Genomic DNA, 72,089 nt, shown 5'->3' with positions numbered 1-72,089 from the left:
TGAGAGTAATTATCTTGTAATTCTTAAGTGGTTTCTAAAATTTCAAAGTGAAAAAATTCTCAGGTTGTATGACTGAGGGAGTAAAAGTAAAGTATACTCCCGAGGGAGCATAGTATGCGTGCTCCAATAAAAGAAGCATTTCGTTAAGAATATTTGCCACGCATAGACAACCCCACACGCATGCTGTTGTTAACAAAGAATATGTGGGCTAGATTGTGCCATAAATCCATGGGGAGTATATTTGTGTAACAATAAGTATTTCTTCACAAATAGTAATTGACAGCTAGCATCATTGCAACCAAGAAAGTAAAGGGAGAAAATGCAACAAGAAAAAAAATTTCTCAAAAATTAAAATGACAAAAACTACCTCTTAAATATTCTAATTTGGTCATTTTAACTATTTTGAATATTTTTTATATTTCATTTAAGTCAGTCTCATTAAGAAGTATACAAGCATAAGATCTCATATTAATTTAATTTGTATAAAAAATATTAAAATTCAAACACTATTAGACAATCATGACTGTAATAGATTATGGATAGTGATGAACCATAAATAAAATATTATAAAAATTCGTTCACTGAATATCTTTAAGTATATTTCTATAATAGTAAAATGGCTTGCAATTCTGACGTCTCCTATGAACATGGCATAAGCACAACCGATAAGGGCACAGGGGCTACGCCTAGGTCGGGCCTTGATATAGCTAGCTTGGATACTCCCAACCCTAATAGGGCCATGGCTAGGCTAGGGCTAGGGGCTCTTTGGCCCGATGCCAAGCTACAGCTAAGGTTTGCCTACCTCGGATTGTCGCTAGCCCTGAAAAAAACTAAGTCTTGGGTCACATAATGTAGGACGAGGCCTAAGCAGCCAAACTATGCACAATTGGCCGGACCCGCCCGGGCCCCTTTATTTTATTTTTTCTTTTAATCAGGACCAGCACAAAAGCCTGCCCGGCCTGTTATGAACATTAAAGGCGAGTCAACGGTCATAAGTGCTCGAGCCTCTCTCTCTACCCAAAGTGCTTTTTGGCTCGTTCTCTCCTCTCTCTCTACCCAAAGTGCTTTTTGGCTCGTTCTCTCCTCTCTCTGGCTCTTGGGGCGCTCTCTTGGTCCATGGCATTTATTAGGGATTATATCATCTGTCCTTTCTGCGGAAACAGTTACGGTGCCAGCACATTGTGCAGCCCATAAAAGGAACATTTTACATTTTGTTTATTTTGTGCCCATGGTACACCATTGTGTTTTCCTAGGTCGAAAAGAAGAAGGCCTAAAATTATTGTATAGTACACAATGTGTGCTCCATGGGGTCCTGAGCTTCGTAAGATACTACAAAAAACCGAAAGAGATAATGAAAGGATATACGTGGTGGAAAGTACGGACCAATAGTCCAAGGAAAATGGGCTTGAAAAACCCTAGAGAGTATGGACAATAATATGATGCAGACCACTTAGAATTTTTTATTTTTTTTGGAATATTTAGTTATCCATCCAGGAGAATAGAGAGATTATGAAAGATATCGTGTACATAATTAAAACTGGGTGGATGAAGTGTAAATGTGCGTATACAATTTTATGTGATCGTTCATTAAGACTAAAAGGGAAGTTCTATAGGATGGATATAAGATCAACCATGATTTTATAGGATCGAATATTGGGCGGTCAGAAAATTTCTCTAATATGCATGTATTTGAGTTGAAGACGTTGAGATGGATGAGTGACAATACTAGAAAGGATAGATTTTTTAACGAATAAATACAAATGAACTTAAGCGTAGCTTTAATAGTTGATAAGATGAGAGAAAATAGACTTAGGTGGGCCGGCCATGTGCAACATATATTTAATATAATATTGGTTAGAATGTGCGATTTAGTTAAAGTAAAAGGCTCTAAAGGCAAAGGGAAGCCCCTAAAAAAGGCATCAATAGAAGTAATAATAAAAGATATTGTGACTTTTAGTCTTAGTGAGGGTATGGATCTTGAAAAAGAAGAATAGAGAAGCAAGATTTATGTAGTCGAGCCTAATAATTGCGATAAGGTTTGAATGACGATGATAACTTAGTTATGATTGTTATTTTTGGAGTTTGCAAAATGGGAAAAAATATTAACTAGTAATAGCCATGGGGCACAATAGAATTTGCGTTTTTAAGTGAGGTATACCCTTTTTTAATGGGGGAATACCTGGGTTCAAGTGAGTTTTTTTTTTTTTTTTTTGACAAAGATCAAAAGCTATATTAGATCAAAAGGTAATTACAGAGTCAAAGACCCATCTCTGATTAAAAAGTGCCCCCTTTAGAAAGAGAATCTGCTAGCTCATTGGCATCCCTAAAGCCAGGCACAAATGAGACAACTAAAGATGAAGCAAAATCCCAAATCTCTAAAAGCAAAGACTGCATATCCCAAGGGGATTTGGTCTTTCTATTGACCTAATTGATGACATTAAGAGAGTCCCCTTCAATAATAAAATGATTACCAAGATTCCGAGCTACAAGAAACCGGATCTGATGAAGTAAAGCTTGCAATTCTACAAAATTAGCTGTGCTCACACCAAGTGGACCAGCGTAAGAGAAATAACCGAACCATTCCAATCATGAGCTACCCAACCGAAGCCTGCTAGCCTTGGATTTCCCCGTGAGCTCCCATCAAAGTTGAGCTTAAAGATCCCCAAAAGAGGAGCCATCCATCTACCATGTGGTTTACATTTAATGAATTCACGAAGAAAAGATTCGAAAGATTTCTTCTAACGTCAACTTCCAAAATATCACGACCAACCTTAGCGATAGAAAGATATAACCAAATTGAGTGCAAGATTTTATCCAAAAGAAATCCCCAAGCTAAAGAGCTCCCTTCAAAAGTTCTTCTATTCCTCTCTTTTCAAATTTCCCATAAAATCACCCCCCTAGAAATTTGCCAAATAATAACTCCAACCTTAGGAAGGAAAAGAAGTGACAAGTTGACCAGAGCTCCATCAATCTTATGTGGTAAATCCATAGCCACACCAAGCTGACCAAAGAACCAGTTCCAAACTCGAGAGACGAAGGGGTAATGGAGGAAATGATGATTGACAGTTTCATTATCTTCCTTACACATCAAGCAAATGTTAGGTAAAATATTGCCCCTTTTAATAAGATTATCTACCGTTAAAACTATGTTCTGAAACACTAACCAAATAAAAGCGTGGATTTTTCGAGGTAACGACCATTTCCAGATCACTGCAAGTTCAGGCATGGACCACCGCCAACGATCATGAAATAAAAGACAATACATAGGTTTTACTGAATATTCCCCATCCTTGTCAATCTCCCATATTACCTCATCAGAACCATTACTTTGGACGTAATAGAGATAACAGTGCAGAGAGCTCATCAAAAAGCACATCAAAAATTTTGTTATAGGGTAGCATTAAGTTCCAAGTAATACTACTATCCCTTCGTTCATAGTAATCTGAAATAGAAGCATTGGAGTTGCTTACTTTTTGGAAAACCAAAGGAAACAACAGATTTAAGGGAGAAGATCCTAGCGACAAGTACTTAAACTTCCAAAGGTCGAGCTTAACCTGAATTCTTTCAATGATTTTGTCCCAAACAGCCAAAGCGAGGTGACCATCCGAGATTTGCATTCCTAAATAAACAATAGAGAAGTTTTCCACCCTGCACCCCATTAAGTCAGCCAGCTCTTGAGTTAAAGAAGTCGAACAGTTAATCCCCACAATTGCAGATTTTGTGAAGTTGACCTTAAGACCCAGAGCTACCTCACAGCACTTCAAAAATGTCGCAATGTTACTAATATGGTTAGCCTTCGCCTCACAGAAGAGCAGTGCATCGTCTGCATATTGCAAATGAGAAATACGCGGACCCGCATTAAGCAACTGAAAACCATAGAAGTTCCCACTTCTCTCAACATTTTTGATAAGAAGGTTGAAGCATTCAGCATAAATGGCGAAGAAAAAGGGTCACAAATGGTCTCCCTACCTCAGCCACCTAGAAGCTTTGAAAAAACCAATTGGGCTCCCTATATATAAAATAGAAAAATGGGCCGAGGACAGGCACCCAAAAATCCACTTTCCTCCAAATCTCCCAAAACCCATATTTTTCAAAATTTCTAGCAAAATACCCCACTCCACCCGATCGTAAGCTTTCTCCATATCGGGCTTTATAATCACCCCAGCATGACCGAGCATAATCCATGAATGAATACACTCCTGGGCAACTAGTACACCATATGAAATTAACTAATTTTTGATAAAAGCGGTTTGAGGGCCAGAAATAAGAGCTGGTAAAACAATCTTTAACCGTTCTGCTAGCACCTTAGCCACTATTTTGTAAATGCTCGTCAGAAGACTAATAGGTCGAACATCACCAAGAGAGGTAACAACCGACTTTTTTGGGATCAGTGCAATAAAGTATGAGTTACCCCTTTGAATAACTCTCCTCTCCTGAGAAACCCTCTCACTATTTCCAAAAGCTCACCACAAATAAGATCCCAAAACCTATGGAAGAAAATTAAAGGAAAACCATCTGGCTTGGTGCCTGATCCCTTGGTAAAGCAAACACTGCCTTTTTGAGTTCCTCCATTGTTACCTCTTTTTCCAAAAAAAGTCTATCAGCAAAAGAAAGAACCTTAAACCCAACTCTAGAAAACCTCGGGAGGTTCTTCACCTCAGAAGAAAAGGCTTTGAGGAAATGACTAGCAACTGCACTTGACATTGCGCTACTGTCCTTTGCATTCACCCCTTGAATAACCATACCAGACACATCATTATGCCTCCTCCTAGCATTTGCAGTAGCATGAAAAAACTTCGTGTTAACATCCCTTTCCTTTAACCATCTTATCCTATAACTTTGTTTCCAATAAATCTCTTCAGATCTTCTAAGGTTCTTAAGGTCATTCAATTTATAACTTCTCTCCCTTGCCATATCCTCAGACCAAACTCCAAGAGTTTGCATGGCAGAATCAATCTCCTGGACATCCCAAAGAACATCCTAGATTTTCTTAGAAACAAAGAAACCGACAGATCTTTTCCAATTTATCAGCCTATGTTTAATATTGAGTAACTTTTCATGGAGTTGAAAATCTAATGTGCCAATAGAAATCATATTTTTCGAAGTACTCTTAATGAGATCACAAACCTCTTTTTCTTAAAGCCAACCAATTTCCAATCGAAAAAGGCCTAGGTCCTCCCATAGAAGCTTTGATACCCAGCAATAATGGAGTGTGATCCGAAGAAAATCTTGGTAGCGCTTTAACAGCAGCCAGGGGGAATGTCTCAGACCACTCACCCGATACCAAAAACCTATCTATTTTAGACATAGACAAGTTTGAAGTACTCCCATTTGACTAAGTAAAGGATGCACCAGCAATAGGCAAATCATGCAGAGCAAAGGACTCAATAAACCTATTAAAGAGTCGCATTGCTAAATTAATAGAGCTCCCAAAATTACTCTCATCCGGCCAGCCATCTACTCAAATTAAAGACACCCCCCCCCCCCCCCCCCCTCCCTCTCTAGTAAACAGGAAAAGCAAAACCATTAATAAAATCTGACAACTATGCAATAAAGGCTTCTTTCAAAGAAAAAGTTTGAGGACCATAAATATTCACTAATCCCCACTTAAAATCTACTAAAGGCCCACCAAACCCCACCATAACAAAATTATCCTTAAAAAGATGAAAAAATGACCTCAACATTGTTGGGTCCCACAAAACCCACAACCTCTCAGAAGCCCCAACAGAATCTAAACCAACAAAATCCACTGCACCATTCCCCCAAACCTCCCTGACCACCGATAAAGTGGGACCAGGGAGTTTGGTCTCTTGGAGAGTAACTATAGAAGGTTTGTACTTAGAAACTAAAAAAAGAACATCTTTCTTTCTTTTGAGGTCACCAAGACCTCTTACATTCTAAGTGAGAATAAACATAATAAAGGTTTAGAGGATGAAGAGTCATCCCAGCTCTCACCTAGATTGGAGTCATCCTAGAGCATATCCGCCTCCATAGCACCTCCTGAATCATCATCCACAGTTATTGGTGGAGAGAATTCCACTTCATCCACTTGCAAGTCTCGAATCACAGTTCCTCCACTTGCATGCTACAAACTCCTCGAGCCTCCAGCCTCTCCGAATGCCTCGTCCCTTTAGCAGGCCCCTTTTCTTTCTTTTTGCCATTCTTATCTTCATTCTGAATCGGGGACATGCTTCCGAGGTCTCCCTTGCCATCCTCTTTGCAGCCTTCCTCTCCTCAAAAATCTGCTTGAACACCACACCAATGGGGACCTTAAAGTCTATCCCACTATCAGCTACCATGGGCCCAACCATGTCCGAAATTTCACGATCCAAAGTTTCTTTAGTATCAGTAGGAATTACCACCGGGGGATTCACCCCCTTCGGTTGATCCATCTCCAAAAGTAATGGAGGGTCCTCGGCAGGAATAAAGTGATATGGCCAGGAGTCCTCCATCTCCACCACCTCAAAATTAGAACTTATAGAAGGGTCCTCATTCTCCCTCAGGGATCCGTCCACATGCAACCCATGTTCCAAGCCCTCATCTATAACAACTATCGCTAAAGGGTCGATTGCAGGTCAAGTGAGTTTTAGGCAACTAGTGTTTAACTACTTGGCCGTGTTATTTTAACTCAGCCTCTCACCAAACCAAGTTTTTCATGTCAATTTCCCTTTTTTGCATTTTTCCCTTTCTTCATTTAAGATTTTTCTGAATCTTCATGGAAATCTATTTTATCTATATCCAATTTTTTCTTATGTTTTTTATTGTTGTCTTGCTTTTACAATTGTATTTTAATTTTAACAAAAAGAAATGTTTTTTTATTGTTTATGCCCTTAGGATCCTTTACACTACTTTACTATGGGAATTGGGCATATAACTGAAGACTTTGGATCTTGCACCAGACTTTTAGGCAACCCTACTTCTTAGACACCACTGTGATATGTCCAAATACAGCGAAAACACGAAAAAGAACTTACAAAAATGGATCGATGTTACATAAACATGTTGTGAATCCGAGCATCCTTTCTGTTTGCTAGCCCAGATCTTCCCCTTTCGCGATTGAGAGTTCGATTCATAACTCAAAACATCCCTAAGAAGAGGCATCCCCACAATTTTTGTTAGTCAATAGATTTTGAGAATACAACTATGGACTATTGAAAATTTAGGTGTGGCATCAATAGGCGATAAGATGAGAGAGATGAGACTTAGGTGGGCTGGCTTTTTGTGGCGCAGACCCAATGCAACATCAGTTAGGAGGTATAAGTTAATTCAAGTGGAATGCTAAAAAAAGGTAGAGTACACCTAAAGGATATAATTGGAAGTAGTGAGAAAATATATGGGGATTTATGGCCTCACTGAGAGTATGACTCTTAATAGAGCCAAATGATAGACTAGGATTCATGTAGTCAACCCCAATTAATTAGAAAAAAATCTATGATGATGATGATACTTCAAACATCTACGAATTCCTATTTAAATAGTGAAATTTTTTGAAATTATAGAAACCTGTACTTATTTTTTGGTATAATATTTTTATTCCTTTTATGTCTACCCATAATAAGAAGGTGGTTAATTGTATATGTTGCTTTCTTTAGTAGTACATAGCTTTGTTTCAAGTTTCTTTAGTAGTACATAACTTTCTTTAGTAGTACATGCTTTCTTTAGTAGTACATAACTTTGTTTCAAGTTTCAAGTTTCTCTCTGATGCATTGATCCTCTGTTTCAAGTTTCTCTCTGATGCATGCGATTACCTTGAGGTTCTCGCTTAAGGCATAAGCAGATTTCTTCCTAATAAATTGGTCATCTTCACCAATAACATGTCTCCATTCATAATGGCTAAGAATAACCCCCTTACAATCAATATCTTTTAGTTGCTCCACATTAAGTTCCCCTGTGAAATTACCAACCCAAGAGTTTTGAGTAGATATCTCAGTACGATCAGTCAATGAGCTTTTTACCTGATCGATATATACATATGGAGGTGCAACAACAATGTCAACATCCTTCTCAAGTTCTGCTCAATTGGGTCATGTCGAACCACTACTGACCAAACTATCGCACCCAGTCTGGTGGGCACACAAGATCCTGACCGCGCAAGAGACCAACCTTCCCAAGCAGAGAGTCAGCATGATCATCGTCGGGCAATCTAACGACGAGCAAGAAGATCATCTGACTTGGCTTGAGAGTATGATAGCCCGAGCAATGGAGATGCTCGAATTGATGGAAAGTGCTCGGCCCCTTGAGAATTCATCTCACCATGGGGCCAATTCTCCACAGCTCTCCTATCCGACTGGGGAAGCACCAAGGCAGCCGCCTCCCCCAGCTCTCTTAGCCATTATTCCCCTCATCGAGTCTCACAAGCTGACATCGATGACATGGTCAGCCATAGCTTGCGGAGTAGACAGATCACAGACGTGCAAGATACAACCCTATATCGGAAGCCCTATCCCTCTTATGTCCAACTATGGTGACGACACCAAAAGCACCCCTCAATGGTCCAAGCAGGGTGAAGACCTAAAAGATTCCTTGCACACGTCCAATTCTGGTGATGATATTAAAAGCTACCCGGATCGGTCCAATATGAGTGATGACCTTAAAACCTCTCTCCCATCTTTTATCCCAGATTCTTATACTTCCTTTTTCTCTAGCACGTCTTTTACAGGTCCGGCTCTTGAATACTCCGATTTCGAGGTTCTTGACAAGGAGCTTAAAAGCTGCAACACTAGCAGGCGGCTGAAGAAGACGGTGGCTCAAGCAGCTGAAGAAGACGGTGGCTCAAGCAGCTGAAGACGGTGGCTAAAGTAGCTTTGCTGCTGCTAGTCACTGATGCATTGGCGTCTAGAGCCAACGTGAAGCCTCCTCCCACTACTGAGGAGCTCATTACGCAACAAAAGAACCCTAAGCCAGAGAAATCCCAGTGACCTCTTGAGCCCGATTTCCAGCAGGTACTAAGAGAGTCGAGCAGGCAGAGCTTCCACTCTCATGAAGCATGTCATATGGTGAAGATCTTTGAAGTAGTGACCAACACTGACCAAATCGGTTTAAGATCAGGGGGGAGGTTACAACCACCCATGCAGAAACCAAGACTCTTGAAGTATCATGGACTACCACTCATCCTATACCCAAATACCTCAACTAATCCACCACCACTCCTCAAATACCCGGGACCACCATTGGTTCCATATACCAAACCATCTTCAGATCCTCAATCTCCAACAACATTATTCTTACCTCCCAATATAACCAATCCAAACTGGACTCGGCCACACGACCTAGCCAATCAGTACCAAGTCCGGTTGCGCAACCTTTGCCTACCCAATCCGTACAACCACTCTAATCCATGCTGGCTGCATATCAAACTCAACCGGCACCCCAGAATAGCTTTCCACCACCTAAGCCTAACCTACAACCTACCATCCCACTAAAGCCCATGGCGGATCCAGGAGTATTTTGAAATCGTGATCCTAAAGGTAGGGATCATGTGGAGGTTGTCTCTATGATCAGCGAATCACAGAACTGTCTCGTTACACTCCTTGAACCTTGCTCTCCACAACTAACCCAGGGCCTTCAGAATCTGCTCTCTCAACCTTATGCATTCCCTCTCCTTGAAACTGACCCCTCTTCAAGCAGGCAAGTAGTTGAAGTAGCCACCATGATCCACACCATCAAAGACCAATTTGAGATGGAGATGTCAAAAGCATGGGTACCTACAAACTCGAAAGTTGGGGTATTCAAGGTCAATGAAGAACCATTGGGGTTGCCAATCGCCGATGAAGGAGAAGTTCAGGAAGCCCCTGAAGTGTGGGAAGAAGGCAGACAGGCAACGGCCGATGATTTGGAGGACTTAAACTTGCAAGATGAGACCAACATAAGGTCAACTTTTATTTCAGCAAACATGTCACCAAATGAAAAAGAAAACATCATCGCCTTCCTATAAGCAAACCGAGATGTCTTCACTTGTCACTATCATGAGATGCCCAGTCTTGATCCTCAAGTTGCGGTACATCGACTCGGTATTAACCCATCCTTCAAGCCTGTTCAACAAAAATCGAGGAGCTTTTGACCAGATCTTGAAATGTAGATCGATGTTGAAGTGAGTAGACTCAGGGAATCAGGTTTTATCCGAGAGGTTAAGTACCCGAAATGGCTCACCTATGTTGTACCGATTAAGAAGAAGAACGGGAAAATCAAAATCTGCATTGATTTCGGTGATCTAAATGATACCTGCCTAAAGGATGACTTCCCACTACTATTCACGAAAATGCTTATTGATTCCACAGCCCATTGTCAAATCTTTTCCTTCATGGATGGGTATTCAGGGTACAATCAGATAAGGATGGCACCAAAGGACGAAGAGGCCACAGCTTCCCTGACTCCAAAGGGGGTTTTCTACTGTACGATGATGACGTTTGAATTGAGCAATGCATGTGATACCTTTCTACAAGCCATGACTGCCATCTTTAAAGATATGCTGCATAAGAAGGTGGAATGTTATGTAGATGACTTGGTGGTGAAAGTAAAGGAAAAGGATGTCCATATGCATGACTAGGAATGAGTGTTTGAGCCACTCCGCTTGCATCAGCTCAAAATGAACCCCTAGAAATGTGCATTTGGCACGCATTCAGAAAAATTCTTAAGGTTCATTGTAAAATATCGAAGACTGGATATCGAGCCTGTCAAGATCAAGGTAATCCGAGAAATGCCTCCACCAACGACACTTTGAGAACTCCGGTCTCTACAGGGCCAGCTTGCTTATATTCGAAGATTCATCTCTAATCTCTAAGGTTGTTGTAAACCCTTTACACACCTGTTAAAGAAAGATTCACCTTTCATATGGGATGCGGCATGTCAGGCAGCCTTGGATGATATCAAAGAGTATCTATTAAGCCCACTCATACTCTTCACACCATTACTTGGGAAGCCCCTCATTTTGCACGTAACCGCCCTTTATAGTCACTTGGTGCGCTCCTAGCACAAAACAATGAAGAAGGAAAAGAAACTGCTTTATATTATCTCAGTCGTAGAATGCAGGGAGCTGAGAAGAACTACCCACCAATCAAGAAAATGTGCATGGGTTTGATCTTTGCAGTCCAGAAGCTATGTCATTACTTGCTCGGTCATGAAGTCCAGCTCATCTCAAAAGCTGATCCTATCAAGTTCCTCATGATGCATCCTTCTTTATCGGGGTGCCTGACAAAACAGTAACTATTACTGATGGAATTCAACATCATGTATGTACCGCATAAAGCCATCAAAGGCTAAACTTTGGCTAATTTCCTAGCAGCACATCCCCTACCAGTAGAATTTCCCCTATTGAGTGATCTCCCTGATGAGGAGGTGTTTTGCGTCGAGCCAGCTTATGATTGGAAGATGTATTTTGATGGGACCTTTCAATCTGAACGAGGTGGTGCCGGTGTGGTGACCCTCAAGATGGCGTCATCCCCTTGTCTTTCTCTCTCGCAAAGATTAGCTCATACAACGAGGCTGAATATTAGGAGCTCATAATAACACTCGAAATTGCCTTAGACCTGGACTTGGAACAACAAGCTGTTTTTGGATATTCTGAGTTAGTGATACGACAGCTCAAAGGGATATACGATGTGAGAAAAGATAGCCTCGAGCCCTATCATGACACTGCTAACACCTTGATGGCGAACCTCGATGACCTTTCCTTAAGGCACATCTCCAGAAGGCTGAATTCCCAGGTCGATGCCCTTGCCAAGCTCGGCGCCACTATTCAAGTCTCCTCAAAAGAACCCACACCTATATGGGTAGCAGAGCGAAGGCACATCGGGCTGGTTAAAGAGCTATATGGGGACTATGAGAGGATTCTTTTCTCAAAATGCCCTCCTTACCCACTCGGGGCACTCCTCACTATCAAGGATGCCCTCGAAGCCAAAAGAGGGGCAAAGTAGATCCAAGGCCATAAGTCTGAGAAACAAGAGGTAGAGATCTTTGATCTGATATGCACCGAGATTGAGCAAGTTGAAGATTGGAGAGAACCCATAATTAACTTTAATAAACACGCTCGGCTACTGGATGATCACATTGAGCGCAACAATATATGAAGAATGTCCACCAAGTATACTCTTCTCGAAGGTGATACTCCCTTCCGACGATCCTTCGACGGCATCCCCCTTAGATTCGTCGACACAAAGGGGGCGAGGCAAGTACTGAAAGAAGTGCATGCCGGGATATGTGGTCTTCATCAGTTCGAACCTAAGCTCTATGAACGGATATGCGGGTTGGGGTATTACTGGCCATCGATGGTCGCAGACTCGTTGACCTATGCCAAGAGGAGCCAAGTGTGTCAGATACACTCGAACCTCATTCACCAGCCACCAGAGCCTCTGCATCCTACAGTGATGTCATGGCCTTTCTCACAATGGGGCACGGACATTGTCAGACCCATCGACCCTCTCTTAGCATTGATCCATACCTTCATCTAAGTTGCTATGGATTATTTCTCCAAATGGGCCCCCCTCAGACATGTCCCCGGGGCATTGGTGGCCAACTTTGTGTGACCTCACATCATTTACATATTCAGTGTACCTGACCTAATCACATCAGATAATGGTCCTCAGTTCAGAAGCCAACACATCGACTGCTTGATTAACCAGTTTGGCTTCAAGTGGAAGAACTCTACTATGTACCACCCCGGGCAAATGGTTTGGCGGAAGCTTTCAATAAGACCATTTGCAGTGTTCTGAGGAAATCGGTGTCGAAGACAAGGAAAAATTGGCATGTGAAGCTTCCCGAAGACTTATGGGCTTATCGCACCACCACCCATAGTGCCACTAACTCTACTCCCTATTCATTAGTTTATGGGAGTGAAGCGGTACTACCCCTCGAGATCCAACTTCCTTCGCTTCGTGTCGCCGTACATCATGATATGATCAAAGATGAACAGGTTAACCTTCGCTAGCAAGAATTAGATGCACTCGATGAGAAGAGATTTGTAGCCCAACTGAACCTTGAACTCCATCGGGGAAGAATGAAAAGGGCCTTTGACAAGTCAGTCAAAGTCCGCTCATTCACTCATGGTGACTTGGTCCTAGTAGTAAAATGGCCGATCGTTATGCATGGGCGACGCAAGGGGAAGTTTGACCCAAAGTGGGAAGGCCCTTTCGCAATCAAGAAGGTTTCTCCAAATGAAGGTTATATATTGGCCCATCCTGATTGGGAGGAGGCAATGCCTCCTATCAATGGGTGCTTCTTGAAAAGGTACTACCCATGACTTACATTCTCGAAGGCACGACCTTAAAGTCGCTCTTAGGTCTTGATGTACGACCTTAAAACACACTATCACTACGGTCTCGGAGACAAAACAGTAATGGGTCAGGCCGAATTGCATTTCGGCTCGATCTCAAACCCGAATGACTCCTTTCAACCCAGCCCGTCTTGTGCATGCTATCGTGCATGTCTCTCTGTGCAGGCTATCGTGCATGACTCTTTGCTCCTACTTCCGTGCGCATTTCGACGTCTGGGCTGCCATGCACGACCCTCGCTTTGACTGCCATGCGTGTCTGTCTTCCACAGACTGTCACCAAGCAGAACGCCTTTACCATCGAGCAAAACCCTTCTGACACTGCGCACATGCTTGTTGCATGCGCTCTCATGCATGCCTCTCCTAGTCAGCCCGTACGTTTGTGCGTTGGAATGCCTTCTTTGCCCCCAGTGCACTCGAGCCCCTCACAGCACTTTAGCCTCAATAAAGCCCTGAGTGAACCCACCGTCTTCCCCGATGAAACCTCACTCATGCCTCTGAGTTTGCCATCCCACTGTTTCACCCCCATGGAGTCGCTCTCATGCCTCCTATCACATGTTTGGACCCATTTTAATTACCAAGGAATCACACTTGTTCCCTAACCCCAGTGAGTTCGCTTGCACCTACCATCCCTCTTTGGGTCACCTTCATCATCTGAACCCACTACCTATAAATGGTCTCGGCCATTTCATCCCCAGTGCATCAGACCATCATCCGTAGACTCATTCCTCATAGAGTCTTGTTCACCTCACATTCCCCAGTGAGTCCACCTACACTCACCACCTCTCATTGGGTCACCTTCATCCTCTGAACCAACGGTCTAGTTATAAGACCTTAAACTGTAGAACGCATCCTGGTTGTGTGACATTAAACTGCTTTGCACAAAAGTTCAGTTATATGACCATAAACTATATCACACGTCCTAGTCGCATGACGTTAACCTGCTTCGCACAATGATCTAGTTATACAACCGTAAACTATAGCACATGTCCTGGCCGCATGACGTTAAATTGCTTTGCACAACAATCCATATTGTAAGACCCTAAAATGCATACCCACAGTCCAAGTTATATGACCTTAAACTATAGCACACGTCCTGGCCACATGACGTTAAATCGCTTTGCACATAGGTCCAGTTACTTGACCTTAAACTATAGCACATGTCTTCATGACGTTAAACTGCTTCGCGTAATGGTCCAAGCTATACAACATCAAACCGTAGCCCAGGTCCTGATGGAATGACCTTAAACACGTCTCCACACACATGTGCACCCTCCATTGCCTGCACACCTTTTGCATGCCCTTCCACGCATGCCTCCCCTAGCTGGCTCCTCCGTGCATGCATTTACATACCACCTTCACTTTCTCCAGAGTAAGTCCATCCCCATTGCCTTTATAAACTCACAACATTCCCCAGTAAGTCATGCCCACACTCACAAAACCATGGTGAGCCATTCCATCATCCATACTCATTGTCAGCTAGTGGGTCAGCCATTATCCATCTTCCATACAAATACCACCCATCATGCATAAATGATCTCGTGTTATCTCCCCCAAGTGAGTCAACCCACCACCATACTCACTCTATAGCCTTCGCAGACCATCATCCATTGTCATTACGATCCGTACTGTAATACCCTAAACTGCATAGCCATGGTCCAAGTTATATGACCCTAAACTATAACACACGTCTTGGCCACATGACGTTAAACTACTCTCCGTTTCCCAGGGACATATGAGATCAACTGTAACTTGACAGAGGCTACCTTCCCTCACATGTTAAAGATTGTCGGGATGAAGGCTGTGCTTAGGGAGCTGGAGAGAGTCCACGAGCTCTTGACTAAGGCTTCTTTCTTCGCCAACAGGAGCCCTTTTCTAGTAGGTGGCCCCTCTGATAGCACCTTCATTGACGCTTTCGGTAGGGCGCTCGATGGGGCAATCACAGATACGAAGGAAGCCATGTACCTTGTGAGTGTACAGGGTTGCATTCTTCCGTACAAGGGTGTAGGAGATAAAAAGCTAAAGGGCTATTTCCCTCACCATTTCACGCGTCAGCACGGTCTAGACCGGGATGCTACGCTCCCATATTCTTCAAGAAGAAGTATGGAAAAAAGGGGGGTTGCATGACCCCGAGGCCCGAGGGACGAGTCGTGAGGCCTGGACCAACCTTGACATGAGGATGGCATGGGAGACTTGTCTCGACCTCTTGGGGCTAAGCAAGTTCGTGGTCCCTCACTATGGTTATGTGGTTCGTGCGATCGGTGAATACTGACAATGGTGGGATGCTGCCAGCTAAACGTATTGGCGTTTGGATCACCCATGGCAGGAGATCAACAACTCTAAACGGGATGGTAGGGCTGGGAAGCAGTTTACTACTCCTCCTTTCTCCCAGGTTTTCGGATTAGACTATTATTCTGGCATCCCACTGACTGGAAAGAGCTTGCTAAACCTCGCTCCTTGGACAAGGATGAGACCGGCATGAAAAATTTGTCTCTACGGGGCGAGGGACGGTGCGGTCTCAGGCAGTGCAAAAGGTCTGCCCAGGTTTCGACTGCTTAGGAGGGAAGTGGGTCGCGCTCTTGTCGAATTGATAGGCCCAAGCGCGGCCCAACGGTTCCTGCTGCTATAAGGCCAATGAGTGTACCTCTGAGAGAGAGGGAAGGTAGGAAAGGGGGAAAGAAGAGGTAAGGTGTGAAGAAGTCAAAGTCCGCCTCCCCAGCCTTGGCAAGAGGGGCTCACGTGTGCAAGAAGGGTTCGTCTACTTCGGACACATCTGCGATGTCTCCCCTCATGAAACGCGTGTGCGTGGGGGTTCATATAGCATCAACCCCACCTCCCGTAATGCTTGTCTTTGTCTCAGTAGTAGGGCCAGGAATGACTGTGGCTCGACCCGGAGGACCAAGTCCGTCTTTGTATAGTTTGGGGCGGGCATCAAAAGACCTTCCCTCGAGAGTCGAGGTGAAATCAATGCCTCCCGTCAGCAACCACGTTGCGTCCTCCACACGTTCTGCGGTGCCTACTCTGATAGTGTCGAGAGTGCTACGGGAAGAGACGCCCTCTTATGGGGTCCCTCCTTCGAGGTTGGTGGCTGCACCAGCTCCAGAGTCATCAGTCCTAGCGGCGTATGTGGGAGACCCTTCGTCCGAGCCTTTTGTTGTCACAAGCAAGTCCTTAGCTATCATCGGCGAGGACCCTGTTCTCAAAATCCCTCCTCTTAATGTAGTCGACTCTCCGCTTTCTCCTCCATCTCCTCTGGATAATAAGGCACTCATGGTGAGGTTGATGCTACGCTCTGGCCTTCTGGGAATAAAGGGGGGCCCTCTTTTAAAATTTAAGGAAAGGGTGGAGGCGTTTAGGGCTTGTGTAGCCTGTCTGAGGGCTATGTACCCCGATAAGGAAACCTTCGACTAGCTTGAAATGCTGCTGCGGGATCTTACGAATTGGGGAGTTGAAGCCCTTTTTTGCGAAACTGGAGTGCGAGCGTCTTATGAAGAACGCTTGGCTGTTTTGGAGAAGAGTTTGGCCGGCCAGTGAGTCGTTATGCAGAAGCATGAACTGTCGAGAGCTCGGCTCGTTTCTCGTCAAGAGCGCCTTACTGAAGAAATCGCAGGTATGTCTAGTGAGATCCGTGATGTGGAGGGCAAGATAGGGGCGTTGTAGGCTCGCGAGGCTACCCAGAAATCTCAACGTAGCTTATGGCAGGAGGCGGTGCACCGACAGTCTTGGGAGTTGGAGCGACTGGGCTCTGAGATGGCAGCAGTCAGCAGCTTGGCAGATGCAATTGCCCTAGACATTTCTCGACTTAAAAGAGCGCAGGCCACGACATGACGAGCGGAAGAGTTAAGAGTGAAGATCCAAGAAGCTCTCAATCGTTTTTAAGGGCTTCCGCCTGAATTTTTGTATCTCTTTTGACGCATGAATAAGACGTTTCCCTTTCTCTTTTCTGGCTCTTATGCTTGGTCCACTGATGTTTTGCTTTCCGCGGTCCTGCCTCAAACATTGTCTCTTGCCTTCTTTGAGAAGGGAAATGAGGGAATGAACTCAAGGGCCTAGTGGGAAAGAATTTGAATTCATTTACTATTGTTTCCTTGAACGTCCCTCGGGGTTTTTGCTCAAGGCCTCCGCATATATATACATATATATATATATATATATATATATGGAAAACACTACGCAATGCTTATAGGGGAAAATGAACAATGATTTCCTCTACTCCCATCACCGTCCAAAGTTCATCGTACGATCACAATTATCCGGTAGTGTTTCATTTTTCATTTTTTTTTTCTACAAATCGGAATGGCCTAAAATTTGGAAATATATATATATATATATATATATATATATATATATATATTCTTTTTTTGTGTTTTTGATAGCTCCATGGGGAAAGGATCCCCTTACCCTAGTGTTAGTAGGACTTGAGTCTGACACCACGAATATTATTTCCCGACAAGCCGGCCAGTTTATACCCAAGCTTTTTGCCTTGGATGGTCCTTGCAGTGACGTATCGACCTTCCTCAGCAAAGAGAATTTGTCTTGCGACGAAGTCAAGCAGGGTAGGAAGAGGGGGCTAGGATCCCACTTCGATGAGGTGTTGACTGGTCACGATCGAAGGTGTCCTCTTGTCTCGAGCCCTACCCCAAGGGATGGCTTGCACGTGTAAGGAAGGATGAGTGGAGAGGATGGTGCTTGAGGGGAACTTCTTCAAGTACCATGTAGCGAGCGGCTTTGGGGCAGTCGGGGGAGCGACGGATGCCTATTTCCCCATCTTACTGATAGCATCCTTGGACCTGCAAGTGTGTGCACGATCCATAGTAGTGTTTGGGGTGGCTCTGGGTTCAACCCTAGTGAAGCAGGGGGCTGATTATTTTCAATACTCACCCATTTAGCTCGGGAGGCCTTAGGACCTCCAACATGCAGGTGCATTTGTTTATGAGACCTTCGATTGTTTCGAAAGTCATGTGCTTATTTGATCACAGCCTTTGGGCTTCCTCGAGCTGCAGGGTTATCATGCATGGTATTAGTGGCTTGAGAACCACCTATGTTGTGTCCTGGTCGGAAGAAACCTGAAGCAGTTGAGGAGACTGGGATGGGCTGTTGCCTGCCCCGTCTCGTCAGAGTGACAGTCAGACCATCAGTGATGATGTATGTGTATGTGTGTGAGGCGGTTGCCAGGGCACGCGAACTGGGGTAGAAATTTCCATAGTGTGGTGTGTGCAAGGATGTGTCAGCACTGGCGATGCCCTTGTGTGACACAAGTGGGGCTGCCTTTTGGTTACCCACAGAGACAGTGATCTTGTTGGGACCCACCGAGCAAAGGGGAGTAGTGGTGAGAGGACCATGTTGATAGTTGCGACTAGCGGGATACCTGTCAGTGACAAAGTGCTTATGAAGGGGGCGACTGTAGTTCCAGCCATGCAATTCATCAAGGGCTTTCTCTTTGATGTCAGAGGAGGAGGGACAAGGGGTCTAAGTGCCCATGCGCCGACTTTTCCTAGATTAGACTAGGAGCAGGCTAGGTAGGCCGCTCGAGTAGAATGTGGGGAAGGCAGGATCAGTTGATCCACTCGCCACAGGTGAGGTCTCAAATATGGGGATGTAGAAATCCTCAATCTGGACAAAGAAGGGATAATAGGATTCCATTGCAATTTTAGAGAGAGAAAGAAAGGAAGTTGTTTCCTGAAAACAATCCAAGCCAATGATAGGGTGGTGTGTCCCTAGTGGAGTCACCAGTTAGTCGGGGTTTGGATTTCACTTCAGTCCTCGCGCTGAAGGGGCATGCGCGTGGGGGAGAAAATCCTCTCCCAAACAACCGCGGGGATCCACGTATGCTGGGCACCTATGGGTGCGTGTGAACGGGCTCTCCTGGGAGCGGATAGGAACCAACAACGAGAAAGAGTTTTACAGTGAGGGTGCGTTTGGACGCTTATCTCACCGTTTGGGGTTCGTGGGACACGCCCGGGCGGTTCGCCTTCTTAGAGAAATTACGAAGCCCTCTGGCTGTCTGCCAGCACGGTTTGGACTAGGACTCTCTTCAGCCTTTCAAATGATCTCTTCTCTTTCTCTTTCTCTAGCTCGCAACTACAATGAGGCTCTATTATCCCTCCCTATGACAATTCCCTCTGAGAGGCTGACTGGCTGACGAAGAGGGTACGAGAGAACGCAAGGGTTAGGACTTGTGGTTTCACTCGGGATCGCAAGTCTGTTGTGGATGTGAGTTGCTGCACGGGGGCATACGGTGTGCAGAGGAGAAAAGAGAGAAGGCACGGGATGTGACCCGGCTTAAGAGGAAAAGAGAATGGGTCTGCGCAGTCAGAGATACTTTCTCTCTCTGAGGAGGAAAGGGACCACGCACTCAGGGGTATTTTCTCTCTGAAAGTTTTCTCTTTCCTCTCGACTGGATTAAGGGTTCAGAAGCAAAAGACAACTGAAAACAAGCGTTATGTCTCTGTTTTAGTTATGAATAATCCACCCTTTCACAAATGACTTTAGCTTGTTTATATAGAGAACTCACCTAACAAGGGTGAATGCTAAAAAACTAAGCTTAATTATAATTAAAAAAATTAGAATAAAATCTTGAAATTAGGTACAATGACCAAAACTCCGTTAAAACCTTTTATGCTAACGACAAAACCATCCCTACCTGAGGGTCCCTTCCACCATTGCCAGGTCTTGGAAGCTCTTCCAAAGACTTGCAGCGATGGTCCAATTGATTTGTCATCATATCCTCAGTATTTGTTCCATTCTGAGCATTTTGATGCCTTTTGATCGTGCTGAGGTAGCCTTTTCCCACGGGGAGGAAGTCTGGCTAGATTTGTGAACTTTGATCGCTAATTTCGTTCAACCCGTGATTCGCTAAGTCGTTATCTTGTTTGTAGATGAAAGAGGAGACTGACATATTCGTTTTGCACCAAGTTTGGTCTATTTTGGTCTTCATTGTGGCATTTTCTAATTTAGTAGTTCACCGAAAAAAGGGTTTTCGGCGACCGAGCGAACTTGTTTTTCTTGTAACCTTGGGATTTGTGCTTATCGGACCTTGGATCAGGTACAACAGTTATACCAGTTTGCAGCTCTTCGCAAGGTGGTTACATTGAACTCATTGTCACGATGATCCGATGTGCAGATCTCGAGCTGTGCTTCACGAGATTCGAGATATCTTCTTCTTAAAACCTTGATTTTTCTGGTTTTGTGGTCACCTTCATTCTAGAAGAAGTTTGACTTTGGGTCGAGCCACGGTGTATGCCTTAGATCAAAATGACGAGGCTACCGCAATCTATAACATGTCCAAATTTCAGCTTTTTCTGATTATAGACGAAGGTGTTGTGGGTCCTTGAATTCCTTCTCGAGGTGTGATGTTACAGTCTCCGTGCTTGGGGACTAGTTCAGTGAAGCCACACCGCGATAATATAAAACCTATCCGTTTTGGGGCAGTATAGGCGTAGATCCCTTTAGGGTAGTCCGATTGAGCCCAAATTTGGTCCTTAGTGGTTTTTTGACGTTCTAAATGCACCAGAGGTGGTCTAGTACTGTTCTGAAGCCGTTAGCGTAGGACTAAATTTGTAAGGTGTTTCCTTTATACGATAGCACTCTTCTCAAGTTGTCTGGCTTGAGGCTTATTTCACGGTACAACTTTGGTATGTCAGTGTCTTGAGTACCAGCATAACCAAACTGTTACTGACTCTCTCTTTATTCGTGTGGGAGATGTAAGTACATCAAAAATGATGTATAACAATGTCTTTGTGAAGAAAGACATCCTCATATGAGCCAAAGATACTACCTCCATGTACGAAATGTCCTCTTGAGCTTCTCACTGTAATTGGTATGGCAGCCATGAGGATAATAGAGCTACATGCAATGCGGCTCTTCCATGAGAGGTTAATAGAATTTTTAGTAGCAAACAAATGTAAATTGTTGATTTTCACTTATGTATGTGTAATGCATACTGATCTTCCGCGAGATTGCCTACTGTTGATTTTTAGTTAGAAACAAATGGATGCTGCTGATTTTTCACTTAAGTTTACTACAAATAATGCAGCATCATCTCTTTCATGTGTAATGCTTTTACAAACAAAGAAATGCCTGCTGTTAATTTACAGTTACAAACAAATGTATGTAGCTGATTTTAAGTTGATACAGATGGATGTTGTTGACTTTTCACTTAAGTTCACTATGTGTAATGCACCATCATCTCTTCCATGTGTAATGCTTTTGCAAACAAAGAAATGCTTGCTGCTGCTTTTCAGTTAAAAATAAATGTATGTTGCTGATTTTTAGTTAGAAACATATCGATGCTGCGGATTTTTCACTTAAGTTCACTATGTGTAATGCACCGTCATCTCTTCCATGTGTAATGCTTTTACAAACAAAGAAATGCTTGCTGCTGCTTTTCAGTAAGAAACAAATGTATGTTGCTGATTTTTAGTTAGAAACCGATGGATGCTACTGATTTTTCCCTTAATGTATAATGATATGAAACAAACAAATGCATGTTGCTGATTTTCAGTTATAAACAAATGTATGTTACTGATTTTCAAATAGAAACAGATGGATGCTACTGATTTTTCACTTAAGTTCACTATGTGTAATGCAGTTATAAACAAATGTACGTTGATGATTTTCAATTAGAAACATATGGATGCTACTGATTTTTCACTTAAGTTCACTATATGTAATGCACCATCATCGCTTCTATGTGTAAAGATATGAAACAAACAAATGCCTACTGCTAATTTTCAGTTAGAAAAAAATGTATGTTTCTGATTTTTAATTAAAATCAGATGGATGCTGCTGATTTTTCGCATAAGTTCACTGTGTGTAATCTTTTTACAAACAAAGAAGTACCTGCTGCTAATTTTCAGTAGAAGCAAATCTATGTTGCTGATTTTCTGTTAGAAACAATTGGATGCCGCTGATTTTTCACTGAAGTTCACTATGTGTAAGGCACCATCATCTCTTTCATGTGTAATGCCATGAAACAAACAAATGTTTGTGATTGTTTACAGTAATGTGGAGGTCTTTATTGATTGCAGGCATAAAATGCAACTGGGAAATCAGAGGAAGAGAAGATGAATAGGATGTGTTCTATAAAAAGGAAGCTATGGGGCTCATCAATTTGTACTCCTGCAAATTTGGATACAATGATTTCATTTTGACTTAGCTTTGTTGATTTTCAATAAAAAAAGAAGAAATTATTGTGAACTTTAGAAATGTTAGAAAGAGATGATGGAAATTGTTGCAACTTATCTTTCTATAATTCGTCCCTGTTATTATTTGTTTTGATGGATGACAGGGATTATGTAATTGGAAATGTAGATTGTCTTTTTAAATCCTTAGCCCTTTAAGATGTTGAGGATGGATGCCCATTTAAATTCTGCTAGTCTATTCTTTGTTTCTAAATTCTGGAAAACAAGATGTTGGGGATGGATGCTCATTGATTGCTACTCATCTCAAGCTTCACACAAAACAAGATGTCAAGGCTTTAACATAAGGAAGAAGTGCCCATCCTCAAATTTTCAAAATTAGGAAATAGAACATGATGGCATGATGCAAAACCAGTGCATAGAACAAGAGAATTACATGGAAGTCATTATGACAATCAATGTACTCCATTTTCAACTAAATCATTCCCATAATTTTTAAAATCAACGCACAAGACCAGCGAATAGAACAAGATTCAATACATGCGCATAGAGAGTCATGTATAACACAGAACAAGCAAGAAGCAGAGAACCAACCAGAGCTCTCACAAAGAAAAGCATATGCTAATTACACATGAACACTCACATAAAACAAGTAGAACGTTTTCAACCAAATCATTCTTGAAATTCGAAAAGAACAAAGAACAAGCACTCACACAAGTGAATTAAACAACACGTCTCTCACCCTGCAAGTATACCTAAGAAGACATTCCAAGCCAAGCAAAGAACAAACTTGAGATATCCAGCATAAGAGGGAGAAGGAGAGAGAGAGAAACCTGGAAAACTACAAAAATATCAAATGCATTAGATGTCATGCGACAACAAAACAAGAAAACTAACAAGGTTCATAGCCTTTCATGAGTTACAAAACCACCAATCCATTCCCCTCAATTACTTTTTAGAAGTAGTAGTTCAAACATAAATGCATTTGTTATACACACAAAATATAGAAATTGTTGTATACGCCATAAGGCGTCAACAAGTCAATCTTTAATGATCATCGGTTCGGGCTTGACCATGGGATGTTCTTACAATGCTTGTGAATGATTCCTTCATTGCATGTTACAACACCTCAAGTTCATATTATAGTTCAACCCTTCTACATATTCATCACACCACTGAAAAAAGTACACCCTAGGCAACGATAGTACATGCTTCCAAAGTTGGTTTGGGACCTTAATACGTGAGTTATATGGTAAGTAGCAAGATAGAAGTTTGTGGCTTGGATATCCTCCATTGTTTGTGGTAGTAGGGGTGGCAATGGGTCGGGTCTATCCCGTCGGGTCCTAAGTCTAATTGGGTCCATTGTCACAAACACTATGAGCTTCTTTTTTTTTACGTTTTTGTTTACTATCATATCAAATCCTATATTATTGGCAACGAGGTCACAATCACTTGCCAATAAATTTCAAATTGTCAGATTTGTCGTTTAATAACTAAAGATAACTACGAATTCTTATTATTAATGGTCTTTAGTACACCCTAACAAATAGGGCACGAAGTATTTTATTTCCAACAGTTTACAAGAAGGGGTTAAGTATGGGTGGGGTCCAACCGGACCTGGAACCCGACCCGAATAGTGTTCAAGTCCAGGTTTTGGACCCAAACCTGACCCATGGGTCCAAATGTTGGACTCATACCCGGACTTGTGTCCAGTATACCTGCCGGGTCCTGAGTCAAGTCCGGGTCCATTGCCACCCCTATGTGGAAGCTGATGACATCCTAACTGGTTGAAAGGTCTTGACCTGCATCCAATTTTCATAAAAAAGGATTCAAGTCATACTATTTGATTGGCACTAGTTGCAAAAAAGAGTTAACAATGCATTCCTTGAAGATTTTCTTGTTAGGGAAGGGAAAGTGTATCATGCTTTTGAAATTGGTAATAAAGATGCTGCCAAATATTTGGACGATACATGCAATGGCAAAATTTTGCCCATAAAACTCTATCTCATAACTTCAAGAATATGGCAAAATTTTGCCCATAAAACTTTATCTCATAACTTCATGAATTTGGAAGATGGTTAAATTCATGCAAAGAGAAACAAAATTTGTTTATACAGCCAAACATAAAGTACTCCTAAAAAGAAGATAAAGTAGGTCATAGTAGAACTCTAGAAATTATCCAGGACAATGGCCCCAGAGGACAAGAATGAGTTTGCAAGCACTTTTTTGTTACTAAAAAACAACAGCCAACACTGAGTTTGCTACTAAAAATCAGTAGCAAAGCTAAAGTACTCCTAAAAAGAAGATACAGGAGGCCATAATAGAACTCTAGACATTATCCAAGACAATGGCCCAAGAGGGCAAGAATGAGTTTGCTAAAAATGTGCAGCAATCACTTCTTTTTAACTAAAAATCAACAGCAAACAGTGAGTTTAATTCTAAAAATCTGCAACAAATACAAAGTACTCTTAAAAATAAGATACAGTAGGCCATCGTAGAACTCTAGACATTATCAAACACAATGGCCCAAGAGGGCAAGAATGAGTTACATACAGGGTAATACCAGTTTTGAGAGAAGACTGTTTTGCAGTAAAAACTCCTGGCAAGAAAATTTATAGAACCATCTTATATAATTATGCTTTTGCCTTTTCATTTTTTGAAACCTCATTTTCAATTGCACTTTCTCCAATGGTGTTTTCAGGGAATGTCATTGATGGGTGATTCAAAGAGCGCAGGGAAGTTTAAGCAGCGGTTTCATTATCATAATCACCACCACGAGTTCATGTTTGTGCATTTTTTCTAACAGAGAAGTCAAGAGGGAAGATGGGGGAAGGAATCAAAAGCTAGAGAAGAGAATTCCGTAAAAAATTAATAAGAAACGGTATCAATAGCAAATAAAATCAAACGAAAAATGTGGTTTTATTCATTTGTGCTCTAGAAGCTGAATGGGCGAGAACAGAGAGTAGATAGAGACTGCAGTTACTTAGATATATAGAAAGAACGCGTCCACGAGAGAGCAAGAAAGAGTCAAAAAGACGGACTTCCGGAAGGATCCAATTCAGGGAGACACAGAGAGACAAACTTTTCCCACTCACAGGATGTAGGAGGAAACATGGAAATGGGAAGAAAGCAATAACTGTATTACCTATTTTGGAGAACAAAACCAAGCCTTCAATGGATCCTGATTTGTCTGCTTCCATCTACCTGAAATATCCCTCGACCTCTGAAAGTTGGGGCTGCATCTTTTGAGAGAGACAGCCACAGGGCTTGAGAGCTCTTTCTTTTAAGAGAGAGAGACACATTGTAGAGAGTTGGGGCTGCGTCTTTTGAGAGAGACCACAACAGGGCTTGAGAGCACTGTCTTTTGAGAGAGAGAGAATGTAGAGGGTCGGGGCTGCACCTTTTGAGAGACCACAAAATGCTCCGGAGCTCTATCTTTTGAGAGAGAGATGCTAGAGAGACGTTAGACAGAAAGAGGGACATTTAGACAAAGGCAAGCTTTATGTGCTTCCCTCACTGCATAAAATTTACTCATTTTTTCATTTCAAAATAGAAATTTAAGCGATTTTATCTTTTTTTAACTGAATTTAAAAAATAATATCAATTTGGATTTTTGAACCACAAAAAAATTAAAATTTTAACTTTTTCAAGAACAATTTTTTTTTTTTTTTTATCTCTTGTAGGTTTGTGTGTATCCTCTCTCTACCCCTCTCTCTATATTACATGCGTAAAAATGGTTTTTTCTTTTTTTTAAACTCTCTTTCCCTTTCATCCAATATTTTTTGTTTTTTGAGTAAGTTCATAATCCTTGAGATTTTTCCTAAATTTAAGGACTCAAACTAGTTGTTCCCCTGATTTTATCCGATAACCATAACGTCAAAGAGATAGAGAGAGAATACGCAACAAGATTTCTCTTAATCTTCTGATCTCATAATCCCTAAGATTTCTCTTAAATTTAATGGCTCACACGAGTTGTTCCCCTTTGATTTTATCGGATGACTATGACTTCCGAGAGGTAGAGAAAATACGTAACAAAAGAGAAAACATTTTTTGGTTCTAAATTTTGTATTTTTGGTTGTTGAGCAATCGAAAATACTTTGAATTCGGTTGTTCAACCACCAAAAAAAGATAAAGTCTTTTTTTTTTTAATTTCTGTTTGGACATAGAAAAAAAGGACACGGTGGTAATAAAAAAAACTATTCGGTAGAGTTGTAATAACGGATATATATATATATATATATATATATATATATATATATATATGTAATTTTTCCTAAAACTTATATACTTCCGCTTATCCAACCGTCCATTCTGAATGGAGGATTAAGATTGCCCCAATCACAATATCACGTCTCTACACTATTTTATTTTTAATTTGTTTTCTATATACTATTTTGACACCAAATATTTTATTAAACTCGCACCAGCGAAAATATAAATATTTTCAAAAAATAAAATGACCAAAATACTTCCAAAAGTTTCAAGAGGTATTTTAGTTATTATATTTTATCGAAAAATTATTTTTAATATTTTTTATAAGTGTGCCCCAATGAGAAGATAACACGTACCAAATTTCATATTCATGCAATTTGTATATAAAATAAAAATAAAATACTTTGAGACGTCAGATCTAAGATCAAACGGTGAGTGGCTCTCTTGATCAAAATTGGACGGCTTGATGGTAGGGGAAGCATAGATCTTCTATGCTATATAGGAATTATAGAAACATTTCCCTTTAGACAAAAGAGAAATAGGTGCCATTTCATATTTTGTTTAGGTCAAGATTACGTCTTCAAAAGGAGGTATTTGGGTCAGGTGGGTTGGAAGATTGAAAAGATTTGAACCCTGATATAAATGTTTTGAAACCTTGAGTTTTTTAAGAAATGGTTTCTAAAAAAGGGTGCACGGAGAATATTTCCCTAATTTCTAACTATTGTCATTTTTACTTCTAAGTATTTTCTGAGTGCTCGAGTACTTCTATGAGTTTTGTATGACAGTTAGGCTTTGAGAGGACATAAATCAGAATCCCTAAATTCGAGCCTTCTCACATCATGTACATATATAGTTCGAAATGGGAAGCTACTTTGTCAAGACAAGATCTTGACAAACTGATTCTCATGTGCTAAACGAGAGGACCTCTATATCAGTAAGAGTGCAAGTCTTTGGGTTGTACCTCTATATTAGTAAGAGGGCAAGTCTTTGGGTTGTACCCGCAATCCACTCTAAATCTGAAATTCGGTTATTTATAGGGTTGGCTTTGATAAGCCTAGAATGGGCCCTTGTAAAAGCCTAAGAGATTAGTCCTTCTAGGTCAATCGGAGAAAAATGACTAACCAAGTGCAGCACCTTAGTGCCCTATTTTGTTTTTTAAAGGATCCTAATTCCCATAATAAATTTTTTTTTTATGTGAAAAATTGATTCGAAATGGTAGAGAATAGTTAAAACCAGTGTTTAAAAAAACGCCGAGTCGAACCGGACTCGCCCGGTTCGACTCGGGAATCGTCATGGACGGATCGAATCGGCGAAAAAAACGGGAATCGTCCGGTTCTAGAGAGAACCGGACGATTCTTCACAGTGACTCGCAATTCACTGTACGGAATCGGCGAGTCTGTATAGTGAATCAGCGAGTCCCATACGGCTTTTTTTTTTTTTTTTTTTTTTTGTTTTTTAACCCATGATAGAATTTTTTGTAATCCATGATCGAATTTTTGTAATCCATGATCGAAATGTTTGTTTGTTTTTTTTGTAATCCATGATCGAATTTTTTGTTTTGTTTTTTTTTTTTGTAACCCATGATAGAATTTTTTGTAATCCATGATCGAATGTTTTGTAATCCATGATCAAAATGTTTATTTTTTTTTTGTAATCCATGATCGAAATGTTTTTTTTTTTTTTTGTAATCCATGATCGAATTTTTTGTTTTTTGTTTTTTTTGTAACCCATGATAGAGTTTTTTGTAATCCATGATTGAATTTTTTGTAATCCATGATCGAATTGTTTTTTTCTTTTTTTGTAATCCACGATTGAATTTTTTGTTTTTTTTTGTTTGTTTTTTTTTGTAATCCATGATCGAATATTATGTAATCCATGATCGATTTTTATGTAATCCATGATCGATTTTTTTGTAATCCATGATTGAATTTTTTGAAAATTTGTGATTTTTTTTTTTTAATCCATGATCGAATTCTTTTTTGTAATCCACGATAGAATTTTTTGAAAATTTGTGATTTTTTTTTTTTAATCCATGATCGAATTTTTTTTTGTAATTCATGATAGAATTTTTTGAAATTTTTTGATTTTTTTTTTTAATCTATGATCGATTTTTTTGAAGATTTGTTATTTGTTTTTTTTAGTCCATATTATTCAAAGAGAAAATGAGAGAGATAATGATTCTGAAGCCACCCTATCCCAGCCATATTATTCACATATCGAGTCCCAACAGCAACAGTGTAGGGATGAGCACGACAGTGCAGGTGAGCATGAAGGATGGACAATCTTCGGGGATTTTAGATTGGGAACACAACAAAACACTAACATTCAGGGATTTGGGAATAGTCAGACGCCTGCTAATATCGATGATTCGTTTTTAGATCGAATCAATGAATTGTTAAACGAATTCAATGAATGGCACTAGCGTGACCAAGAAGAACAATAACGTCGTCTATCATTTTATTTTTAGATCATATGTTACTAATTTTATGCTTTATTGTAGTCCATGTATGTTGATATACTTATTCCATGATAATTCTATGTTTATCCTTTTGTGTGATGTAAATTAAATGCTGAATGGCGGTTCATGCAGTGAAAGAACATATCAATATTCGCATATTCATTCAAAAACATGAAAATTCTTAATGGAGTACACTCATTTCTTATTGAATTCCTAAAAAACAATATTTATAATGAATTTTAATAAGTTTTTCGGATTTTTTTTAAGCTTTATTTTGACCGATTCACCCGATTCCCGATCCGGATAGCCGATTCGCCGATTCGGATCGGTTTTTTGGGAGCCCGATCAGGATCACCGATCCGTTTTTTAAACCATTGGTTAAAACTATTGTTTGGGATTTTTTAGAATTTTCTGTGACCATTAACAATGAAATTTTATAGTTATTTAAAAAAATGACTATCAAGAACGGTCATACATGTTTCCTATGTGGCATCCGGCCAATGTCTTCCATTTGGGCTCCATGGGGCTATGATGTAACCGCATGCTGATGATGTGTTGTTGATGTTGGCAGCCCTAAGGTGGCGTCCGCCTATGCCCTAGTTTGTTTGTCCACTTATTTGTGTTATGTACATTTGTATTATGAATGTGAGGGGAATTTTGCACATGAGGCTTTCCATATGTGATCAAGATTTTTTCTTGATTTATGATCCTTTATTTTATTAAAATATAGATCTGAAAGCTCTTTTTTTTATTTGAAACAATTTAATTAGACAAATGCATGTGCACATGAGTGTTAGACACACGTGTCTTATGACAACAAAGGTGTGTTATGACACAATATGCGTGTGAGGCTAACCAATTGTGAGAAATTACCATAAAGTTGAATTTCAAATTTCATAATGAGAGAGAGAGAAGGAGGGGGGAGGTATGCTTCTTAAGTGTGCTTCTCTCTTTACAACATCATGGCCTTTGATCCTAATAATGGATGGATATGAATTGTCGTCATACTTAGGACTTTTGAAAATTGAAATTAAATTCAAGAGAGAAATTTGACATGAATTAGGCCGTACCCTGTGGTGGATGAACTTGGTCAACGGTTGAAGTTTGATTATCTTGACTCTTCCACAACACTAGTCTATATAAATCATGAAACCCTAACCTTTCACTCAATTAAGCTAGAGTAAACCCCTTTGGGAGGCATAACATCCTCGCCTTTGGTTCATTAGAGAGTTGAAGAGAGAGAGAGATAGAGAGAGAAGAGAAGAAATAGGGGCAACCCCTCCCACACACAAAAAAACAGTTTGATGATCATGGTGTCATCCCCCATTGCACATAGTTACTTCATGAGCCTATAGAATCAAGGAAACCATCTTCTCCAAATTTCATTCTTGCTGTAAATCCATCATATCAGAAGATAATTCACCCATCTTGGTCTCTTTAAGTTGAATTTCCTTTCCCATCTCATGCCATGTTGATTTTCTCACATGCATCGATCATGCTACACCAGTTCGGCATTGTCTGAACTAGTGTCTTTTGAATCATTTTATTTGATATTTTTTGAGATTTTCTTTAGTACAATAGCAAGTTAAAATCCTCCTAGCATCACCACAACCTCATTTTTAAAAGCCCTCATTATGCCTAAATTTGCTTATGACTATGCTAAATTAAGATGTATCATAGAGCGCATTCTGGCATTGGCGTGCCGCTTATTTTGTTCCCACGTTTTCTTCTAATCAGACCATCCTATCTCGAGTATTTTGAATTGAATATCTCTTTTTTGGATTCATGCTTCATGTTGTTTGCTTTCTATAAATATGAATAATTTTGGACCTATGATCTTGTGCTATCAGTAATAGGCATAACAAGAGGTGTATATAAGTCCTAGGGGGTAAACCGGGCATGTAAAACAAGTGTTTGTATAAGTTGATGAGAAATTTATATAATGGAAATTTGTATTTAAGTGACATTATATTGTAGTTTTCTTAATCTCCATGGTATTGTTTTGAGTGGGAGTTCTGTTGGGACAAAGTGGGGTCATATAAAAGTTGTTTTGAGCATATATAATTCTTATTATGTGAGAATATTGGATGAATTAGATGTAAATTTGGTCCGAGTTTATTGTAAGTCAAGTGTTTGTATTAATGAGGATTAAAACTTTTAAATGTTGTATCCTTGAACTTGGCTGAATACATTCTTCATACCTGTCAGTGAATTGCATCTTTTTGCTGAAAATAGAAAGGGGATTCCCCTTGACTACCTTGGGAGAACGATCTCTTTCTTTTTCTAATGACCAAAGTCCATTGCTCCTGTTGGGGACGCTTGCTTACTCCTCCCTAGGTTTTCATGTGACGAGAGGTTATGTTTTATGCTTCACTGTAAGCTCAACGGATGAGCAGTAGCCATGCCACAAAAAGGAGCACCAAACTTCTTATGAATATTGATTAGAAAGAAGTCCGTGGCCCATTTTGGAATTAGAGTTTCCGTGGAACCAGATTGCTTCTATGTTCCACAATTACGTATCAATTCCTATTGATTGTCAGGCAGGGTGAACATTGATTCCGCCTCAAACTCTGCTTTTGGTTTGGTTGAGCTTCTTCTTCCATAAGGAGAAGGACAAAAGGTTCAGCTCTAACGGAAAAGAGGTCATTCACCTCTATACACGATACATAGCAGCATCACTTTGTCTACTCAAATTCGAAATATTAGAAGGTGCTAAATCAATAGATGCCAGAGCTGGCAATTGCTTCAGTAAGGCTACTGTCGGTATTGATATTTTTAACTTGATTTTTGTGCATTAGAAGTTTTTTGGCATTGGTTAAAATAAGGTAAGGGGGTCTTATCCACTAATATCTACTTGCTTTGGTTAGGAACAATCCAATAGCTTTAGGAGCCGAGAACAGACTCTTTAAGGTTAGGCTGCTACCTGCCTCTATGGAAGAGATTTACTTAGTATTGCTCAGAGGGCATATGGATTGGAACCCCCCATTGGGAGCGAGAAGAACGAAAGCCCCTCCTACAAATCTTAGAACCCCTAAGGACTCCCCATTGGGAGCGAGAAGAACAAAAGCCCCACCTACAAATCTTAGAACCCCTAAGGACTCTCTCGGAGCCATGTTCTAGTCAATTACCAGCAAAGTACCACATTCACAAGCCAAGAATTAAAATATTTCTATAGTCCAAGCATGTATGGGAATGCCTTTAATCTTTAACCAGTATTGGGGATGCCGTAAATAGAACTGGTTGGCTGTCGGGGTCCACCATTCTAAAGTCAGTAAATCCATAACCTAATGGCTCTAAAAACCTTCAAACACTCTGTTCACCACCCCCATCCTTTTGCTGTGAACTAGAAGCACCTACTATCCTATGAGAGGAACCAGATTTGCACTTAGAACCATCCCCACAAGGACCAAATCTTGCCATTACTATCCAAACACTCTGTTCACCACCCCCATCCTTTTGCTGTAAACTAGAAGCACCTACTATCCTATGAGAGGAACCAGATTTGCACCCACAAGGACCAAATCCCATTACTATTGTTCTCTCTCTCTCTCTCTCTCTCTCTCTCTCTCATGAGGATTACTGTCAATCATCATCCTTTCTACTTTGAACTCATGACGCACTTTAGGCATGGAGGGATGCACCACTTCGAACGCATAGTGCAGAGAAAGAGGGGCAGGGGAGAGGTACCACTTCGAACAGATAGCACAGAGAGAGGGGGGGAGGGGAGAGGTTCTAGCTCACTTCGAACGCATAGCGCAGAGAGAGGGGGGGAGGGGAGAGGTTCTAGCTTCAATCGGTTAAACTTAAACCAATAATCCACACCAATGTGAGCATCAATGTATGTGTGAGAAAGAGAGAGAGAGAATTGGTGAGAGAACCGCATACTTGGCCCAAACTTTTCATCGGATTCATGCCTTTGGGAAGAACTACAAATGAATCACCTCATGCACAACCCTCAAAATTCCAGTACTTTTTCTACTTTCTCCACGTTTGTTTCGCTCATGGGTTCTGTAAAGACAAATTCAATGCCTCAAACCTCTTAAAATACCCCCAAAATAGGTAGGATATTGAGCGTTGAACAACTTTTGGCTTCAGTTCTCGATGCCCCATTGTATTCCAAAATACGCTTTTGGTCAAGCATCATACGAATCAAATTTTGGTGTGGTTTGTATTAAGTTGTGAAGCTCTACACTATTTATTTTAGAGCAAATTATGTAAGGACACTATTTTACATGTTTTAAGACAATATCAAAAGATAATACATCTTTTAAGATAATGTCAAATCTAGAATAACCAAATAAAATAAGGAAAAGAACATTTACCTTTGACACAAAGTGTTCACATTAATCTTGACCATTGGATGTGAAATTGGGTCGCTTCAATTATTCTATTGATCAAGCTCAAACTTCAAAATAAATTTTCTCGAATTTTGTAACACATCCAAGCTATCAAATTTCACATCAAATGGTTGTAAGGAATTGTGACCATCTTGATCAAAGGTAAATGGTCTCATTCTATACAATCTTGTAAATAAATGGTGTAGATTAGTACAACTTTTTCTTTGCAAAATTTTTTTTGGGAAAGTATAAAATGAGACCATTTACCTTTGGTACAAGATGATCACATTGATCTTGACCATTGGATGTGAAATTGGGAGGCTACAATTTTTCCATTGACCAAGCTCAAACTTTAAAAGAAACTTTCTTAAACTTTGTGACACATCAAATTTCACATCGAATGGTTGTAAGTACTTGTCACCACCTTGTATCAAATTTTAAATTTTCTCATTTGAAATCAAGAAATATATTTCCTCAATTTCTTAAGCTTGATGCAAACTGTGAGCAAAGCGAAAAGTGGCGACAATCATTAGATAAAGAAATTTATTTTGAGAAGTGATATAACGCAACAGTAGTATTATAGTAGAATGAGACGGTGAGGTGGCTTCATCTCATCTGTTAGATTAATCTAAACTCAACGGTAAGATGTGGGTCAAAGCTCACCTAAGAAAAAAGGACTAAAAAAAGCGGGGGAAACCAAAATGAAATCTACCTCTATCCACTTCCACCCCATCAAAGCTCTCTTCCAATGCCCACTTCCACCTGCCAAAGCTCTCTTCCAATGCAAAGAACTCATCAGGCTCAAACTCATCCTCAAAGAGGATCATCTCTCACCAAAGAAAGCAAGCCCTGTACTTCTCTATCTCTACATCAGTTACAGTGAAAAATTGGTATCTCTCTCTCTCTTTCTACATCAGTTACAACAAAACATAGGTATCTATCTTTCTCTCTATTTCTCTCTCTCTCTCTCTCTCTCTCTCTCTCTCTCTCTCTCTATTTTCTTTTGTATTTACTGTACTTGTGGAATCCAACACACAGAGATCATCAAACCATCCACACAGGACCACCATTTTTACAGACTATTCCTATGGCATTTATGGCCCTTGTTCTTTCCTACTTCTAAAACCTGCTCTTATTCCCCTTTCTTAAATGGGAATAACCAAAGTTTGGAATTGAGAAGTTAGGCCAAAGTTTGGTATTTGATAGGCCAACATTGTTGAAGATTTGCCCATTTCTTAACATAGAGACATGTATCTGACCCTTTTAATCTCATTCAATGTACCCTTTTATGGTTCTTTTATTCCACCTTGGATTTAAGGTCTCAAGGCTACCCAAACAATGTCATTCAACAAACCTTGGGTTTTATTGCACCTTGGGTTTAAGGTCTCATGGCTACCCAATAAAATGGCAATAATTTGTTCTCCAACACAATGGTATAGATGCTCTCTTTCACCTTCTTGAACACCATAGTTCTTTATATGTCATGTAAGCCATGTGGTTGTTTTGTTGTGTGGCTATTTTGCTTTGATTCCATTGCATAACCCTTTTATTAGTAGGTAACTAAAAATTGAAAGGGGAGTAAGAAACTAACTTGAAAGGGGAGTGAAGAAACTAGTAAGAATGTTAATGGATAAGCATGTATTGTAACAGTGCTGAACAAAATAATCAAACTAAGCAAATGGATTCAGCTTACCTACAAGGATAGAAGAGACCATTGCTTTCAACATCATTTACTCTTGTTGTTGCTTAGATAATAAAAAAATAAAAAATAAAAAAAAATTGGGCTTGTGTTAAATTGCTTGTTTTTTAGATTCCTCTACTTCAAAACAAGTTTCTCCATGTAGTGATTCTTTGTTCCATTACTTCCTATAGGAAAAAATCATGACAATTGCATTTAATTTATGTAGGGATTTTCTTGATTGCTAGAGGCTTTATTGTCTAATTGAAGATTTATCGTATTGGTTCTTATGGCATATTTTGCTTTTCTCAAATTCATTGTTATTTGTTAAATTAGTGTTTGACTATGTTCATCCTTATTTTTTTGACTTTTGTACGAAATGTAGTTAAGTTGTCTTGAGGTTTTGTGCTTTATGCGATGAATTGTGTTAGAATATCCTTTTGTTGGCTTTCTTTGGTTCATGGCGCTTGTGCTTTATACTTTGGGTGTTATGGTGCTTGTGATGGACTGATTTTCTACATCAAGATTTTCATATTTCCCGTCACTTTGATATTTTTTTGAAAGCCATGTCAAGTTCATATTCTCTTTAACTTATTATCTCTCTTAACAATCTCTAATCTTATTATGTTCGGATATTGTTAAAATTGCAAAGCCAGCATGGGAGTAATGTTTTCTGCACAGGTTATTATTGCATACATATTGTCATGGATATTAACGAAGATCAAGGTCAAGCCCTCACCAATGATGTTGTGAGTTATGGTGGGATGGATTCTTGGAACATTACTCCTATCGTATATGAGGATGAGTATACACTTGAAGATTTGGCAGCAGCTTCACCTTATGTCAATGATAATATCATAATGATAGAAAATTCTATGGTAAAAGTTGTAATTGAAGCTAATATGAAAATTTGAAGTTTGAAACCATATGAAGAAACGAAATTTGAATCTAAGGAATCTATGAAGGAGTTCTATAATGAATATGCTAGCCGAGTAGGTTTCAGTGTGCGTATCAGTACCCTTTATTATACGCGTGATAGAACGGCTAATGCTAGATGATTTGCGAATTCAAACAAGGATTCTGAGAGAAGAAATATATGGACAATAAAAATAGAGTTAAAAGACCACATGCAATTACTCAAGAACTGTGTAAGGCAATGATGATGGTGAAGAAAATTGATAGTGAAAAATGGGTCATTAGGAAGTTTGTGAAAGATCACAACTATTTGCTAGTGAAGCCCAGATAAGTTCAATATCTACGATCACATAAGAAGATGATCAACATGACACAACATATTATAAACACATACACTAGTGCAAAATTACTTATGCACCTTTTAATGTCTATGCTTAGCCAAGAAGCGGGTGGAAGTGACAATCTTGCATTCACTGGTCGTCATTTTCAAAATCACATTAAAGATATTTGAAAAAGGAGATGTTCAACTTGCCCCTGAATACTTTAGAAATATGCAATTTGAGAATCCCGCATTTTCTATGCGAAACAAGATGATGAGAATGGACATTTGACTAGAATATTTTGGGTCAATGGTAGATCAAGGATGAACTATCAATTTTTTGGGGATGTTGTGTTTGACACAACTTATTTGACAAAAAAGTATCGAATGCCTTTTGCGCCATGTACAGGAGTAAACCACCATCGTCAATCTGTGTTATTTGGTTGTGCCTTACTAGTTGTTGAAAGTGAAGAGTCATTTGTTTGGCTATTTAAGACATGGCTTCAAGCAATATCTGGCCATCATCCAACTTCAATAATCACTGATCAAGATCTTGCCATGGGAATATCCATCAGACAAGTATTTCCAAATACTCGCTATCACCTTTGCTTATGACATATTTTGAAGAAAGTACTAAAAAAGTTGTCTCACGTATATGCGGAACATGGAAAAAGCTTTAGTAATGATTTTCACAAATGAGTCCATAATTCTGAGACAATACATGAGTTTGAATTGCATTGGCAAACAATCATAGATCGCTACAATTTAAGAGAGAATAAATGATTAATCAGAATGTATGACATTCATGACCAATGGATTCCAACATCCATGGACAACACCTTTTATTGCAGAGATGTCTACAATACAACGAAGTGAGAGTATGGATTCATTTTTTTATGGCTATGTAAATACAAAAAGCACTTCAAAAGAATTTGTTGAGAATTATGCACTTGCATTAAATAGTCAGCTTAGCAAAGAGAGAGATGCGAACTTTGAAACAGTTCACAAACATCGGGTTTTGAATACTTATTTTCCAATGGAGAAAGAAGCAACATGCATTTATACCAAAGCAGTGCTTGACAAATTCCAAGAGGAATTGTGTCGCAGTATTGAGTATGTTGTAATAGAATTAGAGAATGATGGGGAAATCATTGTATTTAAAGTCTCAAAATATGATAGTATTCATTGTTACATTAAATGTATCTGAAATCAAAGCAACTTGTAGTTACCAATTGTTTGAGTTCATTGGATTACTTTGTACATGCATTTTAATTGTTCTCAGAATGACAAAAAAATTTAAAAGCCCACATTGTTACATCTTGAAGTGATGGACAAAAAATGCCAAGGAAGGGTATGTAATAGATGAACATAGTCATATAATGCAAGTTGATTTGTTTGAATCCTTGAATGTGAAATACAATGAATTGTGTAGAAGAGCAATAAACTTTACAGAGAATGGAGCTATGTATAAAGAAATATTTCAGGAAGCAATGTGTGTTCTTGATGAGGGCTTGAAGAGAGTTGCAATTGTCAAAGAAAATATCGATAGAACATGTTAACAAGGCAGCCCAAAAGATTCCCAAGTTTTGCAATTAAATGTCAACGTAAGTGAAGAAGTGAATTTGATAACAATAAGAGAGTGCTTGACCCTCTACCAGTGAAGACGAAAAGGAAGCCTCCTAAGCATCGGTTGAAATCATTCTTGGAGAATACATAAAAGAATGATAGGAAATGTACTATGTGTAAAGGTAGTGGTCATGATAAGATGAATTTCTTAATTTTGAGGAGTATATTGAATACTGAAGAATGCAAATCAAAATGTTCTTAAACTAACCCTTTTCTTAAATCCATCATTTTCAATTGTTAATTAATTTGTAAGTGATCTCTCTCTCTGTCTCTTCCCTGAAATTTCTATAAGTCATTTTCTTAAATTCATCATTTTCAATTGTTAGCTATTCTTGTAAATTGGTTTTGTGATTTCAAGTGTAAAATCCAATTAAATGTTGCTGGAAGTTGTTCTTTTGGTGATATCTTGGTCTTATGAAAGTCAGCTTATCAAGAAGTACTGATGGATCTCTCATTAGCATCACTTCTTGTTATCAGGAAATTGCTCTTTTGTTGGAACTTTTGATTTCTCATTAGCACTACTTTTTGTAAATAATTTTACCTCAAGCACCGTTTTTTGTACATGTTGCCATATTCTAAGGGGTACCATTTTTTTGTATAGAATGTCGCCTCAAGAACCATTTTTTGTATATGTGGCCTTTTTCCATGGGACCTCCAACAATTGCAATTTTGGACTAAATAGTAATGCAATCCAAGGTTTACTGCATTGAATAGTTTCTCTATGTTTCAATCATTTATTGACATCATTTTCAAGTATGGCTTTGATAACGAGCATGCATGGATTTAAACAGTTCGGGTCTTTGATGAATGGCAAGCAACACAAAGAGGGTGAGAAATGCCAATTCTATTATACTAAACTTTGGATTGGGTGCTGAGTGGATCAATGAAATTCATTCTATACAATTTTGAACACTTGTTTCTCATTTTTTGATATTATTTTAGTTCCTCTCAAAATCTTGTTAGTTTGATAGTAAACTTTTTGTAAGTCAGTTACATTGAATCAATAGATGAGAAGCTTGCCATTTACTTTGAGTTGTCACTCAATATAGTTGGATGATTTGTGATCCCTTAAATTTATGATAAGATGTCTCTCTCTCTCTCTCTCTCTCTCTCTCTCTCTCTCTCTCTCTCTCTCTCTCTCTCTCTCTCTCTCTCTCTCTCTCTCTCTCTCTCTCTCTCTCTCTCTCTCTCTCTCTCCATGTTGTACAGAGTATCATCTTGTTTTATGTCTAGAACAAACACCCCATTTTCTTCAAACCATTAGCTAAATCTGATTTTCTTTATATTTAATTGTATTTAACATAACCCCAATAGTATAATGAATTATGGTTTGTCACATGTAGGGACCACACAATGAATTTACACTTCATGAAATGGAAAATTTATTTTAATCAAACCACAAAGTACTCAGTTGGAGAGAAAGTGGTTCATTATAGAAGCCATATGAAATTGTAACTTGGATTGTCACATGTAGGGACCACATAATTACGTGAATGAAATTCAAGTTATAAAGAACTAAATAATCCAAATGAAAATATATTGATAAGAAAACTTATTTACAATGAAGTACTGAAACATAATGTAGGCTGATTATAGCTAATTTGGATGAAATACAAAAAAAGAAAGGGCAAAGTATTTAGTCATTTATCTCAAATATTGCAAATGTAGATTTTCAACACATGCTTTTTAGAATCCTCCAAGAGAGAAGCTTGTGTGCATGTGCCATGTTTCCTTTGTTTCCTCTAGGAGATAAGCATGAAGCCAATTCAACATCAATAACACCCCTTACAAAGCCTTGCTCTAATATTGACAAAATTCTTTAAGATGCTTGATGAATTGGTTTGGAAGAGAACCAACCAACTCATGATTGCCACATGCGACCAAAAAATTGATATCATCGTGAAAGAACACCTGATAGCTTTTCTTAGGTTCCACCTTGATAACTTCCACGTTAAGCAGATACAAGTCTTTGGTCTCTTTTCTTCGCTTTGAGTTTCTTCTCTACCTTCCATGCCTGAACCAGTCATTTTTTTTTTTTTCACATAAATAGTTGTTGAAGCTTCAAAATCTGAAATTTTGGGATAGAGCAATTTAACGACAAATATTAGTAGAAAATAATATTAAGATCATGAACCATAGTGTGGACATTCCTCATCAACTGTGAGAAAAATAAATGATGCAACCATTGTGATGACATTACCATATTCAAAGAAATTGGCCAAGCCAGCTTAATTGTCCAATTTTCATCTATATATTCATATTAAAATAGATATAGGATGAAATTCAATCCTAAAGCCATTTCAGACTCTTGCTCTGCATTAAGATCAGTTATATCTAATTCAAGTTGCTTGATTCTTAGTTCAGTATCCTTGCCCACACAAACACATACTACTAACAATTATTGTATTTAGAACATATGCGACAAATATCAAGAAGAGTTATGATGATATCCATAAAAAATTCCTTAAGAGATTATGAATAATTTTGAGCTACCCTTAAAACAAAGTTGCAAAATTCTAGTAAGTGACTATTTTTCTATCTACAATAGTCCACACAATTCACAAACACGAATTGTATATTGCAGAGGAATATTGCATAAACTCCAACTTCCCTGAAATTTCTATAAGAACCAAGTCTAACAATGAATTTCTCTAATCTATCTTCTCCAGTGACTTCCTCTTTTTATTGGTAAGAAAATTATGTTAAAGGAATCCTACCAAGAACTAATCAAACAAATTCAAAAGAAAAACATGCCTCTTATTGGAAAACAAATGAAAAACAAAAATAAAAACTATTGCCCCACCATGTCTTAGAATTTATAATAGAAACTACCTGGAGATAAAAAACCCTATAATTTCACAGACATGAATTTGACCAGAGTAAGAAATCTTGTGTAAGATACAATTGTTGAAGGAGTTCAAGCACAAAAACTCGCCACCGACCCCAAATAGCCTGGAAAAGGCTCTGATGATGATGAAGCAAGAGAACTTGTCAAATCAGTTAAAAAATCATTGTCTTTAACAGTTCAAATGCCCATAACCTGAAAATTCATTAAAAAAAACATATAAAAAAAATACAACCCATTCCACATTGCAAAAAATAGGTTTGGGCTTTGATAGCTCCCAAAAAACAACAACTTCTTCGGTCAAAAATCATAGATATCTGGATACAAGGCTCGTCCAAAAAGCATTTCAAATTATTTTGACCAAGAAGTTCATAGAATCCACTACCCAATCATTGTAGCTCTTTTTCTAGTGTGCATACTACAAAATTCAGGTTTAGGATTTTATATCTTATATATAAAAAAAAATTACACAAAAGATTTGATTTCCTACATTAGGGATTATTAAAAAGAAAATCTTTTTTTATCCAGGAGCTCATAAAACAAACACCCTAAAATTTAAAAAAAAAAAAAAAGTGTTTACAAAATTAGTTTATAATTGCTTATAAACTAAGATCTAATGGAATGCACCCAAAAAAATTTAAATAAATAAATAACATTTTTACAGCACAAGTTCTTCCAAAAAATTTTCATTTCAACCAAGATAGGCTAAAAAAAATCTAAGTTGAAGGAATAAGCATACCTCATTCTGAAATGAGGTTGTTGAGAGAAACATCAAAAGAATAAACCTCAGAGTTTGTTTGGGGTTTTTGAGCCATATTGACTTGACTATTTGGAGCTTCTGAATTTGCTGGTGATCTGAAGCCCACTTTTTTGGGGAGCAATGAGAGAAATGGAGGAAGAAAATGACTGAAGAAAGAAGAGAGAGAAATCTTGGATTTGGAAGAAGACAGAGACAAGATTAGGGGAGATGATGGGGAGAGGAAGAAAGAGGAGAGAGGGACATAAGGAGAAGACAAGAGGAGGAGAGTGAGGGGAGAGGAGAGCATGTGGGTAGAGAGAGGTTGAGATGACGAGAGAGGCAACAGTGAGGAGAGAAGAGCGGGAGATAGAGGCGCACAAAGACAGAGATTTGAGGTTTTCAAGGAGTACTTCAATTTGAATTCAAATTTTGAATCAAATATTTCAAATTTTATTATAAAGTAAGCATTAATCTCACCCATTGGATTCAGAAGAATCCAATAGCTAAAATTAGGCCAACTCACCGTTTCTTCATAGTATAATACAAAGGTTGCATCATATCACTTCTCATTTATTTTTTATTACTTTTGCACTTGGGTGGCATTTTCGTACTGTGTACCATTGTTAAGTGATACGTTAGTTGGGATAATGGGGAAAGGACTGTTTTAGTAGGGGGGCATCTTTTTCACGAGGGGGATTAAGTAGTTTTTCTGCAAAAATATTACATTTTGAAAAGAATATGTTCTCTGACTAAGTTTCAATCGAAATGATTTAAGACAAATTTACATAAATACCAACAAAAGTATTTGAAATTCAAAATATTCAATACTTAATATTTCTTTCAATTTGATATTCAATATTGTACAATCAGGTCAAGGTATTTGCCATTTTTATTTTGTCATTCTTTCTACACATTAGATTGTGTTCAAATTTTGTATGTAAATACCTCTCTCTGTCTGATACAATATAAAAATATATATAAAAAAAATAAAATGACCAGAAAAATATTGAGATATTTTAGTCATTTAACTATTTAAAATTAGTATTTTAGCATTTTATAGATATGTGCAATGATGAGAAGTATAAAATCCCATAATTCAAGAAAAATCCGAAATAAAATCAAAACATAAAATATTAAAATAATCTTAACTTCCACATCAAATAAGGGACAAATCCCATAATTCAAGAAAAATCCGAAATAAAATCAAAACATAAAATACTAAAAATAATCTTAACTTCTACATCAAATAAGGGACATTTATTTAAGTTTTAATGTATTTTCATCTATATGGACAGGAAAAAACTCTCTTTAAACTTGTTTCTTATTGGAGGGGGTTCATAGTTAATGAAGGGAGGGTGAGGTGGGGATTTCTAGGGCTTGGATAACAGTGTCACTAGAATACTAAGCACATGAGTGGTTTGGAGGAGAGAGGGATAGATTCTACGAATGAGGTTGGGGAAGAAGATGGTGATAGCTTTCTTGATCCAATGGTATCAATAAGGTATGATTTATCAGTTGGTTTACTCTCTGGTATGAATTTTCCAGTTTTGGGCTCTTTCTCCCTCCTTTGAATGATATTTTCGGCTTGAGTGATTGGGCTAAAAGAGGATGGGGCTTATCATATGCAACGAAGGTTAAAATTATGAGGGAGAATAAGGTAGTGTTCTTTTTTGGCTCTAGAAAATCGCTTTGTTAGAGTCAAAGGTAAGCTTTTGTCTTTAGATTTTTGGAAACCTTCGTCCCATTTATCCTACTTGCGAAAGTAAAGTCAGTGGTTGAGATTGTCAGGTATTCCTTTCAATGCCTAGACATTGAATACTTTTCATAAGTTGACTAATTGTTGTGGGGAATTTTATGATATTGATAAGGAATCTTTTTAAGGGGTAAATTTAAAGTATGTGAGGATTCGCACTTAAAAGTTGTGTGGGGCCTCCATTCCTAAATGGCCGAGCCTGCACATCAGTCAAGATTTGTTTTCTATTAAGGTTTCTTTAAAGGCAAAGGTTATTCATAAGGCTACACTTGGGGGTAAGGTGGTTTCAGATTTTCCTTTGGAAGCCGGGGGTTGGCTAAAGGTTTCTCGCAGGCATCATGCTGCTCAGGTGATGAATACTCAAACTATTCCTGGCAAAGTTTTTCCAGTGGCTGCTCATCGGAATTTTCCTAGGATGACTGATCATCGCAATAGCAAAAAAGGGAAGGTGGGATTTCAAAATTTAAAAATCTATAAACGGTAGATTCCAGTGAGCCATTTCATGAAAAATTCGGCAGGTTTTTTGTCAAACGTTTCTGCTGATGGTGAGGGTCTACAAAGATTTGTTGACTGAGAGGGTTCACCAAACTATATTGTTCATGATAAGTCTAAAGAGAATAAGGTTAATGGCATATCTCTGCATGGAGAATTTGAGGCTCAATTACCAAAGAGAGGGATGATGAGCATAGTACAAGACGTGGTGGTCTGCCCTGTTTTTATACTAACGAGATTGGAAGAGGGAAGGTTACCTTCTTCCTCTCCCTCAAAATTATCTGTTGCAAGTTTGTAGGTGGTGATTTGGGACTATTCAACTATGGAAGAGGCATTGGATGAGACCATGGAGGAAGTGCTGCTTCTGGAAGAAGCCTACTTCGGTACGAGCAGAGATGGCCCAGGTTCCTCATCTGCTAAACATTTTTAATGATTATTCTTTTATAGAATGTAAGCGGTTTGGACGATTTCAAATGTAATAAGGACATTATTTATTTGGTTTGTAAGTTTGAGCCTACTGTCTTAATACTATAAGAAACCAAACTTCCAAGTCCCAGTTTATCTGGTGTCAGTGACGTTTGGCGTTCTAGGGCAATGGTTTTTGTGGGGATTGACTCGGTTGGGGCTTCTGAGAGACTGTTGATTTTGTGGGATCCATCAGTTTTCCAATCTTTTTGTTGTGTAAAAAAATAAAACTTTATGGTGGTTAGTTTTGTGGGGCCAAATTCTGATTTTCAATGGAGGCTAATGAATGTTTATTATCCCCAAACCTTTGCTCTGAAAGACGTTTTGGTTAATGCCATGTCAGATTTCCTTCATAACTTTGACCATCTGATTTGTTTAGGGGGGATTTTTAAGGCGTCTCAAGGTCTTTGTCAAGGTGATCATCTTTTCCCTTTTCTCGTCACTATTTATGCATAATGCTTCAGCCTTCTTGTGAAAAATGTAGAAAGTAGAGAGCATTTTTCGGGCTTTCAAATGCCAAATGAGGGGCCTCGTATTTCTCATTTGCAATATGCATATGATATTCTGTTGTTTTGGGAGGCTGAGGTAGATCAGATGAGCACTATTACTACTTTTTTAGTATGTTATGAGGTGACCTTAGATCTTAAGGTTACTTTTGAGAAAATTGCAGTGATTCTGTGATTCTTGAGATTGCTGAGATGTTGGGATGTAAGGTGGATAATTTTTCAATCATGTACTTGGGTATGCCGATCTCAGATGGTCGACTCCCATTGGCTATTTGGGACAAAGTAATCCAAAAAGCTTGACCTTTGGAAATATAAATACCGTTCTATGGGGAGAAGGATAACTTTGGTAAATGCATGTTTGTCAAACTTACCAATATATCAAATGTCTAGTTTGCAAATTCCTTCACCGGTGGGCAGGAAAATTGAAAGTTTAACGAGGAATTTCCTTTGGGGTTTGTGGATAATAAAAAGTATCATCTTCTTAGATAGGATAGAGTGTGCACACCTAGAAGAGAGGGTAGTTTAGGAATTAGGAAAATTAAACTCGTAAACCAAGCCTTACTCTGTAAATGGTGGTCGAGAAGCTTAAATATCAAAGATCAACTTTGGTATAAAGTGACTGCCTTGAAAGAGATGATAGATTTAGTATATGGGTTGGTTCGAGGAATGGTACTAGGGGGATGTCATACTACTGAAGATCTATTCATTCTTGTAAATCTTCGATTCACAGGGACATTCAATGATGTTTGGGAGATGGAAGCAATATCTCTTTTGGGCACCACAAATGGTTAGGTTCATCACTTTGAAATATGTTTTTCCACTGGTGTTTCAAAGAATGGATAACCCCAATGTTGTTATTGTTGATTCTTGAAATATGTTTTTCCACTAGTGTTTCAAAGGATGGATAACCCCAATGTTGTTATTGGTGATTCTTTTGAGATCAAGGGTAATCAAGTTGTGTGGAATATCAACCTTCCATACAACAGGATTTCGGATGACATATTTTATGAATTCTCTAGTTTGTTGACGTTACTGAATGAAGTATATATCCCTCAAAATGCGGTTGATGAGATTATTTGGGATTTTGATAAAGATGGAGTTTATTCGACAAAGTCAATGTATCAATTGTTGCTCTATGATTGATGGAGATGGTCTATGCCTGAGGTTGCTATTATTTGGAAGCGACCTTAACCGCTTAAGGTGCAAGCATTCTTATGGCGGGCAGTGCATGATAAAGTACTAACTATTGATAATCTCATCAAAAGATGGAAAATTTTACCGAATATCTGTCTCATGTGTAAAGGTCGTGGTGAAATAAGTGCTCATCTGTTTCTCTATTGTCCATTTACATTTAGAATTTGGTATTAGTTTTTTGCTCAGCTAAGGATAACAATGGTTATGTCTTCGAAGGTGAAGGGGATACTATCAAATTTATTGCTTTCTTTTTTATTGCAAACAGGTCTAGTGATATGGTAAATCACGAGATATGTGATGTGGGATATATAGAAGGAAAAAAATAAGAGAGTTTGATGGGATAAATTTACCCTTTAAAAGAATGTGATGTGGGAAATATAGAAGGAAAAAAATAAGAGAATTTGATGGGATAAATTTACCCTTTAAGAGAATTTTGAAGAAGATCTTGCACATAATATGGCTTTATCTATCAGTTACAAAAGTTAAGCAAGATATATTGGAAATGGATATGAGGATAAACTTATCCAACCTTTTTCAAATGGGCTTTATCAATTGTAGGCCCAAGGGAAAATGGATGCCACCAATGATAGGCTCTTTAAACTCAACAGGCAAGTCGTTAGAAACCTAGTCTGTCGGGTTTTAGAAGAGTGGTTAATGTCCGGGATGGAAATATAGTTTTTACTTCCGCATGTCTTCTTGAGGAGAAAACTACAAAATATGTAAAATTCCGGGCCCTCCTTCATGGCTTGCAATTTTATATGACTAATAATTTAATTCCTTTTTGTAAATATTTTGTGGTTGACAATTTTTGTCTTTTCTATGCTATTGAAGGTAATTCCTTAAATGTCATCAAATGATGTAAAAAGGAGCAAAAATCACCTTAAAAAATGAAATCTAAACTCTTATGGATGCTGTACTCATCTAGACCCTTTAACGGTCGCTTTCTATCGAAAAACCAATGTGTTGGCAAATTTTCTTGCCGAGGGATACTTTTTTAACTGAAACAATTGTATTGACTCCATAATTTCCTTCTAGTCTCCTCTAATAAAATCTTTGAATTCCTAAAATAAAAAATTTAAAAACAAAAAAAAAAAAGTTGTTTCTTATTAACTTAGATATGCACATATGTCCACACCCATGTGGCTATTGTTTCCTCTTTTTCACACGTGCATAATTCTCTCTCAAACATCTTTTCTTCAAATTTATGATTAACATGGTTTTGATGATGAATCTCTAAAACTTTGAAGCAAAATCCATCTTTTTAAGGTGAATTTTTAATCGAGAGCTGCACATGTACACGAGTCAGACGCGTATATACCTCATACTTTACTTTTAATACAAGAAAAATACAATCATTTTTGTCTATCAAATTTTTAAATCAAATGATAAGTATGTTATTGATTTGACTCAAAAGTTCAGAAAAATATTTCTCGAATTTTATGACATTGCCCCAAACCACCCAATTTGACATATAATAACTCTTAACAACCAACTTCTTTGTAACAAAAATAAATAGTCTCATAATATACAATCCTATCCATGTCCATTGACCATAAAAACAACAGCCACCCAATTTTAAAAACAATAGCCACCTAAAGTAGCTTATAACAACAGACCCCATAGTAACAAAAATAAATATTCTCATAATATACAATCCCTTCCATGCCCATAAACCATAAAAACAATACAAAGTAATGGATAAATGGCTCCTGAATTAACTTGTTCAAAAGACTACCTCATAATACGTTTCAAAATCGTTGAAGGGGTAGTAGGTATGGATAAGACTCACATGAAGAGTACCAATAATAAGTCATCTCATTCTCTCTCTTCATGTGCTTTTGCCATGTCCCTTTCTATATTTTATTCATGTCTCTCTTTTCCTCAACGAAATAAACATTCACTCCCGCAACCATCACGTTCGCACCTCAAAACAAAACCCAACCAAAAAAAATTCTAAAAATAGAGAGAGACATAGACCTGACCCATAGAAATGGAGATACAGAGTGTACACAACAAAGGGACTTATGCAGTGTGAGAGAGAGAGACAGAAAGAGAGAGAGAGGTGTTCCTCTACCCATCAGCACCGTTGGCACTGGTGCTACCTCTCCTGTTGGCCGTTGTGTTCTTTAATATCTGACGAAACAAGTAAATAAACAACTTTAATGGAGCTACGAATCGATATCTCAAAATGCACATCATGCTAAAAACATGGAGAGAGAGAGAGAGAGGCGATGAAGAAAACAGCACTAGAAAGCCGCAAGAGAAAGACTAATAAAATGCCTTGCATCGAGTGAGAGACTAATAAATAAGGGAACTGCCAGCGCACGCTCACAAGCTCACCTCTTTACAAGAGCTCAAGCTCAACCGTTCAGATTCAATTTGAATCATAATCTTTTATTTTATATTTAAATTTTAATTATTTGTAATAAATTTAAATTATTAAAAATTTTCCAAATATATTATTTAAAAAATTAAAAATACCTGATAAAAATATAAAAAATAAAATAACACCCCTTTGATAAAAATATAAAAAATAAAATAACACCTATGTGTGAACAGATAAACCTATATTCAATTTGGGTATAATCATTATTGTATTTTATATTTAAATTTTAATTATTTTTAATAAATTTAAATCAATTAAAATAAAATATCTAATAAAAATATCAAAAAATTATTTATAAAAAATAAATTAATCAAAATACCTTCAAATCGTATCAAATTTTTCAAATCCCAACGTACCCTCTAACTTTCAAATGATAAAAATACAAAATGATAAAAAATTAAAATAGGGAGGGCTCTGTGAACTAGTGGACCTACACCAACATTTCCCAATAAGTAAATAAATGCCTAGAGCATTGAGAGAGAGAGAAGGGGAGAGCGTAGTGATTACAAGTCTTAGCATTTGGTTCTCGTTTTGCAAGGTGGAGACGCGCTCTTCAAGTTCAGAATTCTTCTTCTCCATCTGCTTCACCTTTACCTCCAACTCGTTCAAGTACGCCTTCTTTCTCTCTCTAGCCTGTTGCGCAGACACTCTATTCCTCAGCAACCTTCACCCCCAAAACCAAAACCCACAAAATTAGTAACTTCAAAAACCCACAAAAGATCAGAGAGAACCCAGAAAATCTCAGACCCTATAGAGGATAACTGAATGAGAGACATTAAAAATCAAAAGGCGAGGTAGTGTTGTGTAGTGAAATAGAGGGAGAGAGAGAAAGTGCGACACCTTTTGAGTCTTTTGTGCTCTTTGTCGGCTGGGCTTCGGCCCCTTTTCCTCTGATTTGTTTCCGCTGGCGGCCTTGATTCAGGGTCCCTGCCCGAAGTAGAGGATGGTCCCGCACCCTCACCACCCATTTCGGGTACTCTTCTGATCTCATCGTCACTCTCTATTCCTGCTTTCTCTCTCATCATTAGTATCAAGTATCAACTATTAACCACCATATCTAGTGAGAGAAAGGAAAAAGATAAAAAAAAAAAAAACTTTTTTTTTTTGTTGATCGAATATATTTAATAAAGATTCAGATGAAAGAGAAAGCGGAAGGTCTTGTCTTATTTATGTTAGAAAACGAGTTAACCTGATAGCCCAAACAAACATTACAGAGAGAAAAAAGGAGCTTCATGTAAAATTAAACATGGGAGGGAGAAAAAGTGAGGGGAGAGAGAGAGAGAGATAGGGTTTATTTATAGAACTGAAACAAGTAGGATGAGAGAGAGTAGAAGCCAATGGGAATCTCTCAAACCCAAACCAGATCTCAGAGTGAAAGAAATAATAAAGCAAAAGGAAGAGAAAAAAGTCGAAGAGTATGAGCAAATCAGAACTCATCTTCTCGTCAATCCTTTCTTTCTTTATTCAATGAAACCCAACAAAGGGAAAAGCAAAACAACCAATTGGGAACCCAACAAAACCCCTATAAACGCCCCAAAATTGAAAATTAATCCAAAACCCACAAAAACTCACTGGTAAAAACGGACAAAAAAAACAAATAAAAAAAATCAATAAAACCCACATTAATTCCAGTAAATATAAATATTCAGAGAAATAAAAAGATAAATAATTTTCTACAAAAACCTACAATAGCTAAAGCTAGAGAGATAAAGATCCAATTACAAACCCTGAAAAACCCATGCAAATCTCAAAGTAAAAGGAAAACACCATGACAATAAAATGAAAATTTTACCTTCTTTCACTTCAGGGTGGAGTGCAGAACTCGAAGATCTCTCACTACTGGAAGGCAATGAAGTCGCTGCTTCTTGCATCTCTCTCTCTCTAACCTCTCTATCTTTCTCTCTCTACGCACGCAGACAAAGCATAGATGGTAACAGTATGAATGTGCACAAAGACCGTGCACTGCTTATTATTACTGTAAGTAAAGTGGGGTTTGGCTTGTGGGGTTTAACCACATCTACAACCGTTGGATCTTTTGAGATCGGATGGTAGAAACTTACCGAACGTGGCTCACGCATAGCCTCGGGGTTCATGCAGATCCAATGGATGAGAAATGGGGACGTGGTTTCTTACTAGACGTTCGATTTTTCGTAGATGGTGAAGATGCATTGAATGTTCGCCACATTGCAATTAGATGACCTTTGTCTGTAAATTACTATAGTGCCCCTTTGTAATGTGCCCTTCGATTATCTGAAAAGTCAAAAAGATTTGGTGCATTTACAGGACAATTTTGCCTATTTGTGCATTCACAGGACAAGTTTTGGGGATGTAATTCCTTCAACCCATAGATTTAACCACCAAAAAAGATAAAAGAAGGGAAATTTTTTCCAAATCGCACCAAATAAGGTGTCATTCTTGAATGGGGGTGGTTTGTATAAGGTTGAAACTTTAAATGATCTAAATAAGGCGCACCTCCAAATTTTATCATAAAATAAAATTTTGGTGTCAAAAATTTTTAGAACTACTTGAAAATCAATTTTCAACTCTGATTATAAAATTTTAAAATAAAAAAACAATTCAAATCAAGTAGATCTAGAAACATATGAAAATCTTGAATGGATGATTAGATAACGTGTTGTAAGTGCACTATTTTTGGGATTTGAAATCTTTATCTGTTTCATATCCATATATCTCGATGATCAATTAGAGGGTTTTTCAATATTAAAACAACATTTTCGATAGATTTTTGAGACGTAACCTTAATTACACATTTGAAAGTTGCAACATCGTATAAACCTTTTCCTTCTTGAATAAAGACAATTCAATTCTTGGAGGTGGAGTTAGAGAACTCAAAATCATTTGCCCAAGAGAGCAAATATATAGTAAGGAAAAAGTTTATATAAGGTTGCAACATTAAAATGTGGAACTAAGGATGCACATAAAAAATCCATCCGAAAAGGTTGTTTTAATGTTGATAAACTCTCTAATTGATCATCTCGACATCGAGATTCATAAATATAAATAGTGCATCTTGCAACACATTTTCTAGATTTCAAGTTTATATTTTGTAACATATTTTTGGACTGTCAATTTTCAAGTTTTCATAGATCTATCGATCTACACTATTTTTGAAGCTTTAAACTTTATAAATAAAGATAAAAATATATTTTAAGGCTATCACAAAGATTTCCAGTATTGAAACCATATTTCTATACTATTTGAAGGTAGGCTCTAATTTGATTGTTTAGAGCCTAGACTCTATACAAACCACACCCTTAGATATGACAATAGCTTTTTAGATAATCCTAAGAATGTTTACACCAAAATTACATAGTACGATAAAATATGGAGGTGCCCCTTAATTGGAATGTTTAAGGTTGCAACTTTAGAGAAACCACACCCATATAATAAAGCTCTTGCAGGAGCATAGTATACGACCTGAAAACTACACAATCAGAATTAGTGATATGGCGTTCGTGTTATCTCTTTCTTCAACTCATTTCCCTACTTCAGTGGGATTATGCTTTATATTTACGCCTTGGATTAAGTAGCTCTTTGAGAATAAATTTTGGGATTTAATTTAAAATCACCATATAATAATTTTTAAGAAAGGAAAAATCTCTTATGTTATTAAACAGTTAAATTTGACCTCCAAAAAATGGACTGAGTTCAAGAATTTAGGTCAAATGTTCTATTTTGGTGGGGGTATTGTTGCATGGGCTCCATGAATACAACAAGTACCTCAATTTTCAATGTTGGATTGGATTTAATTGTTATGGAGTTTACAAGCAAATAGCTAAGAGACTTATCGGTACACATACCACTTGCTCAAAGGCATATCAATTTATTGTGATTGTGAAGCGGACATTTGCAAATAGACTAATAAGATTCACAATACAAAGTCGAGATTTTTTTTTTTCCATGATTGTGAAGCTGACATTTGCAAATAGACAAATAAGATTCATGATACAAATGCGAGATTTTTTTTTTTTTCTTTTTTTTTTTTTTGAGTGTTCAAACTTCAAGGTCAAGATATATCCGCTTGAGGTGTAACCAATTACAATTCATAGGAATGCTAATATTGGATCAATATATCTGGTTGATGTGTGCCTAGGTAAGGGTATTGAGTTCAAGCCTAAAAGCCATCCAAGGTTATTCCAAATTGGAGAAGTATGGATCATAAATTCCAGAAGTTCGAATCACAAACTCCTAGTCCTAATCTAGGCCCACTCCTAGCACTGAGCCTATGGTCCGTTTTGATCGAGTAAGTTATTTAATTTTAAATCTTATTGTATTTCGTTGCAATGCACGGTAGCACTATTTCAAGATTCTACCCAGCGTACCTGGAATCAGCTGAGTAACTCGGACTCGCCCTATGGGCGAGGCGAGTTTATCTCGAGTATATTGTACATGATTTATATATATATATATATACAGTTAATGTACGCCCATGTGTATACTGCTATAGTAAACACCTAACGGCTTGGATTGAATTTGGGCCGATCTAACGGTCATGGTTGTCCGAAAGTGTTTGAATTTTAATTTTTTTTCTACATATCAGAATGATTTATGATCTGAAATTTGGAGCGTGTGTACATCTTAGTGAGGTGCACCTAATAACATCTTAGTGAGGTGCACCTAATAAAAATATAAAAACAATAATTTGGAGAAACTAAATTGACCAAAATACCCCTGAAACTTTTAGGGGGTACTTTGATCAAGTTGTTTCATGTAAAATATTTTTTGTATATTTTTCACAGATTCACCAATGTTTTATGAACACAAAAATTTCAAATCATTCTGATTTGTATATAAAAAATGAAAAAAAATATATTACTAGACATCTGTGATCGTCATATCGGTCTAGATTCGATATGACCCGTTCGACGTTTACTTTAGTGATACACGAATCAGCGTACCGTAGCATCTTCCATATATATATATATATATATATATATATATATATATATATATATATATATATATATATATATATATATATATAAGACTTAGCAGGTGCACCACTGAATTGTTTTCTTAAACAAAGTATATATTTATTAATAGGGTGCGGTTCGTATAGAGCCTAGGCTCTAAACAATCAAACTACATCTTACCTTCAAATAGTGTCGAGAAACGTCGAGGAATCTTTGTGATAGCCTGAAAATATATTTTCATCTTTAATTATAAAATGCAAAGCTTAAAAAATAGTGTAGATTGAGCAGAACTATGAAAACTTGAAAATTGATGGTCAAAAAATGCGTTACAAGATGTACTAATTTCATAATTTGAAATCTTATTATTTTTCTCATGTGCATGCATCTTGATGTCAAGATGATCAGTTTGATGATATTTGGGCATCAAAGCAACCTCTTCTAGTGAAATTTTTGAGGTAGGCTCTAATTTGATTGTTTTGAGCCTCGGCTCTATATAAACTTTTTCCTTTTTAATATAGTAGGTTTTTTAAGAAAAATAGAATACCAAGGCTCTAAACATAAGCCTCTAAACAATCAAATTAGAGCCGATCTCAAAAATTTCACTAGAAGTGGTTGTTTTGATGCTCAAATATCCTCAAATTGATCATCTTGACATCAAGATGCATGAACATGAGAAAATAATGGATTTTGAGTTTTGGAAATAATATATTTTGTAATGCATTTTTAGAACGTCAATTTTCAAGATTTTCAAGTTTTATAAGTTTTCATAGATATGTCGATTTACACTATTTTTGAAGCTTTAAACTTTCTAAATAAATATGAAAATATATTTTAAGGCTACCACAAAGATTTCCAGTATTGAAATCGTATTTCTTGACACTATTTGAAGGTAAGCTCTAATTTGATTGTTTAGAGCTTAAGCTCTATACAAACCACACTATATATATATATATATATATATATATGAAAAATGATCTTGTGAGCCAGTTGGCTCACAAGTAAAAATGAGCCCAACGGCCCATATTGAATCTGGGTCGATTTGACGATCACTGATGCCCGATAGTGTTTGAATTTTAATGTTTTTTTCTACAAATCCAAATGGTTTGAAATTTTAGGTATGTATTCATAAGAAATTGATGAATATTAAAAAAAAATCAAAAAAGTATTTTACATGAAAAAATTGACTAAAATACCCCCATAAAAATTTGGGCCTAGTTTGGTCATTGTTTCTTGCAGATTATTTTTTTTATATTTTTATTAGCTGGGGATTAATGAGAAAAACACAAATCTAAAATTTCAAGTGATTTCGATTTGTATAAAAAATTTAAAATTTAAAATTCAAACATTACCAGACATCCATGATCATTAGATCGGCACAGATTCAATCTGGACCGTTGGGCTCATTTTTTCTTCTGAGCCCACTAGAATCATTTTCCTCTATATATATATATATATATATATATATATATATATATATATATATAATTTTGTGTTGATTATTTTTAAAAATAAAAATAAAAATTGGAGCAGACGAGATACTCGGACTTGCCCGAGTAGTTCGGTTTGGGCAATGGCCGAGTACCTTGGCCTAATCGAGTTTTTAAACTATGCATGGTAGCAGAATCTCATTTCAATCAAAAGTATTTTCAAAATTGCTTTCCTTGATTTTGGTGGATATTTAGTCGATATGGCCGGTAGCTCACAGGAAGTAGACCTAGGGGTCCCCTTTCAATGGTCTCCGATTCAATGGAGCCCCGTATATCTATCGTTTCAGATTCAACTGATCCCGTTTTGTGAAAATCATAATGTAGAGCATGATTTTAAGACTCGGCCGAGATCACTCGGACTTAGGCCGAGAAACTCGGCCTCCCATGTCAAGGGTCTGCGGTTAGTACTGGCAGGCAGCTCACTGTCACAGGCATAACTAAAAATCGATTACCTGTTTGATATTAAAAAGTTGCCCACTAAATATATATATATTATGTTTTTTTTTCATTTGTTTTTAAAAAAATGAGCTGGACTCGGATGAGTTACTTGAACTCGCCCAAAAAAATCACTTTAGCCAAAACTCAAACATCTTCACCAAGTCAATTTTCTAAACACTGGTGTAGAGGTCTTTAACTAATTTTCTCTCGACGTATGGATTTTCCTGGTTTCAGTGGTTCCCTTTGATAAAAAAAACAAAAAAATTCCTGGTTTCAGGGTTATTGAGGTTCATGGCCTAGGTGATCTAAGGTTGAAAGCTAAAAGGCTTTGAGGCTGGGGTGTCTCTTATATCTAAAGATTCGGACCCTATATCAATCGATAATGGATTTACTTGTTGAAAGCTAAAAGGGTTTTAGGATGGGGTGTCTCTTGCATCTAAGATTCCGACCCTATATCAATTGATAATGGACTTACTTATACACAACGGCTTTGTAGCAGTGTGGATTAAGCAAAAACAAAATCTCTACCATTCTGTTTGCAATAATATAAAACGCATTATTAACAACTTGCTTTTCTCTTCAAATAGAAAGTGATCGCTGTCATGCCTCATGGAGATTGCATATGATTGCAGACAACTGTCGGAGCAAACTGCAGACAACTGTCGGAGCAAACTCTCCAATCGTATGTGTACAATTGCCCATATTTTTCTTGAGGTTATTTTCTTTCTTTTACTTCATGATTTGGCACAACTGTCTTATTATAGGGTTGTAAAATAACGAATTGTTTCTTCCTTAATTTATTAATGAAAAATGAGTAGGGGACCTTCTCCCCCACTGACTTATCCAAAAAAACAACGTGCTTCATATAATAAAATAACATAGGCCCATCTCACGCCACAATGCTAGTCACCACCTGTTTACAACCAATTACGGGCTTGATCTGTAACAGATTTGACACAAATCCACTCTTATATTAGATAATTGAAAATAAGTGGGGTCCAGTTGAAGTCAGATCCAAAAAAATACAAATTTCATGGGGAGATCGAAATCAACGATAAAACTATAAACAATGGAATATGGAATAAAATAATGGAATAAACCAAAATAAAGTTACTTACCAACCGCGAGGCCTACAGGCCTAGTACCCTGAGTAGGAGCCTCGATCAAAGCAGATTGAATGAATGAATTATCTTTTTCCGTTAGAATAATGCCTTCCTAGAACATAGAGGTTTTGAATAAAATAGAGCTAGGGTTTTTAAAATATGAATTAATGAATTGGGTTTGAATGATTAAGATTAGGTCATGGCTATGCACAGAGTTAAGGTTTGTCTACACATGAAATTTCAACAGAGAGAGATGCTCGCCGCATCATATCATGTTTAAACTCCTCAATCCGTGGCAGGAAATAGTTATGTCAAATTGTGGCCCATGAGAGATCGGCCTAATGAGTCACCACAATGCCAGCATATGAAGCGATGAAACAAAAAATCCATGGTAAGAGAAAATTTCCTAAAATTTAGTAAAAATAGAGCAGGTTTTCGAAGAGAATTTTAGCTATAACGAAAAGAAGTGAATTAAGCAGATATATAAGAAAAGTAATGCAAAATAAAGAGGAGATAGGATGTGCGCCTATTGGAAGCGAAGCAAGGCCCATAGGCCCGCCATCCGGAGTTGGCGGACCAGACCCTAGAATGGTTTGAATCTGAGGTATATATAGGAAATTCCAAAGATAATGGCCTAGGCTGGCGGCTCAATGTGAGCCATAGATCATATGCGAAACACAATATAACAATAGCGTTAAAGGGTGTTATGCTAGTGTTAAAGGACGTTTCATAGAGACTACAGGACCTCACAATTCAGCAATTTCGTGCAACCTGTCTTGTTGTGTCTATTGGGGCATTTTAGCATGTTAGAGAGCAGTTGCGGGTATGTTTTAATAGAGGTAATAGGTTTAAAGTAGGGTGCCCCTACTTTAAATAAGATAAATTTCAAAAATAAAATCAACATAACAATAAAAGTAGGGTCAAACTAGGGTTTAATGCGGGCTATTGAACAAAAGACCTATGTAATCTTTTACTGGGGATTAGATTTTTTTTTTTTTTTTTCTTCTTCGCCCCTTTCTTTTGGCAAAAGATCACTTACATGTGGTCTTTATTATAATAAGATAAATTTCAAAATAAAATCAACATAACAATAAAACCAAGATCTTAACAACTTGATGCTATTGAAACAACTATGCGCTATGCTTGAGAATAAAAGATAAGATTGCAAGAAACAAAAGGAAGAGTGCCAAAGAGTACCTCAACCGGGCTTATTACACCCCATACCGAGTTACCACCATTCGATGGCGCGAGATCAACGGTCTAGCTTCAATCTCGAACCGGGATAGCAAATTTCGGCCAAGCCACACCAATGAAACATGAACCCCTTTGATCACAAACTCAAACCCTAGGTGAATGCTCCTAGTAACCTAGTTTGAGAGAGATGGATTCTCTTTTTGCTAAACCTTAAAACCCTCAACCATAAATCCATATTTGAGAGATAGTAGAGAGAAAAAATCCGCAACCTAAACCCTTAGGTTTTTTCACAATGTAGGAGAAAGAGATCAAACATGAGAGCGATAAACTTTTTTAAGAGAGAGATATAAAAAGATAAGGTGTAGAGATTTTGGGTAGAAACAATTCCTTTTTTATAGGCTTGAACAAGATTAGGGTTTCTTAGGGTTTTCCTGGGCTTGTTTCTTCTTGTGAGATTGAACATAGACCGTCGATCAAGGGTGACTTGTAGGATGAGAGATCTGAGCCGTCTATTCCATAGATAAGCCATCAACATTATGAAATGTGCATAGACCATTATCCCCCTTTCCATAACCATTTTCTCATCAATAAAAATTAGATAAATTAAATCTAATTTAAATATTATGTATTCCATAATCTTTCACAAAATATTCCAAAGATATATCAAGTCAATATACACTTTCAATATTTAGTCAATATATGGTCAAAATATTTCATATCTTATTTGACCACATGCCATAACATAATATTACCAAAACATGAAATAACTTAAACTCCAAGAAAGAATCTAATGGGTGAGACATGCCACCCATGTGTGGTACATGTGGGCCCCACCCACTTGACACATGGTGGACCCATGTACACTATGGGCCCCTCCATGATATTTTATATGATTTTTAAATTATCAAAAAAAATTTTAAAACATTATATTTGAATTTTATAATTTTGTAAAATCAATATCTTCATTTTTATAAGTCCAAAAAAATTATAAATAAAATATCAAATGACTCATAAAAATTTAAATAATAATTCTAAAATAATTTCTATCATAAAACAAACATAATTAAATTAACTTGATGAGAAATGGATCCATTTGGTTAAAGAATTTAATCTGTAATCATGGGGCACTCCACCTTCAACTTTGGACTACATATCATACTTGCCTTTTCGAACCCACCCAGTATTTTTCATGACCCACTGTCCAAGCAGGGGCTCATTAGTGGGTCACCAAAGTCTGACAGATGAGCCAAGGGGTCGCAATCCCAGTCTGTGGATTATAGGTCATCCCTTAGAGACAAGTCAAGGTCACCAAGACCTTATGCGACCACAGCTCTATGACGCATAGGGGTATCTCTCTCACATGCACACGCTTCACCCAAAAATGTGGATTTCTGGCTTTCCTGAATGATCTATCGATATGCATGTCGTGTGATGGTACATGGATGAGATTTTGGCCCATGTCTCTGTAGGACACCACACACACACAAGGGTCGCACAATCCCTCGGCTAAGTCATTCGGGCATGTTCTCCGACCTCATCAAGGGCTAACCCATAAACCCTCATCGGTTTGTTCTTCTTACTAAGGTAACATGGGTTTTTCCCAACCGACTGGCCTAGATGGTTAAGTACAGATCGATATCAGCAAACCATTATGTTCTCAGTATGGTCCACGAGGGACCATACTCCCATTGAGTTCATGTTCCACTATATCATTTCATTTTATAAGCACTCATAAGGCTTTTAAAGGCCACATAAACCCAACATCTCCCACATGGCCTTTGAATGCCTACATTCTCTCTTTCTCTTATTCTCATCTCTCTCCCAATTACAATCTATCTCAAGTATTTTTACTTATCCTCTCAATCCATTAATCAAGACTTTCGCCATCATTCTTTTCACAAAAGAATTTATAGAGGCAACACATTTTTCTCTTTGCTGCTCAGATCTCATCCAAAAAATATTTGTAGCTCATCTTTCACATCACATCGCGAATCATGGACCTGTTGTCGCAAAAGACCATCACTTACCCTCATCACATGGGGTCGTATGTTCATGGGTTCAAAAGAGTTCTTTAAATAAGCTGCTCCCTTTTGTAGCCATACAACCAGCACCAAACATTTGGGTTCCATTGGTGAACAACAGTATAGTCTGTTGTTCCATTTGGCATGTCAAATACTAGCAAGTGCTCCCACTAGAATATTTAGTTTATTTGGCTCTCGATCTTTCTGAATCTCACCTCATTCCTCAGGTGATAAAAGCATGGTTTTATATGCTTGAAGTTCTTATGGAATCATGTCTCCTTTGCCACACATTTCATCAACGTGTTGTCGCATAAAATTCTTACTGCCTCACAACGCACAAGGTGAAAGTCAAGTTGATTAAGAAATTTCTTAATCCATACGGCCTCCTCGATCACTAAATAGCATGCCACGTACTCTGCCTTCATGGTGGATAATTTCGTCACATCATATTTCTTTGATTTCCAAGAAACGGCACCCGCTCCAAGAATGGACACATATCCATATGTAGACTTCGCATCATTTGGATTTGTGAGATAGCTTGAACCTATATATCTGAATATCCAAGCAGCTACAAAAATGTAGGACTGTAGCAGCTCCCACTCAATTATTGCACATACAGTATATACATTCTCAACATTCTTATGTATATATTATAAGGTAGCATATCAAGTCTCATGCAATATGTAATTCAATACCCGTGGGTTTCACAATATGCAAAAACCTTCATGAACCACAAAGGTTCAACCACACTAGACATCTTGATAGTGAATTTATACAAAACCAAGTTATCTGATTAACACAATATGTGTCAGGGAAGCCCAACATGATGAAATTCCTACAACATTCCCTATGGTTCAAAGTCTTAGGTAATCGAGGATTCTAGATAACTAGAAACATGGGTTAAGTCATATAGGTATTTAAAAAAAAAAACAGTTCATGATAGTTTTTCTCCCACTTTTATAAATACCTTCAAGACAAAATGTTTTTCTTTTTAATAAAAACAAAAATTGACTTGGTATATATATATGCATTCACAAGCAATAGTGATATAATAGTATGACAATTTAAAATGATTTTCATAAAGATTTAATGGACCTTGCAAGACTATGTGGTTTTCTCAAAACCATATTCATAGACTTATGATTTTCTCAAATCATTCAATTTAATTATAAAATACATGCTTAGCCTTCATAAATCATTTTACCGCATCCACCTTTAATTTCCTCCCAAGTCAAGTTCATGGCCACAAAAACAAATCATATATACCATCTTATAATTTTCTCCAAAATAAAGCTTGACTAAATAATGTTTATTAAATCCTTGACAAAATACTTTTTTTTTTGGCAATTATGGAGAATTTATCAAGAGATCATCATCACGTGCAACACATCATATTATAGACATTATTGAGAGGATGGTCACCAAGACCAAGTTCCATCAGAATACTCCCTTTGTGCTTACATATTTGAATGAGCTACACTCATCTCTCATGTTTCATCTTTAGGGATCAAAGCCCTCGATCAAATCACATCTCCATGTGTATAACTACCTTAAGTAGTTCATACTCAAGCATAAGGAGGCACAAAAACACAAGGTATTCAAAATTGACACTTTCAAATTTGTTAGCACTTATCACTTAATGTCCAAACACTCCATACGTATTCAAAAAACAATTAGCCAAAATATAACCAAAGCACATAAAACAAAGTAATTGAATCATCTTTCCCTATATGACCTTACCATATAATGTGGGATAGATTTCATACCTCAAAACTATATAGTGTGGTACCTGGGCTTTATTGATTCATCACTTTTACTTGTTTGACAAGCTTTTGTGATCTTGGAAGTACACGCAATTGATGGAGAATATATTGGTCATTGGTTTCACATGTCACTAAGTGTCCATATCTTCGGCACTTAGATTCTCCTGTCTTACCCAGTGGAAAAAAATATTTTTTTCATCCCATTATTTCAAATATCACAATTTCAATTCTCCCACTGATCTTTAGCATTATTATGCTACCACCAAACCTCTCTATATATCCCTTTATTTCAAATAAACTAAGATGTTTTTATAGGTATTGTGTTTCTTCTTCTTTCTGTTATTCCCAGATCGAATACTTTTCACATAGAGTGTCATATCTTGTCAACTCTATATTACCTCTCTCTAAAGTTTTATTATAATAAACCATACTCATAGCACACTATAAAACCTTTTTAAATGAGCCACAAAAAAAGGTCTTCATAATTAGGAATCCAAAGATGTGTCTTAATATGCCACATCTTTTTAATTAACTGTAGAATAAAACTTGAGCATCCCATGATAAAAATATGATATCTCTCAACTCATAAAGAGTTAGTCTTCGACTCCTTTTGAGTATTAAAATCGACTTAAAAAAAATAAAATAAAATAGTGCTCAGTTCCATCCCTAAATCATACCATTTAATGAATATTCATTTTAGTAACATTTACGTCACAATGCAATTTTTTCAGTTGAAAATTAGGTTGAACACCTTTCAATAAGAACTTTGTTTCTCTCAATCCTCAAAAAATATCTTCTAGAAATCTTTTGTATTAAAAATTAGACTCAAAACCAAATAATAACATCATAGTTTGAATCCAAATAATACTTTTCTTCAGAGAAATAAATAAGTGATATTCACATCACAAAATAAATCATACTGCAGAATTCTAAGATGAATACTATCTAGTAAAATTGTATTTTCTCTCTATCATTATGGAGTTTCCCTTTCAAACCAATTTTGTTTGAAATTAGACACATAATAGTAACACATACATTTCACAAGCCTTATATCACTCTATTAAGTAGGCTTGATAAATATAGCTATTCATGTCTTCAATGAAGGACATACCAAATTACAGAAAATTCAGGATAACCTCTCTTCAATCCAAAATTTGTATTCCTCTATTCCCATAGATATTTCTCTCTCAAATAAATTTTATTACAAATTAGACTCAGAATGGAAGTCTAAAAACTTAGTGTGAACCATAAAAAATTCTATTAAGAATAGAAATTAAATCTTAACTTCCAAGTCATAAAAATAATTTTCGTTGCACAAAATAACACTTGCACATCCTTCAATATATTGTTCATATCTTTCAAACTACAAGGACTTTCTTGATGAAACCTTTTTTGTTTGAAAGTAGACTCAATTTTATGAGTCACAATCTAATTTTAGCTAGAAATAAAATCATATGATTGGTAAAAAAAACACATAACTCAATGGATAGTTCTTGAATTTTGCATGGTCAGAACTTACACCCTTCATTGTTGAGTCCATAACTCTCAACTCCTATAGGATATCCCGCTGAAATTTTGTAGGTAAATCATATTATTAAAGACATAAAATATCACTGAAGTATATAATAGAAAAGTACCTCATTATATTCTTTATATCACTACTCCAAAATAGCCCAGAATACTCATTATGCAGAATACCTTTTCGGCATTAGAATATTATTTTTTGACCACAAAGGTCATTAGCTTTATTATCTCTCATTTCCAAGCTTGATCTAAACTCAATAAAGAAAAAAGATAACTACTAGCATCAAGTATCAATAGCTCTGATACCAATAAAAGAAAGACCTATGTGATCTTTTAGGGGGGGAATATATATATATTTTTTTTCGTCACCCCTTTCTTTTAGCAAAAGATCGCTTACATGTGGTCTTTATTATAATAAGATAAATTTCAAAACAAAATCAACATAACAATAAAATCAAGATCTTAATAACTTGATGTCATTTAAACAACTATGCATTATACTTGAGAATAAAAGATGATATTGCAAGAAACAAAAGGAAGAGTGCCGGAGATTACCTCAACCGGATTTATTACACCCCACACCGAGTCACCACCATCCGATGGCGCGGGATTAACGGTCTAGCTTCTATCTCAAATCGAAAAAACAAATTTCGACCAAGCCACACCAATAGAATATGAACCCCTTTGATTATAAACTCAAACCATAGGTGAATTCTCTTAGTACCCTAGTTTGAAAGAGATGGATTCTCTTTTTGCTAAACCCTAAAACCCTTAGCCATAAATCCATATTTGAGAGATAGTAGAGAGAAGAACTCCAAAACCTAAACCCTTAGGTTCTTTCACAATGTGGGAGAGAGAGATAAAATTTTTTAAGAGAGAGAGATAAAAAGATAAGGTGTAGAGATTTTGGGTAGTGACAATCTCTTTCTTATAGGCTTGAACAAGATCAGGGTTTCTTAGGGTTTTCTTTGACTTGTCTCTTCTTGTGAGATTGAACATATATCGTCGATCAAGGGTGACTTGTGGGGTGAGAGATCTGAGCTCCATAGATGGGCCATCAACATTATGGAAGGTGCATGAGCCATTATCCCCCTTTCTTTAACCATTTTTTCATCAATAGAAATTAGATAAATTAAATCTAATTAAAATATTATGTATTCTATAATCTTTCAAAAAATATTCCAAAGATATATCAAGTCAATATACATTTTAAATATTTGGTCAATATATGGTCAAAATATTCCATATCTTATTTGACTATATAATGGGTGGGGTGTGCCACCCATGTGTGGCACATGCGGGCCCCACCCACTTGACACATGGTGGGCCCATGGGCACTATGGGCCCCTCCATGATATTTTATATAATTTGTAAATTATAAAAAAAAAATCTAAAACATTAGTTGAATTTTATAATTTTGTAAAATCAATATCTTCATTTTTATAAGTCCAAAAAAATTATAAATAAAATATCAAATGACTTATAAAAATTCAAATAATAATTTTAAAATAATTTCTATCATAAAAAAAATATAATTAAATTAACTTGATCGGAAATGGATCCATTTGGTTAAAGAATTTAATCTGCAATCATGGGGCACTCCACCTTCAACTGTGGACTACAGGCCACACTTGCCTTTTCGAACCCACCTAGTGTTTCCCATGACTCACTGTCCAAGCAAGGACTCATTAGTAAGTCACCAAAGTCTGGCGGATGAGCCAAGGGGTCGCAATCCCTATCTTTGGATTACAGGTCCTCCCTTAAAGACAAGTCAAGATCACCAAGGCGTTATGCGACCACAACCGCACATAGGGGTATTTCTCGCACATGCATACGCTTCACCTTAAAAAGTGGATTTCTGGCTTTTTCGAATGATCTATCGATATGCATATTGTGTGATGGTACATGGATGAGATTTTGACCCCTGTCTTTGTAAGCCACCATCACACACAAGGGTCACACAGTCTCTCGGCTCACTCAACCGGGCATGTTCTCCGACCTCATCAAGGGCTAACCCATAAACCTTCATCGGTTTATTCTTCATGCCTAGGTAACATAGGTTTTTCCCAACCGACTAGCCTAGATCGGTATCAGTAGACCATCGTTTGCTTAGTATGGTCCACGAGGAACCATACTCCAACTGAGTTCATGTTCCACTATATCATTTAATTTTACAAGCACTCCTAAAGCCTTTAAAGACCACATAAACCCAACAGCTATGGTACCATTAAGGTTTGACTATGGTTTAAAGCTCTTTAACTGAGGTTAGGCTAGATTAGGCAAGTTTTAGGCAATTTTAGATCATTTTAAGTAGGTTACATTTATTTTATAAGGAAAATATCTTATTATCCCATATTTTTAACTTCTATATCTCATTAGACCCAAGAATTGAAAATATTACTTGTAAGCAAAAATACTCCATCTTTTCTATCTTCCAACCCTATAAACCCTTTTGACCATGTATTATTGACCTCAGCAACTTATAAAATAACTCTATCCCTCTCTCTCTCTTTAATACTCCATCTCTCTCTCACATCATCGTCTCCTTCTCAAAACTCTAATTCTCTAAAATCCAAACTCCATCTCTCTCTCATATCATCTCTCTATCTCAAAATTCTATCTCTCCCAAAACTCAAACTCCATCTCTCTCTTTCTAAAACTCCCTCTCTCTAAAATCCAAACTCCCTCTCTCTCTCTCTCTCTAAAACTCCTTTTTTCTCTCACACATAAGAAGGTGTGCTCGTGTTCATGCTCAAGCTAAACCCCTTGGGTGGTAAACTCATTGAGAAGTGAAGAGAGAGAGAGAGATGGAGTTTGAATAGGATGTCATTTTAGTGTTTGTTTAGGTCAAAACTTTATGGTCAAAGGGGTCCAGGGGGTTGTAAGATAAAAAATATGGAGACCTTTTGCTTACAAGTAATATTTTAAATTCTTGGGTCTCATGAGATATAGAAGTTAAAAATAGGGGATAAGGAGATAGTTTCCTATTTTATAGCGTTTTAAGACAGCTTAGGTATAAATTGGAAGGTTTAAAGGTGAATTAGGTCATCTTAGGAAGGTTAAGATGGTTTGGTGGACTGAACTAGTTGAACTACTTTAGTTGGGTTTTAAATGGGGGAGTTTATTAATTTCTATGGTACATGAGATGGGCTAGATGTATGAAAATGGTGGTCCTACTGTAGTCCTCAGTCTAGTTTGAGACCAGAAAATGAGTTTTTGGTGGGGTGAATTCTAGGTTTGGTTCAGGATTGGTCTAGGCTAGGTCTAGGCTTATATTCTAAGTTATGTAGAGTTTTAGCTTCTTAGAATTCCTTCAACCAAGAAATGAGTGTTTCAGATGGCCTCTTTGTTGCTCATGTTGTGCGTTTTGAGTGAGACTGATGACAAAGAAGTAGATACATGAGCTACAAGTTAGAGAAAACAAAGTTGAAGTACAAGAGTTTTTGAAGCAAAGTAATTGCTTCAATGTTTGACAACAGTCGACCAGTGGCACCTATGGTCTTCAGGACTTGGAGGAGAGCTTAGCCTATATGTTGAGACAATTGTTAAGAGCCTCATTTGTCGACAAGTTTAGGTCACGGTATCAAAATTCAAGGAGAAATAGAGTCTTCATTGTTTTGAAACATAGTTTGAAAGTGGTTTGGTAATGGAAGCAGAAAAATCTTGATTGAGTGAATAGAAAGTCACTTTTTACCTCGGCGTTCTCGATGAGGGGTGGTTGGGAAGTCAGAGCTTTGTTAGAAGTGTTGGATGTTAAGTGAGAGGCTTAGGTCAGGTGTAATTTGGCCTCTTTCTCCTTCTTTCACATGTGCTAGACTTTTTTAGTGTTCTCTAGCTCAGTCCTTTTTCGATTTAGGGTTGATCCTTTTATTATGGAGGACTCGACAAATTCATCATTAAGGGCGGCTGATCCAACTCCGTTTTTTAAAAAACATTTAGAAGAAATCATGAAACCGGATATGTTTTGGAAGCAAAGATCGATGTTGTGTTATGATTTTAACAAAATAATTAAAGTTTTTGAAAGCACAAGACAAATATTTTAAAAAACCTCCAAATCAGGACTGTCCCTAAAATGGAGTTTGAAATTTGAAAATACTGAAAATAAAAAGTAGAAAATATTTTTTTTTAAAGAGTGAGATTTTTTGAAATGAAGCGGTCGCTATTTTAACTCGTTAACCACAAAGTATGGGCCTTGTAGTTTTTCCAACTGTGGCCCTTTGGTGGTGGTGGAAAGTTTTTAGAAATTTTGTTGGTTGACGATTTTTATTAGCCAAAAACATCTAAATAGAGATCTAAGTTTTGAAAAATAAAATTTTGTGCCCCTTGTGCAAAGAAATCTTTGATATTTTTAAGGTCTTTTAGAAGTTCTCCACTTTCGGGTCGGGGTTGATTAATTATTTGTTAAGAGTCGAGCAGATCCTAACTAGGATTGTGGGACTGAGAATCGTTGAATACCTTTCATCCTTGATTCTTAGTTATGATTCAAAAGAGTGCCTTTGGGTTTTCAATTGAGCCCCTTGGTCGTCGAAAGTGGTGGACACTACCTTTTGTATTTTTTTGGTATCCTTAGGCTTCCGATGGCGTCCTCGCCGCTACCAACTTCTGGAGTTCATATGATCGAGGTCTTTTAGGTTTGTTGGAGCAGTTTTGCCCCTTGATCCATCCAGTGAATGGCTTGGGGAGATTGTGCATCAATTCTTCTTTGAGCTTTAGACATGAGTGTTACTCCACTACTAAGGGAAACAATTTTGTTTATGAGTTTTTTTTTTTTTTTTTGTATTTCTCTTTCTTTTTTTTTCTCTTTTCTCTTTTTGTTTTTCTTTTTTTATTTTGTTATTTTTTATGATTATTTTGCATGGGACCGTTTTGGGTGTTTTGTCCTATTTGGGGGTGTTTTGTCTCAATAAACTCACTAAGAGCTTCTTCTAAGGAAATACCTCACTAAGAGCTTCTTCTAAGGAAATGGTATTAAATGAAAGGGCACCAGCAGGGTGCGATGACATCAATAAAATTGATGCGAGAAGCCTTTTTATCAAAAATAAAAATGAGGAGCATCCAACTTGACACACCCTTAGATCGATGATCATATGACCCAAGATGTAATATGGTCAAACTTCAATCAAATCTATATTCCAAATTTTAATCTAAAGTTCCATGAAGTCATCCCCCAAATTTCGGCTCAAACCAACTTTGAATGATAAAGATATGGATCTGGCAAGTCAAGAATCCATACGAGATGCCTTAAAATGGGCTTATAATTACAAATAAACCCTATGAACGTTGCACTATAATGGTCCAATATTTTTTGTGAAAAATAGAAGCCATGGTGAAAACATGAAATCTCAAATTTGAGGCCGATCCAATTTCGGGTCGTCTAAATACGAGTCGGACAAGTTTAAAATTTTAAGTAGGATCAACACATTTTGCAGTGGGTCCCACCTAATATATATCTAAATGTTACAAAAAGAGCTATGTTCCAAATTTGAGGTCCATCGAAGTCAAATTAATAAGATATGGTCATTAAAATGGTGTAAAACTTAGTGAGGGTACACATTATTCGTCTTGCTTTTACAAAGATTCCTTGAGAAATCAGCGGTCAAAAGTAGCTAGAAATTTTAAAAGAAAAAAATATAAAATAATAAAACCATATCCCCCTAGTTTCAACTTGATCCGGTGTCCAGAAGAACGTGTTGTAAGGCTCTCTTGGTAGGACCACAAATAGATCATCAATTTTTTCCTGAAAAGCCCATAGTGATCCATCAGGCTATAGGAATTGCAGTAGCCACAAAATTTTTTTAAGAAAATTGATGGGGCAATATCTCAGAGATGGCATGGCCAAATGGGCTCAAAATTCACTGTATTGTTACTTTTTACATGAGCTTTTAAATGGTATGCATATCAAGGGGATTCTTTGACAGAAAGGGAAAAAAGAGGGATTTAAGCCCTTGAAAAAGTTGTAGCCCCTATGACGTCCGATCATTTTTGGATCAATATCTCGTGATCCAAGAAGTATTTTGGACTGTAATTTGACAGGAAGATTTCTGACTCATTTATGTATAGTGAATAAAAATTTGAAGATAAATCGATGGAGCAATTGTAGAGAGAAGTTGCTTTAATATTTTTGCATCACAATTTCTAAAAATAGAAAGAAGTAAACTAGTCATATCTCTCCAATCAGACATCATCTTGGGCCGAAAGCTTTCGCCAACATCATCGTTAAAATTTCATAAGAATATACCTGTTGATCGTCAAATAATGACCAAATTTGAGCGTATTGACGAGGTGTAGAAATGAGTATTCAATTTTTACTAAAAATGGAAAACCGAAACTTAAGGGAAGTGGAACTTGATGAACAGATGATGGTTTTTGCTCAAATTTATTGCAAAATGAGCGTAGTAGATTGCTCCGCAAGTTTACAGAATAAATTTAGGCCGAATCGGTAAAAAATGATCTGATTTGATGAGTTTTGATGTAAATAAAGAAGAAAACCGCCTCAAAGGCAAATCATGAAAAATTCGAAGGTTTAAGTGTCCTTTTTGTCATTTTCAGCCTTAGTCTAAATTTATTTTTAATAGTCCACCCCGTGTTTGTGCCATGCTTTGATCCTCCAACTTCCAATTTTTAGTATTCCACCCATGTTTTCTTATATATATAAAAACCCTCTTAACCTCATTTTTTATGGGTTAGAAACTTAAGCTTCAACTTAGAGGGAGAAAATTTGAACTTCTCAAATCACCTCTGCATCCATACTATACTCCCCAAACTACCCCCAAACATTATCAAAATCCCCAAAATACCCTTAGGGATTAGAAAATCCCCAAAAATTATTCAAAAAAATCCCAAAAGTTCTCATAAATTGCAACACTAAAATACCCAAAATACCTTTGAAAATTACCAGCTTGGAGTAGCAAGGGGTTGGGTCCTTACAGTTGCTTCAATTCGGCTTCGGACCCTTTAGACCTCGGTAGTGGATCCACCCCTGGGGGCTTTTGACACTGAGTTAGCCCCTTTGACACGCTTCTTCAAAGAGACTTTGTATAGGGGTCATGCAGCCGAAATTTCATTGATCTAGTCTTGAAAAAGGGCAGCCCAAAGTTCAATATTACCCCTCCCTAAAATCCAAAATATACAAAATAACCTTAAAAATTAAAATCCCCAAAAAATCTTAAAAAAAATCCCATAAACCCTAGAACACCAAAAAGCCCCTAGAAAATCCGAATTCCAAGAACCAAAAACTTTTAAAACCGAAGAAAAAAATCTAACAGCCCACTTTCATACCAAAATATATGTGAGCTCATCATCAGGAATTCGAAGGGTAAAGGAGCCTCTTGTGATTGGTTGGCTTCTTCAGTCATTTGAGGCTCCACCTCATTTTAGAATGATAGCAAAACCAACTCTCAACGAGAGGACTGAGGTAGTATCCGGAGAATCACACGAACTGTTAAAACTAAAAAATTCAAGAACTTCTTACCTAAACTTTCATTTCTCCTTGGGATAACCCTTGTTCACTACAAACTTTACGAATAAATAAATACACACCCTTCAACAAAGGCAATGCTCTTATTGATTGAGCAATCCTTTTTACAACTTGAATAAATAAAGTACAATAAAATAAAAACAAAGTGCAAAAGCTTCAGTATCGTACGGGACGCCGATTTAAAAAAGGTTCACCTTGCGAAAGCCATGACGGAATAAAAACAACCTTTGACTATCATTCACTCCGATAGGACGAGAAAGATAGGGTGAAGATCTAATCATGAGAAGTTATTTAATCATCACATGAACATCTCTCACACATAAGGGGGACCAAAATGTCTCTTTCAAACAGCATCGGAGCATCTAGCCAGTGTTTAAAAAAACGTCGAGTCGAATCGGACTCGCCCGGTTCGACTCGAGAATCGTTATGGACGTATCGAATCGACGAAAAAAACGAGAATCGTTCGATTCTAGAGAGAACTAGATGATTCTGCAGAGTGACTAGCAGATTCACTGTACGGAATCGGCAAGTCCCGTAGGGATTTTTTTTTTTTTTTTTTGTAATCCATGATAGATTTTTTTGTAATACTTGATCGTTTTTTTTGTAATCCATGATCGAATTTTTTTTTTTTTGTTTTTGTAATCCATGATCGAATTTTTTGTTTTTTTGTTCTTTTTTGTAACCCATGATAGAATTTTTTGTAATCCATGATCGAATTTTTTGTAATCCATGATCGAAATGTTTGTTTTTTTTTCTTGTAATCCATGATCGAATTTTTTGTTTTTTGTTTTTTTTTTGTAACCCATGATAGAATTTTTTGTAATCCATGATCAAATGTTTTGTAATCCATGATCGAAATGTTTGTTTTTTTTTTGTAATCCATGATCAAAATGTTTGTTTTTTTTGTTTGTAATCCATGATCGAATTTTTTGTTTTTTATTTTTTTTGTAACCCACGATAGAGTTTTTTGTAATCCATGATTGAATTTTTTGTAATCCATGATCGAATTGTTTTTTTCTTTTTTTGTAATCCACGATCGAATTTTTTGTTTTTTTTTTTGTGTTTTTTTTTGTAATCCATGATCGAATTTTATGTAATCCATGATCGAATTTTATGTAATCCATGATCGAATTTTATGTAATCCATGATCGAATTTTTTGTAATCCATGATTGATTTTTTTGAAAATTTGTGATTTTTTTTTTTTAATCCATGATCGAATTTTTTTTTGTAATCCACGATAGAATTTTTTGAAAATTTGTGATTTTTTTTTTAAATCCATGATTGAATTTTTTTTTGTAATCCATGATAGAATTTTTTGAAAATTTGTGATTTTTTTTTTTTAATCCATGATCGATTTTTTTTGAAAATTTGTTATTTTTTTTTTAATCCATATTATTTAAAGAGAAAATGAGCGAGATGATGATTCTGAGGCCACCCTATCCCAACGATATTATTCACATATCGAGTCCCAACAGCAACAGTGTAGGGATGAGCACGACAGTCCAGGTGAGCATGAAGGATGGACAATCTTCGGGGATTTTAGATTGGGAACACAACAAAACACTAACACTTAGGGATTTGGGAATAGTCAAACGCCTGCTAATATCGATGATTCGTTTTTAGATCTAATCAATGAATTGTTAAACGAATTCAATCAATGGCACCAGCGTGCCAAATAAGAACAATAACGTCCTCTATCATTTTATTTTTAGATCATATGTTACTAATTTTATGCTTTATTGTAGTCCATATATGTTGATATACTTATTCCATGATAATTCTATGTTTATCCTTTTGTGTGATGTAAATTAAATGCTG

The 72,089-nt window shown here is 37.3% G+C and overlaps 1 protein-coding gene, 3 long non-coding RNA genes and 1 pseudogene across 4 annotated transcripts; 1 reads left to right on the top strand and 4 right to left on the bottom strand.

Moving 5' to 3' along the window:
- Nucleotides 1-7,679: 7,679 nt before the first annotated feature.
- Nucleotides 7,680-8,166, bottom strand: LOC105420529 (triosephosphate isomerase, chloroplastic pseudogene; annotated as a pseudogene).
- A 14,687-nt stretch (nucleotides 8,167-22,853) lies between these two features.
- LOC110007118 (uncharacterized) lies at nucleotides 22,854-25,876 on the bottom strand. Its single transcript, XR_002280661.2, has 2 exons — nucleotides 25,550-25,876; nucleotides 22,854-23,245 (listed from the first exon to the last, which is right to left on the bottom strand). It is a non-coding gene; the product is annotated as an uncharacterized LOC110007118 (long non-coding RNA).
- Nucleotides 25,877-39,699: 13,823 nt separating this feature from the next.
- Nucleotides 39,700-41,900, bottom strand: LOC148782063 (uncharacterized). The gene is made up of 2 exons (XR_016056669.1): nucleotides 41,534-41,900; nucleotides 39,700-40,017 (listed from the first exon to the last, which is right to left on the bottom strand). It is a non-coding gene; the product is annotated as an uncharacterized LOC148782063 (long non-coding RNA).
- A 5,518-nt stretch (nucleotides 41,901-47,418) lies between these two features.
- Nucleotides 47,419-50,264, bottom strand: HY5 (Basic-leucine zipper (bZIP) transcription factor family protein). The gene is made up of 4 exons (XM_006842812.4): nucleotides 50,122-50,264; nucleotides 49,170-49,335; nucleotides 48,837-48,993; nucleotides 47,419-48,076 (listed from the first exon to the last, which is right to left on the bottom strand). The coding sequence occupies exons 1-4, from the start codon at nucleotides 50,198-50,200 to the stop codon at nucleotides 48,014-48,016; spliced, it is 465 nt and encodes a 154-aa protein (XP_006842875.2). The 5' UTR covers nucleotides 50,201-50,264; the 3' UTR covers nucleotides 47,419-48,013.
- Nucleotides 48,806-50,617, top strand: LOC148782062 (uncharacterized). Its single transcript, XR_016056149.1, has 2 exons — nucleotides 48,806-49,302; nucleotides 50,137-50,617. It is a non-coding gene; the product is annotated as an uncharacterized LOC148782062 (long non-coding RNA).
- The last annotated feature ends 21,472 nt before the right edge of the window (nucleotides 50,618-72,089 follow it).

The sequence above is a fragment of the Amborella trichopoda genome, chromosome 5 (genome assembly GCF_054954075.1).
Source record: "Amborella trichopoda isolate Santa Cruz 75 chromosome 5, AtrichopodaSantaCruz75HAP2 v2.0, whole genome shotgun sequence".
NCBI classification, from domain to species: domain Eukaryota; kingdom Viridiplantae; phylum Streptophyta; class Magnoliopsida; order Amborellales; family Amborellaceae; genus Amborella; species Amborella trichopoda.
Note: the sequence above shows the minus strand (reverse complement) of the source record. Positions and strands in the feature narration are given on the sequence as shown.

Excerpts from the sequence above, each read along its gene's own strand:
- HY5 (XM_006842812.4), bottom strand. The coding sequence starts at position 50,200 with ATGCAAGAAGCAGCGACTTCATTGCCTTCCAGTAGTGAGAGATCTTCG. Across the intron at positions 48,994-49,169 it reads GAGCACAAAAGACTCAAAAG|GTTGCTGAGGAATAGAGTGT; the intron begins GTGTCGCACTTT and ends TTGGGGGTGAAG. Across the intron at positions 48,077-48,836 it reads AGAACCAAATGCTAAGACTT|ATATTAAAGAACACAACGGC; the intron begins GTAATCACTACG and ends TTGTTTCGTCAG.